At 42.7% G+C, this 70765-nt stretch overlaps 5 protein-coding genes and 1 long non-coding RNA gene across 7 annotated transcripts in view; all 6 read left to right on the top strand.

The window, feature by feature from the left end:
* LOC132452564 (uncharacterized) overlaps positions 1 to 978 on the top strand; it is a 1353-nt gene extending 375 nt beyond the window's left edge. Inside the window, exons 3-4 of the long non-coding RNA XR_009524404.1 lie at positions 143 to 261; positions 417 to 978. This is a non-coding gene — a long non-coding RNA (uncharacterized LOC132452564). The remainder of the gene's footprint in view (positions 1 to 142; positions 262 to 416) is intronic.
* A 9949-nt stretch (positions 979 to 10927) lies between these two features.
* On the top strand, positions 10928 to 48740 carry LOC132452621 (B-cell receptor CD22-like). Of its 2 annotated transcripts, XM_060045310.1 has the most exons (17): positions 10934 to 11407; positions 12728 to 13108; positions 13217 to 13435; positions 14388 to 14654; positions 14796 to 15056; positions 15242 to 15508; positions 15690 to 15956; positions 16109 to 16369; positions 16554 to 16820; positions 16973 to 17233; positions 29317 to 29583; positions 29718 to 29978; positions 30265 to 30519; positions 41492 to 41588; positions 41665 to 41725; positions 47434 to 47654; positions 47762 to 48740. In XM_060045310.1, the coding sequence occupies exons 1-17, from the start codon at positions 11356 to 11358 to the stop codon at positions 47808 to 47810; spliced, it is 3714 nt and encodes a 1237-aa protein (XP_059901293.1). In that variant the 5' UTR covers positions 10934 to 11355; the 3' UTR covers positions 47811 to 48740. The 2 variants fall into 2 exon arrangements, with proteins under 2 accessions (XP_059901294.1, XP_059901293.1); XM_060045311.1 differs by lacking the exons at positions 29317 to 29583; positions 29718 to 29978; positions 30265 to 30519; positions 41492 to 41588; positions 41665 to 41725 and adding exons at positions 17423 to 17677; positions 17788 to 17878; positions 17952 to 18012 and having other exon boundaries at positions 10928 to 11407.
* Positions 38434 to 41588, top strand: LOC132452625 (sialoadhesin-like). Its single transcript, XM_060045325.1, has 6 exons — positions 38434 to 38565; positions 38691 to 38797; positions 39694 to 40074; positions 40329 to 40547; positions 40682 to 40948; positions 41119 to 41588. Exons 2-6 carry the CDS (start codon positions 38743 to 38745, stop codon positions 41442 to 41444), a joined length of 1248 nt encoding a protein of 415 aa, XP_059901308.1. The 5' UTR covers positions 38434 to 38565; positions 38691 to 38742; the 3' UTR covers positions 41445 to 41588.
* A 4956-nt stretch (positions 48741 to 53696) lies between the features above and the next one.
* On the top strand, positions 53697 to 56069 carry LOC132452626 (B-cell receptor CD22-like). Its single transcript, XM_060045326.1, has 6 exons — positions 53697 to 53947; positions 54187 to 54441; positions 54562 to 54664; positions 54738 to 54798; positions 55588 to 55823; positions 55932 to 56069. The coding sequence occupies exons 1-6, from the start codon at positions 53734 to 53736 to the stop codon at positions 56002 to 56004; spliced, it is 942 nt and encodes a 313-aa protein (XP_059901309.1). The 5' UTR covers positions 53697 to 53733; the 3' UTR covers positions 56005 to 56069.
* A 2266-nt stretch (positions 56070 to 58335) lies between these two features.
* LOC132452914 (B-cell receptor CD22-like) lies at positions 58336 to 65905 on the top strand. Its single transcript, XM_060045748.1, has 6 exons — positions 58336 to 58373; positions 59023 to 59116; positions 59907 to 59967; positions 64711 to 64926; positions 65073 to 65339; positions 65474 to 65905. The coding sequence occupies exons 1-6, from the start codon at positions 58336 to 58338 to the stop codon at positions 65761 to 65763; spliced, it is 966 nt and encodes a 321-aa protein (XP_059901731.1). The 3' UTR covers positions 65764 to 65905.
* LOC132452913 (B-cell receptor CD22-like) lies at positions 65835 to 68394 on the top strand. The gene is made up of 7 exons (XM_060045747.1): positions 65835 to 65874; positions 66004 to 66264; positions 66551 to 66805; positions 66926 to 67028; positions 67102 to 67162; positions 67912 to 68147; positions 68256 to 68394. Exons 1-7 carry the CDS (start codon positions 65835 to 65837, stop codon positions 68326 to 68328), a joined length of 1029 nt encoding a protein of 342 aa, XP_059901730.1. The 3' UTR covers positions 68329 to 68394.
* The last annotated feature ends 2371 nt before the right edge of the window (positions 68395 to 70765 follow it).

The following is a 70765-nucleotide window of genomic DNA, read 5'->3' as shown; positions in this document are numbered from 1 at the left end:
ACCAGACAAACTACAGCTGCTAATTTGTTACGTGCCATTAGAGCCCAACTACTCCTGTGTTTGTGACCTTACATTAGAGCCCAACTACTACTGTGTTTGTTACCTTTCATTAGAGACAAACTACTACTGTGTTTGCTACCAGACCAGGAATCTGGAGGACTGATGGAGAAGCCGTACATCTGGAAGGCAAATCCTGAGGACCACCAGCACTACCATCAAGGATTCCTCATAAGTTTGCATTATCTGGACATAGTGGACTAGGTAGGTGCCAGGTTCAAGTCCTCAGAATACAGTGATGCGTCCTTGAGCAAGGTGCCCTAAAGCCTGCCTGCTCCTTAATGACTTATCTTTGGTTCAGATAATGTTGCATCTTTTGAATATTGAACCTAATCAATGTCCTTGTTTGGTCCGGGCAGTCGCACCTGAGCTGAACCTCACCTGATCCTGTTTGGTCGGGGGTAGACACACCTGAGCTAAACCCGCCCTGATCCTGACATCCTGCTGGTCCCGTCTCCTCAGTTCATCTGAGCCTCGTCCTCCAGAAGACCTGCTGAGCTCAGCAGTCTGAGGCTGATGGATCAATGACCTCCAGTGGGAGTGATCTTCTTGACCCCACATGTAACCTTGTGCTTCCACACGCCTTTCCCTCACGTCTGTCACTAACCTCACTACTTCACTACTCACTACTGCTTCCTCTTTTCTTCCTTCTCTGTGGTTCAAACCGTTACACGGAAGGCGCGTCTTCCTGCCCTCAGAGGGTTTAGGGTTGAGAGTCAGGGTTTAGAGTCAGGGACAGAGCTGGTCAGGGAGGACTGCTTTTACACAAACCTCTTCACTTCACTTTCGGAATGGTTGTGACATTTTGAAAAGATTCATTTGGGAAAATGTTTTCCTATGCTTTCCTTTAAAAAATTGTATCAAACTTCTGTCAAGTGTTTTTGTTTATATATTAAAATCCCACATTGACTTCTACATGTTTGGTGCGGTTCATTTAATTGTCCTTTAACTTGGTTAATGTCAAGCTAAACTCCTGCTATACATTTAATATACATGATTGTTATTAAGCAATGTTCACATAATCCATTTTGTAAAAATGATGAAACCTCCATATTACTACAAGCCAAGGAACAAGTATCTCGCTGTATTACATCCTGGAATAAACCATCTATTCAACCCTCTAATCCAACCTGTCAAGCTGCTTTGATTTCGACTTCAAGAATTACTACTACGACTGAAAAAACACAACGCAGAGTCTGTCCGAACAGTTTAGAAATAAGCTGAAATCTAACATTCGGTGCCGTGACACCGTCTTGAAGTGAGAAGACGATTGCCTCTGAAGATTGACCTGTGATCGAGAAGACCGCGCGCCCTGCCTGGGAAGACGTATCAACGCCTGCCCTGCTGAGGGACCCACATCCACAACGCGGCTGAAACAGCGCATCTCCATGCACCACGTGGGAATCAACGGTGACTGAATCTCATTCCACACTCTCGACCAAGAGAAAAGAACAAGAAAGTCATCTTAAAATAATCTACACACACATAACTGTGATTATTTGTTTTACTATTAGGCTGCACTCCATTTGCTGAGTAATGAAGTTGTGTCATTAAGAGCTCGAAGAAGGAAATAGCCAGGGACCGAGAAAGATTCCCCCGGGCCCCAGTCCAACAGGGATAGAGCGATTCATTCAGTCCGACAGGCAGAGAGAACCTCGACCATGCCACAACTGCGGACAAATTGGACACTGGATAAGAGAATGTAAAGCGCCTCGAAAGATGTACCGTGACCGCTCCAACGAGAGTAGGGGACGAAAACCGCTCAGACAAAATGAAGGAACTATGGAAGAAATTACAGGGGCAGAGTGCTGAAGAACTCAGCCGCATATGCGAAACCAACAATAACACCGACTTGGAATGACACTCGTTAGATTTGGCACGCAAACTGACTGATAGGGGGTGAAGAGTAGGGAGTGTTTGTTATTTTCATTCCTTTATTTTCACGAGAGGTTAATCTTCGAAAGATGCTAGGACTTTTGTCACCTTTGTCGCCTATCTAAGTGAGAATTCATGTTGGTTCCTTCTTGACACAACTGCTCAGCTTTAGAACATTTTATTTGTTTTATTTTACCTTTTAACAAAGCTTCAATCATTCATTCATTCACACAAGGTTTATTTAGAACTATGATGACTGATTACTGATATAACCATTTTCGAATCAAGCGATTTATTTTTGTCTGATCATTTTTCATTGTTTATCGAATCATTAAGACAATTACAATTTAACCATAGTTGATTATTATTACTGTTGGATGCTGTGACAATGCCTCCCCCATGACTGATACTGCACTTTTTCTTTGTTTCATGTTTCATCGTACCTGGGAGATCCAGGAGACACGGACACTTGTTGAGTCCTTGGGATGTGTCCTTCAACTGAACTGTGTCTGTGTTTGTCCTGATGCCCTACTACGAACTTTCATCCTCATCCCCCATCACACCTGCGGTGGCCATCAACTGGAAAAGAACTCTGTTGCAACTGCTACTCAAAACCAACTGAGTCATGCAGTATTGTCTGTGATGTTGTTGTGCCAAGCAGAGGGAGGTGTCTGGACAGTTGGCTTTCTTGATTCTTTAAATTTTTTATGTTTTGGTTTTTGTCTTGAGGCAGCTGCTGGAGCAGAGAGCATCACAAAGACCTTTACATAGCCTTCATCGACCTCAGCAAAGCTTTTGACACCGTCAACCGAGAGTTGCTCTGGAAATACCTCTGCAAACTTGGAGTACCACCCAAGTTTCTTAGCATCCTACAGTAGCTGCATGACGGGATGCAAGCCAGAGTGCTCACAGGAGAACTCCAGTCAGAGTTTTTCAAGGTAAACGTTGGGGTGAAGCAAGGCTGTGTCTTGGATCCGGTGCTCTTTAATATCCTCTCTGCCATCACCTGCCTCTTTCACAGTGTCATGGGACATGAAGACGGTGTCCGTGTGGAATACCGCCTTGATGGAAGCCTCTTCAACATCCGTCGGCTCCAGGCCCACACAAAGACAAAGACCCGCCAAATCTGTGAGCTTCAGTATGCTGATGACTGTGCCATCTTAGCTCACAGCCCGGACTATATGCTGCACGCCCTCAACACAATAACTGATCCGTACCAATCCTTTGGCCTACAGGTTAATATAAAAAAAACCGAGGTCATGACCCATCTCAAACCCCCCAGCCCCCCCCAGTTTCCACACACACAGTGTTCCACTTAAAACAGTGGATCACTTCACTTACCTTGGCTCCACTTTGTCCTCATGCTGCTCCCTTTACACAGAAATACACACCCGGATCAATTAAGCATCATCATCATTTGGACGCCTGCGCAGCAGGGTTTTTGAAAACCGTAACCTGAAGGTCAGTACCACGGTCGCTGTTTACAACGCGCTATGTCTCTCCACTCTGCTTTATGGGGCAAAGTCATGGACCCCATACCGCCAGCACATCAGCAACCTAGAGGCCTTCCATATACGCTGCCTACAGAAGATCCTCGGTCTGTCCTGGGAAGATCGAATCTTAAGCATGCCTGAACATCGCCTGCCCCGCCAAGTCCTCTACAGCCAACTAATGGGCGCAAAGCGATCCGCTGGAGGGCAAAAGTGGCGCTTTAAGGACTACACCAGGGACCTCCTAAAGCGAGCGAACATTTCCCTCACACAGCTCGAAACTCTGGCACTCAACAGACCAGCCTGGCAGGTAAATTGTGCTACTGCAGTTTGTCAAATTCACCAAACCAACCAAGACCGACGTTCCGAGAGGCGCAGCCAGAGACACGAGCGGGCAGCAGATATCTTTCTTGCATCTGCTTTCCCTTGCTCCATCTGCGGATGAATGTGCGGCTCAAGGATCGGACTCTACGCCCATAAGAAGTGGCACCAGTGGCAATGTCGCTGACGTTGAAAGATAAAACATGAAGGTCCTGTTCATTGTGGTCTAAAAGGTAATCATATGTTCTAGGCCCATGAGTTACCAGGCTTCAGGTTAACTCTGCTGCGTGAGGAGGAAGTCTATTCTTGTTTTCTGTCAAACCGAACACAAGTGTATGATGAACTGAAACCGCAGACCAGATGTCAAACCAGCAACGCCTTCTATCGTAAGTGGTTATATTTTCTTAACCTTTATTTCAATTCTTAACACGTCTTTCATAGATTTTCTTTGCATGAACTTTTTCATTGTTGACCTGCAGGTGTGTTTAAATATCTCCCAGAATAACAGAGTGAGAGAGAGGACACACTATGACTCTAATATCAGCAGCAAGTGGATTTCTAGCTTTCCTTCTGTCAGCACCAGGTAGGTTTATTTACATTGTGATGATTCAGTTGAGCATTTTCAATAACATGACAACCAAGCAACTGGAATGAGGAGATGGTGAAACCACAGCATGTTGGAGATAGAATTATAGCAAACAGAACATTAAGGAATCACCCTCAAGAACACTGTTTCATTAAACAGACCACGAGAATAGAGAATGGTCCACTTCCTATGCTTCAGTTATGGTTCATTAGTCATGGAAAAATGCCACTTCACTGCAAGTTGTATACAGCCTCTTGCAGTGAAAGTACTTTACTGGGTTTTAGATCAAAATACTGTGTGAATTATCTTTCAGAATATATATTTGCTTTTGGGATTTGATGGCCATTTCCTTGTTATTAGGCTAACATGTTCATTTAGGTATTTTTGGACTTTTGAAAAATATAAATATCAAAAGTTACTGTTTGTCCCCCATTTATTCTAATAACGACGGTTTAGGCATGGAATTCCATGTTGGAATTCTCCTCACCACAACTCTTATATCCTTCTTTCCTCCCCTAGTGTCCAATCCTATCCTTGTCTCCTCTCCTCTAAATTCTAGCCTCCACATCTAAGTAATTAAAAAAAGTATGGTCACATTGCCACAAAATAAGCACATAGACTATAGGGCAGAGGCCTACAGAGACTAAACACAGCCTAAACCACCATAATTCATTAACTGTTTGCTGGATGCTTATTGCTGGATGAATTAATGTTAAATCATGAATTATTAATGTACCCTTATTATAAAGTTTTCATAGCTAATTTCAATGAATGTCATGACCTGTTGCAATGGCAAATTATGAAATTACGGTCTTTAACCCAATCTTACTTTTGATTCAAATAAAAAATGTACTATATCTATATTTCGATTCCTGAATCCAGGGGGGGGGGTTGAACTTGATACCTCCCCTGGCTACTCCACTAGTGTCCCGTGATGTGGAACGCTCCTCTCACAGCTCAGTGGTCAGCATGTATCCGTAGTTTCCATCTCGACCCACCAGCCTCCATCTCTTTATGTATCTTCTGGTCTGTTCATCAGGTGAACCTCTGTGTCTTGGTCATTCTCAATGAGATGCGTTTGTTTTTTCACAGTGCTTCAGGGTAATGATGACTGGAGAGTTACGTACTCATCTAGTAATGTCTGCGCTTTAAGAGGAGCAATGGTTGACATCAACTGCACTTATGAATACCCTGACAACGTACAGTACCTCCTGACCACTGTCAGAACACTGTGGTTTACTAAAGGAGACAAGTATCAGCCAGTTGATCTGGAACACGATACAGACTATACAGGTCGTGTTGAATCCAGCTGTGGAGAGGTCAGCTGTACCGGGTCCAGATGTCATGGAACATGTTCCCTGAGAATCGAAGACCTGAGACAGAGTGACTCTGTTGTCTACAAGTTTAGGTTCACAACAAACCAACCAAGTGGGAATTATACTGGGGACCTTGGAGTGACGTTATCCTTAACAGGTAAACTTGGATTACCTGTGTGTGTGTGTGTGTGTGTGTGTGTGTGTGTGTGTGTGTGTTCTTAATTATTTTGAATAATTGTGTGTAATTTGATCTCACACCCAGACCTCCAGGTGATGGTGTCCTTTCTTTACCCTGAAAATCCTACCTGGGCAGAGCTGGAGTGTCACAGTATGTGTGGTCTAGCTGGTGACCCTCCCTACATCTGGTTCAGGAATGGACAGAATGTAGGACAGGGAATAAACTACTGGGAGTATATTCAGTCTGAAGGGAGCTATTCATGTGCTGTTGAAGGATACGAACATCTCACCTCTCCTTTAGTGTGTAAGTTCACTCCACAGTACACTGACATGATACCAGATGTAATGGACCTTTTAGAGTACATAACTATGGTTACTATGAATGACTGCAGAGCCTGTTCAAAACGGGCCTGTTCTGAAAGGGCCGGTGGCCTTGACTCCTTGACTCCTGTTTTGATGCTTGCAGCTTTCTCGGCAGATGCTCATTTATTTATTTTTTATTGCCTTTTTACGATTATTTTCTCAATGAGAATTCTTTATAATTCTGTGTTTGTTTTTTCACAGTTCTTCAGGGTAATGGTGACTGGACAGTTACATACTCATCTAGTAATGTCTGTGCTTTAAGAGGAGCAATGGTTGACATCAACTGCACCTATGAATACCCTGACGACGTACAGTACCACCCTAACACAGTCAGAACACTGTGGTTTACTAAAGGAGACAAGTATCAGCCAGTTGATCTGGAACACGATACAGACTATACAGGTCGTGTTGAATCCAGCTGTGGAGAGGTCAGCTGTACCGGGTCCAGATGTCATGGAACATGTACCCTGAGAATCAAAGCCCTGAGACAGAGTGACTCTGCTGTCTACAAGTTTATGTTCACAACAAATCAACTAGGTTTGGAATATATTGGTAACCCCGGAGTGATGTTATCTGTAACAGGTAAACTATGATGAGTCTAGTGTGTGTGTGTGTGTGTGTGTGTGTGTGTGTGTGTGTGTGTGTGTGTGTGTGTGTGTGTGTGTGTGTGTGTGTGTGTGTGTGTGTGTGTGTGTGTGTGTGTGTGTGTGTGTGTGTACGGTCTTACTGTATCTTACATTTTTTACATAATTGTGTGAAACTTCACTCACTCAGGTCTAAAGGTAAAGGTGTCCTTTCTTTACCCAACTGATCCTTCCTATGCAAAGCTGGAGTGTCACAGTATGTGTGGCCTAGCTGGTGACCCTCCATACATCTGGTTCAGGAATGGACAGAATGTAGGACAGCGAGTGAACTACTGGGCCTACATTCAGTCTGGAGACAGCTATTCATGTGCTTTTGAAGGATATGAACGTCTCCGCTCTCCTTTAGTGTGTAAGTCCACTCCACATGATCCCAGGTATAATTGTACCTTTTGGGTGTGAACTACATGTCATTTTTCATGAATGGATCCAAACTGCCGGAATTTTTTTAAATTAATGAAATTTTAACTTAACAGACCCTCCAAAGACCCCCTCAGTGACCATGAGTCCCTCTGGTGAAATAGAGGAGGGCAGTTCAGTGACTCTGAGCTGCAGCAGTGATGCCAACCCAGCAGCTAACTACACCTGGTTCAAGGAACATGAAATCCCAGTGAAAGAATCAGGACAGAACTACACCATCACTTATATCACATCTGAGCATGGAGGAAACTATTACTGCCAAGCTCATAATGCAATCGGACATCATAATTCCACCTCAGTGTTCATTAAAGGTAATTATTCAATTAAAAGACACACACACCTAAACAGTTAAACAGTGGCATATTTATCTTGCAGTTTGTCATCAGTGTTTGAAATCAACTGACTATGTACCAGTGGCGACATCATCTTCATGGACAACAACAGGAGCTGTGGGAACCATTTTTGTCTTACTGGCCACCATACTCCTCCTCGTCTTCCTCTGGATGAGGTGATATTTATTTTCTTAATTTCCATTCCTTTACTTCTCCTGTGCCTTCTTCTTCATCTCTCTGTTCTCTTCTCCAGAAAAAAGAGGGCCTCCAGTAAAGCATGTGGACAGGGAGGAAGGCCAGATACTGTGGAGGAGGTGAGACACAGGAAGCCATTTATTACTAACCCATCCTTACTACTAAGACACACGGGGGATATACCCTGAGTGTCAAGGCGGGTCCTGGTGGGGCAGCAAAAGACCAAGAGGTATAGATACAATTGCAGACAACTCAGGAAAATAACGAACTGGGCTTTTAATAAGGAAACTCAAAATCTCTGTTCCGTGAACAGGCCGAAAAATACATTGAAATTTGGGAACCAAGAGGAACCAGGAACATGACAAAAAATAAAGATCTGACAAGGGAACTAAGGAGGTGACCTAGTATGCATGGGGAGGGATTGATACAGGAATGATTTAAAGGTGGGAAGAAGACAAGGACACACAGGTGAGGGGAATGAGGTGATTGCAGGCAGGATACGTAAGGTGAGGGAATGATCTGGTTGACAAGGGGATAACGAACACTAAACAAAATATGGTAAAGGGAAATGAGGCAATTTTTTATTTATTTTTGGGTTTCTCGTGAGCACGAGAAAGTATCTGGTGCTTACGAGAAAGTATCTCGTAGGCCTACGCATATCACTGGCTGTGTGTGTTTGTGTGTGTGTGTGTGTGTGTGTGTGTGACGTCAGCAAGTGAGTGGACGATCGAGGAGAGCGAGCGATAGTGTGCGTGTCAGTTTAGTGAAGTAATGAACAAGTCCGGTTGTGAGTAAGAAAGAATAAAGTACCCAGCCTATCAAGGATCGGTGGCCGCTACATCCCGACCATATTCCGACCTATAAGCAGACCACTGCCGGTCAAAGTGAAGGGTGTTTCCCCCGAGAGAGCATCGGCCCTGGAGGGAACGTCTCCCCTGTGGAGGCGGAGCGCAAGAGGGTGTCCTATACGTGCTCAAATAGTGCAAGATACAAATAAAGCACATTAATTTTAGCTTGTGTGTGATTTATTGCGGGCACGGGTCGGTTAACAGGACAAATATTAACGGGTCTCGGCGGGTGCGGAGTTCATTTTGATATTATCACGGGTGATGGGGCGGATCTGGTGCTGGACATCGCGGGTGCGGGTCTCAAAAAATTGACCCGTGCAGGACTCTAGGCCTAGGCTATTGGAAATAAACAAAATAACCGAAAGCAGAGTTGGTTGGGCCGCATTTGCCATTTCAGCATCATGGACAGCATCGTAGCTCAGCTGACGTGGAAAACCATCTGACCTACCAGATCTATGGATCTACCATGCGACTGTTTGGGCTACATATTCCTTTAGAGAAACTTTGTCGTGCGGACCCAACCAACGCGCCCAAATGCGGCCCAACCAACTCTCAAAACCCACTCTCAAAACAATGGTGGGGTCATCTGAGAATAGAAACGTGACAAAGTTTGTTTGTGAAAAAAGTTTGTTTGTGAAAAGGTTGAGATTCAGGATGAGTGCTAGGGTGAGATCTGGAGGAAAAACTATTATCTTGAGGCACGTCTGCCAGTGTGCAGAATGAGAAGATGGAAATGATTGATGTCTAATCTGGTTTTAAAGAAGCAAATGACGATGTTGTTAAAGGACAAAAGCCCAACAGTTGGAGGAAACGTTGCAGGAAGGACTTCAAGTGAGGCCTACAGCAGCCTGCATGGTGGGACCACTAGTCAGCACCAATGGTCTCTTGATGAACCAGAAACACATGACCTCCAGGACTGCATTCAGGAAGTGTTTTCTAAATGTTCTCTTCTGTACTCACTCCCCATCAGCTACTTCCTGTTCCTGTGTATGAAAACGTCTCAGCTCGGACCAATCACTTGGCTCCTGCAGCACAGAGAGAACCAATAGAAGAGCAGGATGACCATCACTCTGCCATCATCCACACCTCTCTCTCAGAGAACCAGGAAGTCCCTCGCTGGTTGGCTGGCTCCCGTGTCCAATCAAACCACACAGATGAGGTCCTTTACTCTGTGGTCAAAATAGACTCTTTAAGTAATCAACCCAATGGATCTGCTTTACAAGGAGGCTGAAGTTCATATCTCCTCTGTCTTCTTTCAGGGACCAGGTCCAGACAGAGATGGGAGGAACCTCCCAGTTGTAAGCGCCGTCAAATCAACACCCCAGAGTGCGAACCAGTAGCGGCAGCAGGATTTAGATAGTGGGACTCAGTATAGTGTCTCATTCATTCAGGTGAAACTGGACAATACTTTGGCTGATTGTTTGCTGCATATCCTACTGCACTTTGTTTCCTGTGCAGTATAATGCAGTTTTCTACATCTCTATCATAAATATGGGATCTTTGCATTTTCTTAATTGTATTTTTTGAGTTTGGTGATCCTGTGATGGTCTTTTCCATTATTGCGCTATATTAATCAAATGATAACATGAATATGAAAGTATCCAATCACATTGGAGTTTTAAAAAGGTAATCTTAAGTAATGCTTACATTATCAATAAAAAAACAGCCTTTCATGCCTCATTGGCATGACCAAAGGGGAAACTATTAAACACTATTATGCACGAAACATGGTGTTGAATGTTCTGTTGACACAGTAGTTCTCAGGCTTCATGATAATTCTGATGCTTTTTCTTTGTCCTTTACATTTATTTCGTTCAGCTAACTGCATGATGACCTGGAACCCCAAACGATGTTGTAGTTTCTTGACTTTATTTCATTGCTTGACATATATATTGCATAACTATATATAACTGGCCGGTTGGCTGTCCCGCTTGCTCCACAGATGCTAATGGAGCTTCTTGACTCCGAAAACGTTGACGTACATTTTCTATTCACCACAAATTAGTTTTTTTTCCTGAACAATGTGGAGGGAGGGAGGAAATTAGGGAGGGTTTTGAGGATGCTTTACTGTATGATGGTCTGATGATACAAATTGTCTTTGTGAAAATAAAGGAGAAAGTATTGTTTAAAAAGAAAATCATCAAATCAAAGGTGAACACATGAGTGTTGGGGATAGCATTTGAGAAGTAAGACTCACAACAGACTTGACAAAAGGGAAAACTATGAAAAACCATGGTGCAAGTGTGTGTGTGTGTGTGTGTGTGTGTGTGTGTGTGTGTGTGTGTGTGTGTGTGTTCGTGTGTACATGTTTACCTGCCTACCTGCGTATGTGTGAGTAAGGAGCAGAAGGACCCAAGAATAATAACAATATTATAAAAAAGCAGAAGTTCAAACAAGAAACAACTTTGTACCGTTCATTGTGGTCTAAAAAGGTGATTCTTTGATACGCCCAGTCGTTACCAGGCTTCTTTTGCTTCTTCTGTGAATCATGGTGTGAAGAGGAAGGAAGTCTTTCAATGCTGTTTGGTGTCTATTCAGCTAACTGCATGAACTGGAACCACAGACTAGAAGTCAGACCAGCTTCCTTCTCTACACTAACTTGTATTGCTATGGTTAATGAATCTTATTCATAGAGTTTTGCTTGTATGTCGTTTTTAATTGTTTATTTGTTTTTTTATTCAGGTGTGTTTAAATATCTCCCAGAACAACATAGTGAGAGAGGAGAGGAATCACTATGAATAGATCAGCAGCAAGAGGATTTCTAGCTTTCCTTCTATCAGTACCAGGTTGGTTCATTTACATCGTTAACATATAACTGTTTCAATAACATGACAACCAAGCAACTAGAACGAGGAGAGGGTGAAACCACAGCATTTTGAAGATGGAATACTAGCAAACAGAACATTAAAGAATCACCATCTAGAACGCTGTGTTTGGTTAAACAGACCACGAGAACAGAGAACGGTCCACAGTCATTGTAAAATACCACTTTGTTGCAGGTTGTATACAGCCTCTTGAATTGAAGGTACTGTTTTTAAGATAACAATACTTTCCTGGTTGCTAGACGATCATGAACGATATACATTATGGGGTTAGATTAGTTAATTTTCGACTTTTCAACTTTTGAAAAGAGTTAAATATCGAAAGCTACTGTTTTACCCCTATTCATTCTATTAATGATGATTTAGACATGAATTCTGCTGCAATGTTAGAATTCAGATCCACTGATAAGGTAGACACTGCATGCCATCTCCTTAGCTCTCTCATGCTCTCCTCTCCTTCTACTCGTCTCTACTCCCCTCTTTTCCTTCTCTCTCACCACTATTCCCTCTTCCTTTCCATGTCCCAATCCTTTCCTCTTCTCCTCTCCTCACCTCTTCTCCTCTACATTCCTTGTCTCTACATCTGAGTAATGACAAAGCTTATGGTCACATTGCCACAAAAGAAGCACATAGACTTTAGGGCCGAGGCCTCCAGAGACTAAGCACAGTAGCCTCCACTACCCTGTTACGCATTGGGGCTGCAGCGACCTATAGGTGCTCTACCAAATCCTAGCACGGTGGTATCCTTACCGGGCACCATACAATCATGGACTAATCATCCGCGGTGCTTAGGTTGTCAATGCCTATTCATTCCCTTCACTCCCCTCACTCCCTGCTGTATCTTCGTTTGTCGTGTTGTATTTTGCCGGAACTTGGGTCCTAGTTTAGACTTTTAAGAATAGTGTATTTGAGACACTATTCTTACCTTCAATTTCTTGCGAAAAGTCAGTTTTTTGTACTGTGTTGGTACTTACTTCCCCAAATAAGTCATTTTGTTTTTACAAACACATGGCTGTCTGCTGCCTCTTCTTTCCGCACATGGATCCACACCTTACTCAGACCATAACACTACCCTGTTTCATGAACTGTTAGTGTGTTATTCAGTTAGTAATAACACACACTAACCCCCCCCCCCCCCCCCCCTCCACCCCAGCGGTCAGCATGTATCTGTAGTTTCCATCTCCACCCACCAGCCTCCATCTCTTTATGTATCTTCTGGTCTGTTCATCAGGTGAACCTCTGTGTCTTGTTCATTCTCAATGAGATGTGTTTGTTTTTTCACAGTGCTTCAGGGTAATGGTGACTGGAGAGTTACTTACTCATCTAGTAATGTCTGTGCTTTAAGAGGAGCAACGGTTGCCATCAGCTGCACTTATGAATTCCCTGACAACGTACAGTACCACCCTAACACAGTCAGAACACTGTGGTTTACTAAAGGAGACACGTATCAGCCAGTTGATCTGGAACACGATACAGACTATAGAGTTCATGTTGAATCCAGCTGTGGAGAGGTCAGATGTACCAGGTCCAGATGTCATGGAACATGTACCCTGAGAATCAGAGACCTGAGACAGAGTGACTCTGCTGTCTACAAGTTTAGCTTCACAACAAACCAACCAGGAGGGGAATATACTGGTGACCCTGGAGTGACGTTATCTGTAACAGGTAAACTATAATGTGTGTGTGTGTGTGTGTGTTTGTGAGTTCTAGAAGGTTTGCATTACATGTTATCATTTTTATTTAGAATTGTTTGCAATTTGTTCTCACACCCAGACCTTCAGGTGAAGGTGTCCTTTCCTGACCCTACCAATCCTACCGGGGCAGAGCTGAAGTGTCACAGTATGTGTGGTCTAGCTGGTGACCCTCCCTATATCTGGTTCAGGAATGGACTGAATGTAAGACAGGGAGTGAAGTACAGGACCTACATTCAGTCTGGAGACAGCTTCTCATGTGCTGTTGAAGGATATGAACATCAACACTCTCCTTTAGTGTGTAAGTCCCCTCCACCGTACACTGACATGATACCAGATGTAATGGACCCTTTAGGGTACAGAACTACATATTACCATGAACTAGTGCAGAGCCCGTTCATAACGAGCCTCTGCAGAACGGGCCGATCGCTTGGCCTCCTGTATTGCTGCTAGCAGCTTTATCGAGCGTCACTCCTTTAAAATACTTTACACTCGACACGGCACTTCCTGTGTCCTCAGTAACACGCCCGCCACGTGAGAAGTTGATCAAAGGACATGCAGACATAAAGAGACACTTCTAATTATTGTTAGATTAATATAACGGTTGTGTATCCAGCATCCAAGTACAGTGACCAAGTATACTGCTGAGCCCTGAAGCCCCGCCCCACTGCTGCACAGTTTGGTTCAAAGTGTGTAATAGCGATAATTTTAAATCGTCGGCATTGCAAAGTTGCATTTCCCCTGTTGCTAAATAACGTAGTGTGGCCAAACATTTTATTTCGGGACCAATCAGATTATTCCTGTTAGTCGGGGATTTTATTGCATTGCGCATTAACTCCACAATAAGTTGAATACCCTAACATTTCGTCTCGCAGGCATTTTACGATTCTTTGTGAATAGGTCTTACTTAGTTAGGAGTCCTCTTGAGGACTTTTAAGCTCTCCTAGACTTAGGTGCTACTTTTAGTCCAAAAATACTTTGTGAATTGCTCTTAGTGAAAAAAGTTAGGAGTCCTAAATTTAAGAGTGACACGCCCATTATTTTTAGGAGTTACTCCTAATTCACCAGTTAGGACCTACTTTTAGCCCTAAGATCCTTTGTGAATACGGCCCCTGGTCTTTAAAATGTAGAACTGATCTATTCATGTATTACTTCATGCCTGCAATGACACACAATCATCCTGGCATATCAGTTGCTGCTAAACACGGTTTCATAACTTTAGGATGGACATTGTTATTTTGTATTCATGACAGACGCTCCAAAGACCCCCTCGGTGACCGTGAGTCCCTCTGGTGAAATAAAGGAGGGCAGTTCAGTGACTCTGAGCTGCAGCAGTGATGCCAACCCAGCAGCTACCTACACCTGGTTCAAGGTTAATACAGATCGTTCCTCCAGAAAGATGGACAAGGGACCACAGCTCGTCTTTAGCTACATTGTGTCTTCAGACTCTGGACAGTATCGCTGTGAGGCTCAGAATACGATAGGGAAAAGATATGTCTACAACTCTATTGATGTTAAATGTGAGTAAAACATGATAGAAAATTGTCTTAACTGTATTAGCATTAATTATGAACCCAAACTTTGCCACAATGTGATTTCTAATATCATTAATACTGTCATGAATATAAATGGTGTTGTTACATGTTTCTATGCGTCTCCAGATGGGCCTAAACGCACATCTGTGTATTCAAGTCCCTCTGGTGAAATAGAGGAGGGCAGTTCAGTGACTCTGAGCTGCAGCAGTGATGCCAACCCAGCAGCTGAGTACACCTGGTTCAAGAACAACCAACCTCTGCTCTGGGGACCAAGTCAACCTCATACCCTCCCCTCAGTCCGCCCTGAAGACAGAGGAACGTACCGCTGTCACGCAGAGAACAAATATGGACAACTGAGCTCTAACTCGATATTCATGGATGTCCAGTGTGAGTTGAATATCTGTCTAATATGTTTACATAATTTCTATATCTGGTTTTTAAAATGTAGAACTGATATATTCATGTATTACTTCATGCCTGCAATGACACACTTATCATCCTGGCATATCAGTTGCTGCTAAACACGGTTTCATAACTTTAGGATGGACATTGTTATTTTGTATTCATGACAGACGCTCCAATGACCCCCTCAGTGACCGTGAGTCCCTCTGGTGAAATAAAGGAGGGCAGTTCAGTGACTCTGAGCTGCAGCAGTGATGCCAACCCAGGAGCTACCTACACCTGGTTCAAGGTTATTAGAGGTCGTTCTCCCAGAAAGATGAACCAGGGACCACAGCTCGTCTTTAGCTACATCATGTCTTCAGACTCTGGACGGTATCGCTGTGAGGCTCAGAATACGATAGGGAAAAGATATGTTGACAACACTATTGATGTTAAATGTGAGTAGAGAAAATACGCAAAAAAATGAGCTTACATTTTTCAACATTTATGATTAACCCAAACTTCTCCACTTTGTGATTTTCATTGTCATTAACACTGTCATGAATATAAATGTACATGCTGTTTTTTACGTGTTTCTTTGTGTCTCAAGTCGTGAGATTTTGTGTTCCTACATAACAGATGCTCCAAAGACCCCCTCAGTGACCGTGAGTCCCTCTGGTGAAGTAGAGGAGGGCAGTTCAGTGACTCTGAGCTGCAGCAGTGATGCCAACCCAGCAGCTACCTACACCTGGTTCAGGGTTAATAGAGGTCATTCCTCCAGAAAGAAGAACCAGGGACCACAGCTCGTCTTTAGCTACATGGTGTCTTCAGACTCTGGACAGTATCGCTGTGAAGCTACGAATAAGTGGGGGAAAGAATCAGTCACCTACTCTATTAATGTCAATTGTGAGTAAACACAACACAAAATATAATGATCTTAAGCGTGTCAACATTAACTATCAACCCAAACTTCTCCACTTTGAGATTTTCATTATCTTTAATGAATGTAACGATTCTAGATCTATGTGCTGTTTTTACATGTTTCTTTGTTTCTCCAGATGGGCCTAAACACACATCTGTGTATTCAAGTCCCTCTGGTGAAATAAAGCAGGGCAGTTCAGTGACTCTGAGCTGCAGCAGTGATGCCAAACCAGTACCTGAGTACACCTGGTTTAAGGACAACCAACCTCTGCTCTGGGGACCAAGTCAACGTCATACCTTCCCCTCAGTCCGCCCTGAAGACAGAGGAACGTACCGCTGTCACGCAAAGAACCAATATGGACAACTGAGCTCTAACTCGATAATCATGGATGTCCAGTGTGAGTTGAATATCTGTCTAATATGTTTACATAATTTCCATATCTGGTCTTTAAAATGTAGAACTGATATATTCATGTATTACTGCATGCCTGTAATGACACACTTATCATCCTGGCTGACAGTTGCTGCTAAACACGGTTCCATAACTTCAGGAAGAATACTGATCATTTGTGTTCCTAACAGATGCTCCAAAGACCCCCTCAGTGACCGTGAGTCCCTCTGGTGAAATAGAGGAGGGCAGTTCAGTGACTCTGAGCTGCAGCAGTGATGCTAACCCAGGAGCTACCTACACCTGGTTCAGCAATACTAGAGCTTATCCCTCCAGAGAGATGAAGGAGGGACAACAGCTCGTCTTTAGACCCATCCTGTCTTCACAATCTGGACAGTATCGCTGTGAAGCTACGAATAAGCGGGGGATGAAATCTTTCACCTACTCTATTAATGTCAATTGTGAGTAAACACAACACAAAATATAATGATCTTAACCGTCTCAACATTATCTATCAACCCAAACTCCTCCACTTTGAGATTTTCCTTATCTTTAATGAATATAATGATTCTAGATCTATGTGCTGTTTTTACATGTTTCTTTGTTTCTCAAGATGGGCCTAAACGCACATCTGTGTATTCAAGTCCCTCTGGTGAAATAAAGGAGGGCAGTTCAGTGACTCTGAGCTGCAGCAGTGATGCCAACCCAGCAGCTGTGTACACCTGGTTCAAGAACAACCAACCTCTGCTCTGGGAACCAAGTCAACCTCATACCTTCCCCTCAGTCCGCCCTGAAGACAGAGGAACGTACCTCTGTCACGCAGAGAACAAATATGGACATCTGAGCTCTAACTCGACATTCTTAAATGTTACATGTGAGTTGAAAATTTGATTAATATGTAAAAAACTTGGTATATCTTGTCTTTAAAATGTAGAGCTGGTATTCATTTATAACTGCTTGCCTGTAAACAACTATGACTCCCTTATCATACTGGCATTGCAGTTGTTGCTAAACACGTTTTCATAACTTAAGGATGGATATTGTTATTTTGTGTTCATAACAGACGCTCCAAAGACCCCCTCAGTGACCGTGAATCCCTCTGGTGAAATAGAGGAGGGCAGTTCAGTGACTCTGAGCTGCAGCAGTGATGCCAACCCAGCAGCTAACTACACCTGGTTCAAGATACATGAAGACTCAGTGAAAGAATTAGGACAGAACTACACCATCACTTATATCACATCTGAGCTTGGGGGAAACTATTACTGCCAAGCACATAATGCAATCGGGCATCAAAACTCCACCTTTTTGATAATTAAAGGTAATTTCTAATTTAAAAGAAACACACACCTTTTAAATAGTCAGTTAAACAAATGCCTATTTATGTTGCATTTTGCCATCGGTGTTTGAAATCAACTGACTATGTTCCAGTGACACCTTCATCATGGACAACAACAGTAGCTGTAACAACCATTGCTGTCCTACTGGCCACCGTACTCCTCCTTGTCTTCCTCTGGATGAGGTGAGATATCTTTCTCGTTTCACATTCCTTCATTTGTCCTGTTGCTTCTTCACCTCTCTGTTCTCTTCTCCAGAAGAAAGAGGGCCGCCAGTAAAACTTGTGGACAAGGAGGAAGGCCAGATACTGTGGAGGAGGTGAGACACAGGAAGCCATTTATTACTAACCCATCCTTTACTAAGACACACGGGGGATATACCCTGAGGCCACAACACACCACACCGAGACCCTGTGGCCACACAAGACTTCTAGTTGTTTCCTGAGTGACTGTCCATCTCTGTTGCCCTAGCCCTATCCCTACGAGTGACTGTACATTACAGTAGCTGTGTGGTGCTTAAGTAGACACTTTCGCCGCCGCCACGGGGCGGTGGTGCCTCGGCGCTGCCCCCTGCGGGGCTCCGGCAGGGGGCAATCGCGGTCAATCTCTTTCTCCTCCATGTCGCGGTTCATGTACTTCAGGGAGTCAAAGCCAAAGTTCCTTTCCCCCAAATTCCTTCTCAACCATGGCTGAGATAACCCCAACTACGAACCTGACGTGATATGCGCCATAACACCAACAGCAGATCAGTTATCCAAATAACAAAGAAGTGTGCAACACTTGCGTTACAGACACACACGTGGCGCTCGCACCGTCGTAGCTCATTAGGCAAAGCAGAGAATTGGGAGAAAATCAGCGCCTCTGAGCTTTGTTTTTTCAAAATCAGAGCAGGATAGCTAGTGCTAGTTTTACACCTAACGCCATTTCTAGCTACTGGGGGACCATAGGCAGGCTATGGGAACTCATATTACTGTTAGAAATCCTCATGAATTTACCTTTAAGAAACTGATCCCTGCCGTCAAAATGATTTCACAAGAGACTGTACCTTACTGCATGGGCGATTCTACAAATCTGAAAACTCCAACAACCTCTTTGGTAGTTGCCGTTGTGAAGTTCAATCAGTTTTCTGTGTTTATCAACTGAATGAGGAGCCAACGCTGTTGATGAAGTATCATGTCTATACAAAACATAGCTATGCCAAAGCTGAAGATAAAGATGTTGGGCTTTAAGACAGGGGAAGGGATATTTGGGGTGGGAGACAGAGGTCTAGCAGGGAGGAGGATGAAAACAGGATGAAGGCGAATACACATCAATTGTTTGATCAGCTCATCAAGTGTAGTTGAGGGATAGAGACTGGTGTCTAGCAGGGGAAAGGTGTCATCAACTAGCAGTGGGGTCAGAGACAGGGCTCTGGCAGCGAAGGGAAAAACAGCATGAGGTGAAACCATATCTAACAATTAACACAATCCTCAATATTCATCCATTTGAGACTTCTAAGTATCCCCAATCCAATTCATACCTTAAATAAAAGTGTTAATCATGCTAATTCATTACAGAATAGAATATACTTTAATGTCCCCATTTGGAAATTTGTCTTGGACTCATCCAAGTGTTGCTCAGAAATATACATTCATTGACAAGGACATGACATTGAAAAATCAGTCTCGGATTTAAGTCACAACTTTACAAAGTCATGTTTGCTTAAAGGGTGAGATCTAGGGTGAGCTCTGGGGAGATTTCTGCCAGTGAACAGAATGGGAAGATTGGTGAATTGAAGTATTGACGTCTATTTCTTTTAAAAAATTAAGATGTTGTTCAGAGATAATAATGGTTTGAGGAGCTCAACAGATGGTGAGTAAGTGAGTAAGGCTTACAGCAGCCTTCATGATGGGACCACTAGTCACCACCAATGGTCGCTAGATGAACCAGAAAAGCAAGACCTTCAAGACTGTCTTCAGGAAGTGTAAACTGTTTTCTAAACGTATTCTTCTGTCCTTACTCCCGATAGCCACTACCAGGTCCTCTGTATGAAAACGTCTCAGCTCTGACCAATCAATTGGCTCCTGCAGCACAGAGAGAACCAATAGAAGAGCAGGATGACCATCACTATGCCAGCATCCATACCTCTCGTTCAGAGAACCAGGAAGTTCCTCGCTGTTGGATTGGCCCTAATATCCAATCAGACCAAGCAGATGCTGTATTTTATTCTGTGGTCAACGTTAAGAGACTAAACGCTGTCCCTGGGTAAGCTTCCCTTGGTATTTCTAAAGAGGAATTAGACACTTGTTTTCGGACTTTATCAACCCAATTGGTCTGTTTCACAGGGTGACTGAAGTTCTGTCTTCTTTTCAGAGAGAGTGACCAAACAGAGGCGGCAGAAACCTCAGAGTTGTACAGCACCGTAAAAAAACACCCCAGATATTGAAAGAGTTGTGGCAGCAGGATTTAAATAGTGGTACTAGGTAGAGTGTCTCATCCATTTAGTTTAACAGGACAATACGCTGGCTGCATGTCCTATGGAAATGAATTACATGGAATGAATACTTGCCACTACAGATCATTCATGACCTGATTTATTTGACTTATTTACCGTATTGTGTATGTTCCACTTGTGATGGCCCCAGCGAGGCCACATGTTATCCAGGGCCTCTTGCTCTTGAGGATATAGCTCTGCTTCATCGCTACCACCTGCTGGTTACCAGGATGTTTTGCACCTGTGAGGGGAGGTCTTAGCGGTACCATCTGCTGGTGACCAGGATGTACTGCACCTGTGAGGGGAGGTCTTAAGGGACAATACCTGCCTGGGTTGGTTAGCTTACCATATGAATTATTACATCAATGTTTGAGAAGTAGTGTAAAACGAGGAGATCTCAACATTGTCTTCCTCTGATGTCATTCATGTCTTATAGTAAAGAGAAGAACTTGAGACGAGTCTGAGACTCTCATGAGACCAATCGGAGAGGTATGAGCCCAACAAGAGAACTCATTATTGTATGTCCGATGTCTCCTCCTTATCTGATTCATTACTCTTAAATATTCAACTGAGGCTATATATTAGAAGCCTACACAAGTGAGATTAATGAGAACCAATTAAGAATTAAATAATTTACTGTATAAAGCAATGTCTGTTAGTCCAGGTCACCCAGGTGGCTTTTACTAGACTCGCTGATGACCAGGAGACAGGGTAGTGAGATCTCTCTCAAGCACTGGGCAGACACAATTGGTTTCCTTGCAACATGTTTTATTGAAGACTTTTCCTCCAACTTTACCTTGAAAACTATACAGATAAACAAACACAGTATTACAGAAATCATGACGTTATCATTACATAAAATCATAAACTATACAATAAATTACATAAGCAGAACAAAATACAGGAAAATAACAAACACATACGGAATGAAGCAACAGGGAGCTTGGACAAGATGGGAGAACGCGGTTGATAGGAAAATAACCTGGGCTGAGCTGTGGAAAGCCCAGCCTCACCGCATTAAATTCTGGCACTATTTAATGTGCTCCCAAGCCCAACAAACCTGCACTCATGGGGCTTAGCCGAGACACCTGCATGCCCGTTGTGTTCCAAGCGAGGAACCCTTGAACAAATCCTCAGCAGCTGCACCAGGGCACTAGGAGATGGACGGTACCGCTGGAGGCATGATCAGGTTCTTAAGACCATCGCTGAAGTCATCAGCGAAGGACTCATCAGCAAAACAGTTCCGACCCTCCAAGAAAACCATCACCTTTGTCAGAGCTGGGGAGCAGTAAACCCTTGCCGGAGGAACATGTGCATGAATCCTAACCCTGTTTGGGCATCGAGGGGGAGAGAGGATGAGGAGAGCCATCCACAGTACCACCGATGCGGCAGAGAGGCCCTCAAGATGGCTGTGGCTCAAAAGAGGAGAGCCATGGAGTCATGGTAGCTAGCTAGCCATCTGAACACAAGCTGGGGTCTGATCAGCCCTGGCTTGGTCACATGGAGGAGGGCGTATTATGTTAAAAGACCCGAAACGTCTGATGATCCAGGCAGATCACTGATGATGTGTCCAGAGGCATCAGTAGATGGATGAACACAGCATCTTATAAAATGAATTTTTTTAACTATGACAATTAAAACAAAGATACATAGAGCTAGTGCTTTGTCGAGTGAGAGCACTAAATGAACACTAATGGGAGGGAGTACACCTCTGCAATGGAAAAACATGCTGGTCAGCGCATTCATTCTAAAACAGATTGAGTTTTTCTTTACCTCTGAGTAATATGGTGCAAACCTGGCATTTAATGTATTTGCAAGTGCAATTTTTTCTTCACAATACTGTAACATATGGCACATGTTGTACCCCTATTTGAAACCCCTGTCCACAAAATCGTGGTTGCCTTTGAGAATGTATTGGGCAAAGCTGTTTTCTTTAACATGACATCTATGCCTGGCCTTTTTGTTGCAGCTCATTTCCAAAACACTTGAGAGGTTTTAGGCATGTACTCAATGGTGATCCATGTGGTACATTAAGTACCATGAATTCTGTGAGAAATTAACTAAAGGTTCTGTAAGTTCTTCATAGTTGATAAACATATATCTGGTACATCACATTTGATTTGTATAATTGAGGCATTGCATCCAGCAATATTGGTATTGTATTGAGACAAATGTCAGAGACTCTATGCATGAAAGACCTGTAATAAAATGTAGAGAACTCACAAAGATCATTGCGAGACTGAACTATGGTTATTTCTCAGCAGTGACAATTGAGATGGATGAGAAAGTTAACCAAATCTCTCTTTGGCCTTGACTAAGGCAAAATAGATCATGTTAATGTGATAGAAAGGAGATCTCATCTTTCAATTTACTTTGCAATGGGTTGTTTTGGAGAGACAACACGTTTAAAGGGATTTGTTAGGAACCATTACATGATGTCTCCAAGGAACCTGTAATTCATAGTGAACACATTCTTCTCTCTAGAGTTCTGATTTATCATAATTTCACTAGTGAACACATGAGTGTTCTTCTCTCTGGAGTTTTGGTCAATCTGTGGTCATCTTTTCAGCATCTTTCCAGTTTGCCAAAGTAAAGAAACCCTTATTAATCTGCCTCCTCCAAGAGTAATTGCATTGATGTGGTAAAGTATGGACCTAGTCCTGGTAGGGTGTTGAAGGTTACCCAGCTTCTGGTGAGAGGAAAGCCCACGGATTTAGTTTAGTTGGATCTTCCGTGTTTTCGGTTTTGACAAAGGGTTGCTTTACTTTATGAATGTCAAATGATGGAAATCAGGTATGTGAAAACTATTGTTTACAAAGAAAAGTTATCAGGGGAACACACAGTGCTTGATGTTCTCTCTAGAGCTGTGCTGTCCCACATCCTGGGTATAGCATGAGAGGTAAGCCACAGGGGAAACGTTGACACACTATAGTGTGTGTGTGTGTGTGTGTGTGTGTGTGTGTGTGTGTGTGTGTGTGTGTGTGTGCTTGTTTGTGTGTGCTTGTTTGTGTGTGTGTGCGAGGAAGAAGCAGAAGGAGAAAATATGAATAAAAAGGACAATAATATCGCAAAAGATAAAACATGATGGAACTAGGTATCATTCGATGTGGTCTAAAAGGTGATCATTTGTTCCAGGCAGTGACCAGGCTTCAGGTTAACTCTGCTGCATTCGAGGAAGTCATTTTTGTTTTATTTTGGTCATATGAACAAAATTGCACGATGAACTGGAACCACAGACCAGATGGCAGACCAGCTTCAACTTCTACTGTAAGAGGTTGGATTTTCTTAACCTTTGTTTAAATGCTTTACAAACAAAATTCATCAAGGGATATATTGTAATGAAAATTACTGAAAAAACACTGTTGTAAATTTAAAACTGATTTATTTCTCCTTGTACGAACTTCTACATGTATTATTTACTCGAACCACAGAGTGAAAGAGGAGAGGACTCACTATGAATTCAAGATTAGCAGCAAGAGGATTTCTAGCTTTCCTTCGGTCAGTACCAGGTTGGTTCATTTACATTGTGAACATTTAGTTTCAATAACATGACAACCAAGCGACTGGAACGAGGAGGGTGAAACTTCAGCATGTTGAAGATAGAAGAATCAACCTCTAGATCGCTGTGTTTTGTGAAACACCACTATAATAGAGAACGGTCGACTTTATATTTTTCAATTATGGTTCATTAGTCATTGGAAAATCTCCCTTCACTGCAAGTTTTATGGAGCCTCTTGTAGTGTGAATACTGTGTTTATTTTGGATCAAAGTACCCTATTTGAAAGAATATGTGTTTGCATTGAGCTATGTTGGGCAATTCCTGTTTGCTAGGAAAACCTCCACTATTTACATCATCGGAGAGTTAATTCAGTCAGTTTAAGACATTTTGAGAAAAATAGATGTTAAAATCAAAATGTTTATTTATTCAAAAAATTATGATTTAGACATGACATATCAATCTTTTGCTGCTATGTTGGAATTCTGATTCAGTGATATGGTAGACACTTCCTACCTCTCTCCTTCTCTCCTTCCTCTCTCCAGCTCTCCTCACCCTCTTCTGGCCCCCTCTCGTTTCCTTATCTGCTCTCCTCTATTTGTCTCCTTACCTCTGCTCCTCCTCGTCGCCACTCTCTTGTAACCTTTGACAACATCAGTAGCTGTAAGAATAATCGTTGTCCTACTGGCCACTGAACTTCTCCTCGTCCTCCTCTGGATGAGGTGATATATTCTCTCTTTCTTGTTTTCCATTCCTTCACTTCTCCTGTTGCTTCTTCATCCTTTCCTTTTCTTCTCCAGAAGAACGAGGGCCTCCAGCAAAGCATGGTGACAGGGAGGAAGGCCAGATACCGCGGAGGAGGTGAGACACAGGAAGCCATTTATTACTAACCCATCCTTTACTAAGACACACAGTGGAAATACCCTGAGGCCTCAACACAAGACCACAACAGAGACTTCTAATCGTTTCCTTAGTAACTGTCCTTCTCTGTTGCTCTAGACCAGTAGCTAGGAGATACTGTACATCCCAGTGTGTAGATTTGGAACATTCCTAGATTCTAGATTTAGAACATTCCAAACATTGGAGATAACTTATGTTGACATTTGACTGCCTAGAACAACCTCCCTTTTAGTACGAGTGTCCTATTGATTTCCCAAACAGAAACTGATGTTACAGTCACAATGTTTTTACAGGCCAGGAAAGTGTATCTTACTTGGCGATTTTTAAACACATGTGAAAACACGAACAAGCTCTCTTGTAGTTACCCTTGTAATGGTCAATCAGTTGTCATTGACCATTACCTCGTTTATTATGATATAAAGATGGTAAGCATTAGTGACAATTACACTGGAGTGGTCCTGTTCATGAACTCAAGGCTTTTCATTCAGTACACATCACGACTTTAATTGATAATGTTCAGGTCAAAGGGACACATCAATAGAGAGGTTTAAATGGTATTTGATAGTTAGATAATGGTGGGCCAGGTCAGAGAGAATGTATCAATGGCCAAAGAGTTGACTTGTGGGATCCCCCAGGGATAAATCCTTGGCCCTGTTTCATATGTGATTCATATCAATGTCATGATAGGGGCAGTTGAGGTCAAGTTGCTTCTGCGGAAGCCTTACTGGTATCAGGTGAGGAATCAGTAGGACGCATTAGAGAATGAACTGGCCTCTACAGCTGTCTCTACATCTGGGTACAACAGAATCCATTTAGTTTGGCCTGAAGCACAAGTTCAAGGAACTTGTAAGAGTAAGATCCTGGAAGAAGTAGCATCACATCCAAACCTAATGTCCCTTATCTTGGAGCGACAATCAACAAATTATATCTGGTGACCTGGTTACCATTCTTCTGCTGCCACTCTAAATAATTTAATTTCAGAGTTAAAAAACTGTGGCTTATAGCCTTTATTCACTGCCATTATGATTGAAGTATGGTACACTGGTTTATCACAAAAAACAAAAAAATAGATTGCAGTTAATACTAAACAATGCAATCAGATACGCCTTAAATGCCTCCCCAAGAACCCTTATAGGACCCCAGGAGTTTAAAAATGCCAGTCTCCTCCAGGGGCATCATGTGAACCAGCTGAAGCTAAACCATATGTATGATATTATTAATAGAACAGCTCCTGGTTGCTTGCTGTGCCACATTGCCATGGTGCTTCAGCAACATGGTCAGGTCATCTGCGCTTTTCCACTGATAAACCTCAGTGGAATTCATTATTATAGTCTCGGATTTAAGAGTCATGACTTGACAAAGTGATGTTTGCTATAAGGGTGAGATCTAGTGTGAGATTTAGGGTGAGTTCTAGGCTGAGGTCTAGGGGGAATTGTATTCTGAGAACTACCGTGACATCTTGAGGAAAAACTTGGAATCTGATGAGGCTTCTGCCAGTGAACAGGATGAGGCGATGGGATGAAGATGATGTTGAAAGATAGACCTTGCAGGAAGGACTTGAAGTGAGGCCTCCAGCAGCCTGCATGCTGGGACCACTAGTCACCACCAAGGGTCTCTAGATGAACCAGAAACACATGACCTTCAGGACTGTCTTCAGGAAGTGTAAAGTGTTTTCTAAATGTACTCTTCTGTCCTCACTCCCTATCAGCTTCCTGTTCCTGTGTATGTAAACGTCTCAGCTTTGACTAATGAGGTGGCTCCTGCAGCGCGGAAAGGACCAATAGAAGAGCAGGATGGACGTCACTATGCCAGCAGCCACACCTCTCTCTCAGAATACCAGGAAGTGACTGAAGTGACTATTTTAGATCTGCCACCAATTCGTTTTTTATATTGAAGAATGTGGAGGGAGAGAGAGGTGGGAAGGGAGGGAGGGAGGGTAATGGGGATGCTTTACTACATGATTATCTGATGATAGAAATTTTCAATGTGTGAAAAAGGAGAAACTATTGTTTAAAAAATAAATCATCACTTCAAAGGTTAACACATGAGTTGTGCTGCCCCACATCCTGGGGATAACAACCCTGTTAGAATTAAGGCTCACACTTAACCTGACTAGATTTAAGGGGAAACCACGAAACACTATGATGCACGTGTGTGTGTGTGTGTGTGTGTGTGTGTGTGTGTGTGTGTGTGTGTGTGTGTGTGTGTGTGTGTGTGTGTGTGTGTGTGTGTGTGTGTGTGTGTTTGTGTTTGCATATCTGTGTGTGTGTTTGTAAATCTGTGTGTATTTGTGTTCACCTGCCTGCATGCACATATGTGAGTAAGGTGGAGAAGGACAGAAGATTCTAAAGGTTTTAGAGGTGATTATATGCCAGTGGTTACCAGGCTTCTGTTCATTGTGCTGCGTGTGAAGGTGTTAAGCGGAGGAAGTCTTTCAATGCTGTTTGTTTTCTGTTCAGCTCACTTCATGAACTGGAACCACAGACTAGATGTCAGACAAGCTTCCTCCTCTACAGTAACTTCTAACTTTTATCTCTATCGATAACAAAAATAATTCAGAGATTTTTCCTTGCATTAAATTTCATTGTATTTTCTACGTGCAAGTGTGATTAAGATTCCCCCAGAACAACAGAGTGAGAGAAGAGAGGACTCACTATGAATTTAAGATCAGCAGCAAGAGGATTTCTAGCTTTCCTTCTGTCAGTACCAGGTTGGTTAATTTATGTTGTTAACATTTAGTTGAACATTTTCAATAGCATGAAAACCAAGCAGCTGGAATAAGGAGAGGGTGAAACCACAGCATGTTGAAGATAGAATAATAGTAAATAGAACATTAAAGAATCACCCTCTAGAACGCAGTGTTTGGTTAACAAAGCACTATAATGGAGAACGGTCCACTTTACATACTACAGTTATGGTTCATTAGTAATTGGAAAATACCACTTCATTGCAAGTTGTATACAGCCTCTTGTATTGAAAGTATTGCTTTTAAGATAACAATACTCATTTGAGATATGTGGGGTATTTCCTGGTTGCTAGTCAATCCTGAACTATTTACATCATCGAAGGGTTTATTTAGTTATTTTCATACTTTTTGAAAAAACAACTTGTCATAAGCTAATGTTGTTCCCCCATTTATTCTATTAATGATGATTTATGCATGAAATCTTCTGCAACGTTAAAATTCTGATTCAGTGATACGGTAGACACTGCATGCCATCTCATGTCCTCCCTCATCTCTCCTGTCTCCTGCTCTCCTCTCATCGTCTTCTCTCCTCTCTCCTGCTCTCCTCTCTTATACTCCTATCCTCTCCTCCTTCTTGTCACTACTCCACTCTTTTCCATGTCTCCACTCTTTTCACCTCCTTACCTTGTCTCCTTGCCACTATTCCCACTTCAACCCCTTGTTTTCAATCCTATCCTTGTCTCCTCTCCTCCTCCCATCTACTCTATATTCCTTGCCTCCACATCTAAGTAATTTCAAAGCTTATAGTCGCATTGCCCCGACAGAAGCACATAGACCATAGGGCCGAGGCCTTTAGAGACTAATCACTACCATTATTCATTAACTGTTAGTGTATGTTATTCAGTTAGTGTAGCATAATATGTATAATACATTTTGCATTTAAGGGGGGGTCTGAACTCTACACCCCCCTGGCTACTTCACTGGTTTCACATGGTGTTCTGGAACGTTCTTCTCACAGCTCAGTGGTCAGCATGCATCTGTAGTTTCCATCTCCACCCACCAACCTCCATCTCTTTATGCGTCTTCTGATCTGTTCATCAGGTGAACCTCTGTGTCTTGTTCATTCTCAATGAGATGTGTTTGTTTTTTCACAGTGCTTCAGGGTAATGGTGACTGGAGAGTTACGTACTCATCTAGCAATGTCTGCACTTTAAGAGGAGCAACGTTTGACATCAGCTGCACCTATGAATACCCTGACAACGTACAGCACCTCCTGACCATAGTCAATACACTGTGGTTTACTAAAGGAGACAAGTATCAGCCAGTTGATCTGGAAAACGATACAGACTATACAGGTCGTGTTGAATCCAGCTGTGAAGAGGTCAGCTGTTCCGGGTCCAGATGTCATGGAACATGTACCCTGAGAATCAAAGACCTGAGACAGAGTGACTCTGCTGTCTACAAGTTTAGGTTCACAACAAACCTACCAGGTGGGGAATATACTGGTGACCCTGGAGTGACGTTATCTGTAACAGGTAAACTATAGTGTGTGTGTGTGTGTGTGTGTGTGTGTGTGTGTGTGTGTGTGTGTGTGTGTGTGTGTGTGTGTGTGTGTGTGTGTGTGTGTGTGTGTGTGTGTGTGTGTGTGTTGTGTTGTGTTGTATTTATTATTGAGTATAATTGTGTGTAACTTCTTCTCAGACCTCCAGGTGAAGGTGTCCTTTCTTTACCCTACCGATCCTACCAGGGTAAAGCTGGAGTGTCACAGTATGTGTGGTCTAGCTGGTGACCCTCGCTACATCTGGTTCAGAAATGGACAGAATGTACTACAGGGAATTAACTACTGGATCTTCATTCAGTATGGATACAGCTATTCATGTGCTGTTGAAGGATATGAACAACAACGCTCTCCTTTAGTGTGTAAGTCCACTCCACAGTACACTGACATGATACCAGATGCAGACAACCTTTTAGGCTTTTAGGGTAAAGAACTACATGAATATTTTACTATGAATGGACCAAAACCACTGGCATTTTATCTAATTAATTAAATGCTAACTGTTAACAGATGCTCCAAAGACCCCCTCAGTGACCGTGAGTCCCTCTGGTGAAATAGAGGAGGGCAGTTCAGTGTCTCTGAGCTGCAGCAGTGATGCCAACCCAGCAGCTAACTACACCTGGTTCAGGGTTAATAGAGATGGTTCCTCCAGGTACATGAACCAGGGACAACAGCTCATCTTTAAACTGATCCTATCTTCAGACTCTGGACAATTTCGCTGTGACACTCAGAATAAACTAGGGGAAAGATCGTTCTCTATCTCTATTAACGTAAAATGTGAGTTCACACAATCCAAAACTTCAACATTAATTATGAACCCAAATTTTGCCACAATGGGATTTTCATTTTCTTTAATACTGTCATGAATTTAAATGTACATGCTATTTTTGCATGTTTCTATGTATCTCCAGATGGTCCTAAACACATATCTGTGTTATCAAGTCCCTCTGGTGGAATAAAGGAGGGCAGTTCAGTGACTCTGAACTGCAGCAGTGATGCCAACCCAGCAGCTGAGTACACCTGGTTCAAGAACAACCAACCTCTGCACTGGGGACTAAGTCAACCTCATACCTTCCCCTCAGTCCGCCCTGAAGACAGAGGAACGTACCGCTGTCAAGCAGAGAACAAATATGGACAACTGAGCTCGAACTTGCTATTCATGGATGTCCAGTGTGAGTTGAATATTGGACTAATATGTTAACATCTTTTCTATATCTTGTCTTTAAAATGTAGAGCTGGCATTCATGTATTACTACTTGCCTGTAAACAACATTGACTCACTTATTATGCTAGTATACCCAAGTGGGTGCTACACACTGGTGGTGGTTAGTGAGGTCCCCCTTCCCTGTAAAGCGTCTTTCAGTGTCTAGAAAAACACTATATGAATTCAATCCATTATTATTATTATTGCAGTTTCATGACTTAAGGATGGATATTCTTATTTTGTGTTCATGACAGACGCTCCAAAGACCCCCTTGGTGACCGTGAGTCCCTCTGGTGAAATAGAGGAGGGCAGTTCAGTGACTCTGAGCTGCAGCAGTGATGCCAACCCAGCAGCTGAGTACACCTGGTTTAAGGAACATGAAGACTCAGTGAGAGAATCAGGACAGAACCACACCATCACTAAAATCACATCTGAGCATGGAGGAAACTATTACTGCCAAGCCCATAATGCAATCGGACTTCATAATGCTACCTTTTTGTTAATCCAAGGTAATTGTTCATTTAAAAATCACGCACACACCTTCAACACAGACACAGGCACACATTTAAACATTGGCCTAATTATGTTGTAGTTTGTATTCAGTGTTTGAAATCAAAATCAAAATCATGGACAACAGTCGCAGTGAGAACCATTGTTGCCTTACTGGCCACCGTACTCCTCCTCGGCTTCCTCTGGATGAGGTGAGATATTCTCTCTTTCTTGTTTTCCATTCCTTCACCTCTCCTGTTACTTCATCATCTCTCTGTCTTCTTCTCCAGAAGAAAGTGGGCCTCCAGAAAAGTATGTGGACAGGGAGGAAGGCCAGATACTGTGGCGGAGGTAAGACAAAGGATGCCTTTTATTACTTACCCATCCTTTACTAAGACACACGGTGGAAATGCCCCACCATGTGGAGGCCTCAACACAAGACCACACAAGAGACTTCTAGTTTCCTAAGTAAGTCCTTCTCTGTTGCTCTAGCCCGGTCGCTAGGAGAGACAGGTCATCACAGTGTCTGTGTTTTCATAAAGAACTGTCAACCCTGGCCCGATTTGGACATTTCAGAACTGGAGATAACTTGACATTTTTTTAATTTTACTGCTCGGTTCGAATCCCGACCGGTAGGCAAAAATAAAAAGGAGTCGTCATCTATGGATGAGGTGCCCATGAGCAAGGCACCTGAAACCCCCACCTGCTCCCTGGGAGATGCACTGCGGCTGTCCCGGTATTCTGGTGTGCCCCATTTGTTCACCTGCTCCCTGATGGGTTAAAAGCAGAGAAATAATGTCCCCCAAAAAGGGACAGTAAAGGATACCTTAACTTGGCGCCCCCAATGTTTTAACCGGAAGACTGTATGATAATCTGAGAATAGAAACTTTTGTTTGTTTTCAAACTGGGATCTGGTGAGATTTTTGCCGGTGTAACTGGGGGGCTAGGCAGAACCCATGTGCACAGTTGTAGAACAATTTCAAGGATTTATTCTGGTACAGGATCGGGCAGGCAGGGAGCAGACAGTAAGTCACCGACAGGTGGGCAGGGAATTGTCGGTGGGTCAGCAGGCGAGAAGTCGGCAACGGGAGGGCAGAAGAGCAGATCGGGAGTCAGGAACTGGACAGCAGACAGACCGACAGGGACTAGACGTCGGGCGGGCGGTCAGGCAGGCGAAGGGTTGATAACAGGAAGTCAGGCAGGTGGATCAGGAGGCAGGGACAGAGGAGCAGACAGACCTACAGGGACTGGACGGCAGGCAGGAGGTCAGACAGGCGAGGGTTCGTTAACAGGCAGAGTGGAGTAGACAAAGTCAATCGGGAGTTGCGGGAAAGCTCTGAATGAAACAAGAGAGAATCTGGCAAGGACTGAGTGAAAGGAGAGGACTGTTATAGGGGGAGCACAGGGGAAGGTGGTTGGGTTAATTAGGGGAACTCAGGGTGGCAGGCAGGTGAATGGGAATACCGGGGGGCGGACCATGACAGCCGGTGTGCAGAAAGAGAAGATGTATGAATGTATTTCTTGTTTTAAAGAAGTAAATGAAGATGTTGTTCAAAGACCAGATGGGTCTTTCTAGCTCAACAGTTGTAGGAAACCTTTCAGAATGGACTTGAAGTGAGGCCTCCAGCAGCCTGCATGGTGGGACCACTAGTCACCACCAAAGGGTCTCTAGATTAACCAGAAACACATGACCTCCAGGACTATTCACGAAGAGTAAAGTGTTTTCTAAATGTACTCGTCTGGCTTCACTTTTCATCAGCTACTTCATGTTCCTGTGTATGCAAACATCGCTCGGCGCCTGCAGCACAGAGAGAACCAATAGAAGAGCAGGATGGCCATCACTGTGCCATCATCCACACCTGTTGCTAAGACATCCAGGAATTGCGTCACTGATTGGCTGGCTCCTTTGTCCAATCAGACCACACAGATGAGATCCTTTAATCTGTGGTCAACATAGACTATATGTTTGTAACTTAACCAACCCAATGGATCTGCTGAAGTTCAGATCCCCTCTCGAAGCTGCACATCCTAAGGTGCTTAGGTTCCTGTGCTGTATAATGCTGTTTTCAACTTCTCTATCATTAATATGGGATCTTTGCATTTTAGTAATTGTATTTATTTGAATATGGTGATCCTGTGATGGTCATTGCCATTATTGCGCTATATTAATCAATTGATAACTTGAATATGAAAGTAACCAATCTCATTGGACCTTTGACAGGTAACCTAACGTGACACTTACATTAACAAAAAAAAGTTTGTCATGCCTCATTCTGATAGTTTTTGATTTCAACTCTTTTTAAATAAATGACTTATTTTAATGTGTTGACTCCAGCAATTGTCACGATTCCTGAGGTTTGTCTAGTTGTAACGCACACTTCTACATTAAGTAGATGTTTAGATATGAGTATTCAATAGGTTTAGCAAGTATTTAGAATCCTACAATGTGGGCCTCTGAAGCCCTTTGAGACTGTAACTGATTAGTTTTTTTCAATTGCTTGAACACATTTTGCAAAATTTGGCTCATTGTGTCAACTCAACACAGAAGCAAATAAAACACAACACTGGGAAATAAACCATTCACAAATATGTCAAATTGAAACTCGGCTATCGAAACCTTTCTTTGTAAAAATGGCACTTTGATGTCAAAAAGATACATACTTGCATCATATGAATACACTTTCAGATCAGCAGCAACACACTGGTCTACTTTACATAAAACACTGCAGTCTTTAATGTTCACTGTTTTTATTCAGTTCCACAGTGGGCACGTTTTCACCACAACAAAAAGATCAAATACTCAATACTGTACATTGCAGCACTGTACATTACAGTGCAGTAAATACCGTTTGAGCAAAAATAAACCCTACTGTACTGTAAACACAGAAAAACATGGCAATTGTGCGTGGGTGGGATTATGGATCCTCCCGTCTGTTGGGGTCTGGCCATAGGATCTCATCAACATCACAAGCAATGTTTTCCTCCCGCTAAGCATGGGAAACTATTGCATTGTGTGCCGAATCCATCCATGGATTGACCCTAAGTCGATGTCTCCGCAGGCCTGTTCCATTGCCTGCAGAAGAGGCATGCGAGCATGTGGTTGGCGGTCATATACGCGCCATCTCCAAGCCGGGGTTTAGAAATGGTGTGTAAGTGAGCAAGTATAGGACTTCAAATTGATGATGGTTGGTGAATCAGTTGCGGACCAGAGCAGCCCGATGGAAACAAACATAATCCCAGACAACAACAAACCTGGGCTGCTCTGGTCTGTCCTGTACAGCTGCATCGTGAAGTGCATCCAGAAATGTTAATATATGTTCGGTATTGAAGGGACCTAGTTTTGCTTGATGGTGCAGTAGCCCTTGAAGGCTTATGGCAGCACACAATGAGATATTTCCCCCGCGCTGCCCCGGGACTTGCACAATTGCTCTTTGGCCAATTATGTTATGACCCCGTCGTCTTGTTTTGCTGAGTTTGAATCCAGCCTCATCAATGTAAATAAATTCATGAGGCTGTGCAGCTCAATCCATCTCCAATATGCTCTGTAACAAAACAAAATACATGCAATACATATTTTGGATGGCATTACTCAAAACACTCAACTACAGTACTACACATACAGAACCCCCAACCCATCAAACAGGTACCTGGTACCTCTCTGAATGTATCTATGTGGTACTGATACAATGGCACATATTCAGCTGTAACTGGATGACCAATACTGTATTGTAAATATAAAGGGCTGTAACACTTACCTGTACACATACATGTCGAAGTATTTTGACACAATTGCTTCATTGTAATTTGGTGCTTTACCAAGATGCGTCTGATAGGGGAACTGCTTACTCGCTCTATGTTATTGAATGCTTCTCTATCTGCAAGTATTCGTTGCTGTAGCTGGTTGAGACGGATTGCATTGTTTGCTCTGACCAGGTCCACAATGGCAAGTTCCTGCTGTTGGGTGAACAGGCGTTGGCGTCCGCCCCCAGAAGGTCTTCTAGTCATTCTATAGAAAAAAGCAACCACAAAATGTTACTGTATTGGTTTGCTTATTTTTTACAGTACTGTATATACTGTACTTTACTGTATATACCATAGAAAGTACTGAAACATCTCAATGTAGGTAATCACAGTATGTCACAAAAATACCCCTTTCATTCAGAAAGGAGCATTAGCCACCCTGCAATACAGTACATGTGATATGGTACAGTATTTGCAAATACTCTAGATACAGTCTGAGTAGAGTAGAAAGTAGAGAGTTGAAGACCTACCTGTTTTCCAGTCAGAATGTCCTTATTATGGATGAAACTGTGAAACGGCTTAGATTAGGGTGGACTCTCTGCCCAGCTTCCCTCATAGTCAGACCATGGTTTATGACATGGTCCACCAAAGTCGCTCTTATGTCATCGGAAATAAGGTTCCATGCACGGCCTCTTCCACCACGTCCTCCTCTATGTCTCTGTCCTCCTCTTCCTCCTCTACCTCTGCCTCTTGCTCTTGCTGCATCCATGCTTGCAAAGTTCTCAAAATGGCTTAACTGAGGCCTCTTTGTAGCTGGCTGATTGGTGTTCAGTGTTTTCAGGTGTGCATGTAAGTATTTTCAATTAACAAATGTGTTTAGGATTTTGAATAGATGTTTTTTCCCAATGGTACAAAGAGACGTCATTTTTGAATTAAGTGTCTTATGTATGAAATAGTGTGCAGGAGCAAGTGTGTTGCAGAAAGGAGCAAGTGCGTTGCACAATTGCAACTGAAGTGCAAAGCAGCACTTTTGGAATGGTTACATGTGTTTAAGGTATAGAAACAAAAACTTCAAGTTGTGTTACTTTGGTCTAAGCATGTGTCTATAGTGTTCAAGCAATTTAAAAAAACTGTTGTGTTTTGGTTGTTGTGAAACGTGCCCTTTGTGAAGCTGAATAAAAATAGTGAATATGGAAGAGTGCAGTGTTTTATATAATGTAGACTAGTGTGTTGCTGGTGATCTGAAAGTGTCTTCATATGATACAAGTGGGTATCATTTTGTCATCAGAATGTCATTTTGACAAAGGATTGTTAGGTTTCGATAGAAGAGTTTCAATTTGACATAGATGTGAATGGTATATTTCTCAGTGTTGTGTCTTATCAACACAGTCTCACTCCCGTACTCGTCAAATGTGTGACGCATGGCCAAGGATCCCTGGCGTCAATTTCCAACGAAAAATTGGTACCTTTTTCATAGTTTTGCAACGCGGGGGTCCGTCAGATAGACATTCATGTTATACCTTTTGCGTCGTTTTTCAACAACAGCGTATCACTGTTATATTGCACACGCACTGACAGCGGAGTCGCCTGCTCCTCCTCTCAACGGGCCAACAATGCCAAACCTGAGCGGCATATTTGTGATTAATGTGAAATGCGGTTATAGTTTATGTTTATTTGTATTAGACCCCCCAGGACGATTTTAATTCACTCTGCAGCAGAGGCTGGAGATTGGGAAGCTCGGGAGGTCTCCCGGTGGGCCGGTCCACTTTGAAATGTGAACATTTCTGATATATACGTATATGTATATATATATTTGCTATGTCACTACACAGATAATTATAGTGTTTTTTCATATAAAATTAATGCTGTCATTATGAAATAGCTGTATTAAGAGGATTCATAGAATATTATATCAGTTAAACGTCCCCTTTAAGACATTCAACTATCACAGCCCCTAACCATTTCCCCTCATCCAGGCACACCCCACTCCCCCGTCAGCAAACACCTCACTGTAGGCCCTAGTGTTCTGCATCATACACCTGCAAACATCCTGATAGCACCGTGAAAGACAGATACTCTCTATATAGTTCTCATCCTGGGTCCCACAGTCTGGCCCCCAAAAGAATTTTGGCACAGATTAACCCAACCTGTTAACCCCCACTATTTTACGAAACACAACCCCCCCCCCCCCCCCCCCCCCACACACACACACACACACACACACACACACACACACACACACACACACACACACACACACACACACACACACACACACACACACACACACACACACACACACACACACAGGAGAACATCATACATATGCTTTGCAAGAGTGGTCAGGTCTCGAAGTAAAGGAGTCTAAATGCGCAGCGCTTCATGAAAGGAGGAGCGGTGGAAACAGGTGGTACCGGTCAAAATCCGACATGAACACAATTCAAAATGAATGGAAAAATAAGTACAGCATCCATACTCTCATTGCTCGTGCAAAAAAAACGGTAGAATATTAGATTTGAGGACGAAACGATAGGGCCGGCTAAGGCAAGAACAAAAAAGGTCTAGCTTCGCCACTGATCAGGGTATATTCCCGACACGAATTGTACACTTATCTTGGACACAGATTTAACGTTGCTGGCGTCTGGGACCAACAAGTACAAGAAATAATAACTTCATACACCACAAGGTTGCAATAATTGACGCATCCCTCTTGCCACTGTTTATGAAAATAGATGCAATCAGGCAGATAGTTCTATCAAAAGTGCAACACTCATCTTCGCCAATGTGCATAGTGGGCGGAGTGACCAGTAGGACGTTCTGTCAAAGTCCAGAACGGCCGTCCCTTTATGTGGCCATTTGACCTATGTGGTTCATATGAAGAAGAAAAAATTATGAGCGATATTAAATGTCAAAACAATATAGGGCGCCAATACGAAAGGCACCAATCCTGAAACAAACAAAAAAACACAAAGAAAGGGAAAGAAAATATCAGGTAGAAAGCGTAAGGAGATTTATTAGGGTTGCTATGAACGTCGAGTTTTCAACACGATTCAGGGTAGTCCAACCTGACGGGTTTGGGGCTGGCAACCTTTATTCGTGAAATATCACGACCAAACTAATAATGCAAAATGAAAAATAATGAATAACACTATCATTTCGGGCAGTCCGCGATTCTTTCAATAATTTCTGTGTCATGTCTGATATGCGAAACAATTTTTCTGCACACTGTGTACTGTCCTCTTCATTTCCGAAATGTCAGAATCTAATTAAAGTAGCCTAGGCACAGCCATTGACAGGGATGTCACGAGGATAGGAGTTCCAGACTTTGAGTGGACTTACTGTAAATCGCCACTAGGCTGTCACATTTATTAAACATGCCAATAGCGCACAATGACGATAGCGCCGTACGGGAAATGGCCCGTGCTTCCCTTTTTCTTGACTTTGGGAAGCGCAAAGTCCCCCTCGCCCGAGAATCGGAACCCAGCTTTCTAGGCACCCGTAGAGCTTGATCTGACTGATGATGAGTTGCTACTGATTTGCGATCCATTCGTACACCAGTAGTGAAGCTTTTTGAATCATTCGTTCACCAGTAGTTAAGCTTTTTGAATAATTTGTTTACCAGTATTGAATCTATTTGTGTACCTTCATGTAAAGTCATGCATCATACTGAGTTGTTACTCTTTCGCAAACCATTTGTTCAAGAAAATATCTAGCCTTGGCTACAAATGTCAATTTCTGGTACTTATCTTTGCAGCCTGGGCAACGTCCATAGGCTTGTCTTTAGGGGTTTCAGGATAGTTGGCTTTACAAAAGCAAGGGCAAAACAACCTGCCAAATGCTCCTCAACATCCTCCATTATTGGAAGTCGCCACATTTGGAGGAGAAGTTGTTTCTATGTATCCATAATCTGCTGTTTGAACTGTCATCAGACCCACATTGCTGGATCATGCCTGAGCAATGTTTTGTATCTGTAACATATTTGTCCTTATGTATACTTATTATGAATTGCGCACATAAATAAAGAAGTTCAAATGTGTGAGTGTGACGTGTGTGTATGTTCAGTTGCCTCCCTGTGTGGGTAAGGATCAGCAGGCCAGAAGATAAATAATAAAAAATCAGAAGATAAAACAAGAAGACACTTTCTACTCGTTGTGGTCTAAGGAGGTGATTCTATGATAGGTCCTGTAGTTACCAGGCTTCTGTTCCTTCTTCTGCTAATCATGGTGTGAAGAGGAAGGAAGTCTTGCAATATTTTTGGTGTCTGTTCAGCTAACTGCAAAAACTGGAACCACAGACTAGATGTCAGACCAGCTTTCTGCTCTACGGTATGAAGTTGTATTTTCTTAACTTTAATTCAATGCTTGACAAATGTATTTCATAGAGTAAAATATAATTTTAAATATTATATTTCTCCTAGTATGAACGTTTTTGTTTCATGTTCTACCTTCAGGCGTGTTTAAATACCTCCCAGAACAACAGAGTGAGAGAGGAGAGGCCTCACTATGGATTTAAGATCAGCAGCAAGAGGATTTCTCGCTTTCCTTCTGTCAGTACCAGGTTGGTTCATTTACATTGTGAACATATAGTTTAACATTTTCAATAACATATCAACGAAGCAACTGGAACATAAGAGGGTGAAACCACAGCATGTTGAATATAGAAGGATAGTAAATATAGCATTAAAGAATCGCCCTCTAGAACGCTGTGTTTGGTTAAACAGACCCCAGAATATGGTCCACTAACGGTCCACTGTATATATTTAATTTGGGGTTCATTGGTCATTGAAAATACCACTTCACTGCAGGTTGTATACAACCTCTTGTAGTGAAAGCAGTGGTTTTAAGATAACAATACTTTATACACTGCATGCCATCTCCTCGCCTCTCTCCTGCTCTCCTCTCCTTGTCTTCTCTCCTCTCCTCTTCTGCTCCTTATTTTTCTCCTCTCCTCCCCTCCTCCTTGTCTCTACTCATCTATTTTCCTTGTCTCCATACTTCTTCTCGCCTTACCTTTTCTCCTCGCCACTATTCCCACTTCGTCTCCTTGGCTCCTCTCCTCACCTCCTCTAAGCTACATTCATTGTCTCCACATCTAAGTAATTACAAAGCTCATGGTCACATTGCTCCAACAGAAGCACGAAAGAGACTAATCACAGCCTATTAGCCTACGCTACCATAATTCATTAACTGTTAGTGTATGTTATTCAGGTAGTGTAGTGTAATAAATTCAGAATTTCAGAGAGGTGGGGGTTGAACTTGACTCCCCTCCTGGCTACTCCTCTAGTGTCACATGATCTTCTGGAACGTTCCTCTCACAGCTCAGTAGTCAGCATGTATCCGTAGTGTCCATCTCCACCCACCAGCCTCCATCTCTTTATGTATCTTCTGGTCTGTTCATCAGGTGAACCTCTGTGTCTTGGTCATTCTCAATGAGATGTGTTTGTTTTTTCACAGTTCTTCAGGGTAATGGTGACTGGAGAGTTACGTACTCATCTACTAATGTCTGCGCTTTAAGAGGAGCAATGGTTGACATCAACTGCACTTATGAATACCACAACAACGTACAGTACCGCCCTACCACAGTCAGAACACTGTGGTTTACTAAAGGAGACAAGTATCAGCCAGTTGATTTGCTAAGTGATTCAGACTATACAGGTCGTGTTGAAAATAGCTGTGGAAAGGTCAACTGTACCGGGTCCAGATGTCATGGAACATGTACCCTGAGAATCAGAGACCTGAGACAGAGTGACTCTGCTGTCTACAAGTTTAGGTTCACAACAAACCAACCAAGTGGCGGATATACTGGTGACCCTGGAGTGACGTTATCTCTAACAGGTAAACTTTGATGAGTCTGGTGTGTGTGTGTGTGTGTGTGTGTGTGTGTGTGTGTGTGTGTGTGTGTGTGTGTGTGTGTGTGTGTGTGTGTGTGTGTGTGTGTGTGTGTGTGTGTGTGTGTGTGTGTGTGTGTGTGTGTGTGTGTGTGTGTGTGTGTGTGTGTGCGTGTGTGCGCGTGCATGAGTGAGAACAAGTATGTGTGGGAGTGTGTTGATACATCATAATTATTGTGTGTAACTTGTTCCCACACCCAGATCTCCAGGTGAAGGTGTCCTTTCCTGACCCTACCGATCCTACCTGGACAAAGCTGGAGTGTCACAGTATGTGTGGTCTAGCTGGTGACCCTCCCTACATCTGGTTCAGAAATGGAAAGAAGGGAAGACAGGGAGTGAACTACAAGGGCCACATTCCGACTGGAGAGAACTATTCATGTGCTGTTGAAGGATACGAACGTCTCAGCTCTCCTTTAGTGTGTAAGTCCACTACACACTACACTTAAATTATACCAGATGCAATGGATCTTTTAGAGTAAAGAACTACACGTAGATTCGTGAATTGACCAATCTGCTGGTATTTTATATAATTAATGAAATTTTACTGTTAACAGACGCTCCAAAGACCCCCTCAGTGACCATGAATCCCTCTGGTGAAATAAAGGAGGGCAGTTCAGTGACTCTGAGCTGCAGCAGTGATGCCAACCCAGCAGCTAACTACACCTGGTTCAAGGTTATAAAAGGTCCTTTCTCCACAAACTTGAACCAGGGACCAAAGCTTGTTTTTAAACAAATCCTGACGTCAGACTCTGGACAATACTACTGTCTAGTTCAGACTGAGCTAAGGCAAGCATCTAACTGGATCACTATTCACATGAAATGTGAGTGCAACCAATATTGTACATCATATTAAAGATATTAAAATGTATGACTTGGCAACATCAATTATCAGTAAATTCATGTGCAATGAATTCAAAAACTTCTCCACTTTGTAATTTATATTAATATTAATACTGTCATGAATATAATACATGTTTCTATGTGTCTCCAGATGGGCCTAAACACACTTCTGTTTGTTCAAATCCTTCTGGTGAAATAGAGGAGGGCAGTTCAGTGACTCTGAGCTGCAGCAGTGATGCCAACCCAGCAGCTACCTACACCTGGTTCAAGGAACATGAAGACTCAGTGAAGGAAACAGGACAGAACTACACCATCACTAATATCACATCTGAGCATGAAGGAAACTATTACTGCCAAGCCCATAATGCAATCGGACATCATGACTCCACCTTTTTATTCATTCAAAGTAATTATTCATTTAAAATACACACACCTCCCTCAAAGTCAAAGGCACCCAGTGAAACATTCGCCTACTAATATTAGAGTTTGTTTTCAGTATTTGAAATCAACTGACTATGTTTCAGTGATATCATCATCATCATCACATCCAGCAATGGTAGCTGTAACAACCATTGCTGTCCTACTGGCCACCATACTCCTCCTTGTCTTCCTCTGGATGAGGTGAGATATTGTCTTTCTATGTTTCAGTTCCTTTACTTTTCCTGTTGCTTCTTCATCTCTCTGTTCTCTTCTCCAGAAGAAAGAGGTCCTCCAGTAAAGCATGTGGACAGGGAGGAAGGCCAGATACCGTGGAGGAGGTGAGACACAGGAAGCCATTTATTACTAACCCATCCTTTACTAAGACACACGGTGGAAATTACTTCTAGTTGTTTCCTTATTGAGCTTCCTTCTCTATAACTCTAGCCCTGTGGCTAGGAGAGACTGCACATCCTTGTGTCTAACTTTTATTAAGAACAGTCCGAACTTCAACCCTTGTCCTCGATTTGGAATATTCTGAAATGGAAATAACTTATGTCAACATTTTGCAGCTTAAACAAAGCCCATTTTAGTAGGAATGTGCTAATGACCTCCCAAACTGTAGGAGTTTGCTATAGACCCCCAAACAGAATGACTTTCAGAAGTTGGAAAAGACTGATTGCCGCAGTCATAATGATTTCACATGAAGAGACTTCCTTATTCGGCGATCCTAATGTTTTCAATGGAAAATAGGGTATTTAAACCCCAAACTGCTTCCCGGGCGCTGCTCCCCGGGCACTGCACCGCAGCTGCCCACCGCCCCAGGTGCGAAAGGTATCCATGAGGGCCCCCGCTCCCGGAGCACATTTTCCCCTGAGACGGGAGAGTACCGGATCTACCTCTAACACGGATCTACCTCTAACACAAAATGTCAGTTTTTGCATCAGGAAATGTAAGAGGGGGGGCTCCAAGAAACTACAACCAATAGGCTTGTTTCAGATCGTCTGCATTTGCGCGCAGCATGAACCACACTTGAGAACATCCACCGGAACTAGTCAGAAACACGTCAAGTTCCAACCCCGTCAAGTCGGACACGTGTGCATTTCTCGAAGGTTGAACAAGCATAGTTTGGGAGAGGGCACGGCTCCTTGAAAGGAGTTTCTCACGTGGGAAATTCCACGTGGTAATTCCAACCAACCAGGGCAACGTTTTGATATGTTGAGGGGAGTGTCTTATAGCCCCATATAAGCAGTGTTGGGCAAGTTACTTTAAATTAGTAACTAAGTTACAGTTACCAGTTACTTTAAGTTACTCGTTACTTTCAAGGTAACTAGTTACTAGGGAAAGTAACTTTTTTAAAAAAATAAATTGTTTAATCTTATTAATGTGTTGCCTCCCTAACTGGATAGCCAGGGAGGCTGCTAGTCCTCTGGTTTGCTGACATGTAAGTCCTATCCTACCACAAGTGCAATGCGCCACCTAGTGACCTGAACATGCCATAGCAGTGTAGTAGTGTGAGTGCAATTGAACGAAATATTTTCATTGTTTCCAACCCTCTACAAATGCACACACATTATTTTGGGGCTGATGTGGCATGGTGTTCGACAAATCAACTGGAAAATTTGATCATTGTACCCAGTATCACTACGATGAAGCAGTGGATCAACAAAACACAACATACAGTATGTTTTGAAACTTTTGGCATATTTATTGTAGCCATTGAAACAGGTACAAAGTATAGTTTTGGCAGTGCAAAAATTTAACTGTGCCTCAGACCATTTAGTAACTGTAGGAATCAATAATAGTGCAAAACTGATGAATTACAAAACTGATAAAAACTTTACAATGTAAACACAGTGAGGTTTATCCATTCGTTGTAACCTTAACTCAAAACAGCTAAACTCCACCAACTGGAGATCTCATCATCAATAATGATGGGCAAACTTAAAAGTATTTTCAGCCTCACAAAGAGAAATTAAATAAATAAAAAGTACTTTCAGACTCACAAACATTGTTAATGTTTAACAAAAATAATATTTCCTCCACTCTGGCCGTTTAGATAAATAAAATAACAGATGAAATCAATAATGGTGGATAAAGTGCTTTAGTAGTCTATGTTAGTATGTCTATGTCTATATCAGTCTTTGTCCATACATCTCCATCATCTATCAGTCTGTCTGTAGTATACACACACACACACACACACACACACACACACACACACACACACACACACACACACACACACACACACACACACACACACACACACTTGGAAATTTCACTTGGAAATATTAACCTGCTTGACCTTGTGGAGCACCGTTGGGAGAAACACATGCCCTCATCATATTAGCGCTCATCAACATTCCTAGCCCCTTTGTTACCTTCAGGGTCTTTTTCAACTAGCTTGGTAGATGCGTGTTGTTTCTGAAGATGTTTCATCAGATAAGAATTGATAGTTTTTGATGTGGCTAGAGTTTTAGAACCTCCACATCGATGACAGGTCACCAAAATATTCCTTGTGTCTTTTACCGTCAGAAAGGAAAAATAATGTGCATATTTCCATGAGACAAATACAACGCCTGGACTGTCGTCGACTGCCGCCATTGTTTTAATTAATTTACTTGTGTGTCGCTGTGTCACGTGACTCACGTCCGCTTCACGTCAACCACGGAAACTGTAGTCCTGGGTTATGCACGTGAAGTAACGAGTAACAAGCCTGTTTAAATCGCAGTAACGATAAACGCGTTACTGATTTTGACAAAGTAATTAGTTACAGTGCTCGTCACCGCAAAAGTAACGTCGTAACTGTAACGCGTTACTTAATAACGCGTTAGTCCGGCGTGAATTTGCGCTACGGTATGGATTTTGACATTACCATGTGACCGGTAGATCACACAAGCGCTAAAGAAGCAATGACGTAGTACCAGAGACGCAGTTGTTTATTCATAATACCATCCGGTGGCGCACACAGCTTTTGGACGTGTTCTTTAAGATATTCTAGAACACTCCGGGAGCTCCGGCGGGAGACCTGGAGCTTTATATCTAAATTATATAATATAATCAGTGTTGGGAAGGATATTTTTTAAATGTATCCAGTTACAGAATACATGCCAAAAAACATAATTTTTAACCTATTCCGTTACATCACTCAATCTGAGTATTGTATTCTGAATACTTGGTTTACTTCCACATTGAATTGCATTTTATAAGTGTAGGAATGCAGCATCAAATCCTGCTTACTAAACAGGCCTATTATGGTGTGTTCTTCTTTTCATACTGGCTGAATGTGTTAGGCCGAAGTCACCCTGAAAGTGTACTATATTTTATAATTAGCTGTAGAGGAACAAAGACTTGAAAGGTATGTTTATGCGAAAGATATTTGCTATTACATCTTACATTTTTTTCACTGAGCTAAGTGCATAGGCGTTGCCTATAAAATCACAGAGAGAGAGAGAGAGAGAGAGAGAGAGAGAGAGAGAGAGAGAGAGAGAGAGAGAGAGAGAGAGAGAGAGAGAGAGAGAGAGAGAGAGAGAGAGAGAGAGAGAGAGAGAGAGAGAGCACAATCAATTGAACAATCAAAGATTGTTCAATCATTGGACAAAAAAGGTCTGGGGCGGGGTATAGATAAAGCCCTATCTTGCATCCGGCGCAATTGACTTTCTCACTGGCGCATGTATCGTTGCTAGTTTGCAACTGGCGCAGAGCGTTCTTTTCCCTCCTGCGCCACGCGTCGGTAAATTAGGGAATGATCTTGCACCCCAAGGGGCGGTTCGGTGAAAGGAGGAGGCGTGTTCTGGCGCAAACGTTCCCTGGTGCTATTTCGCAGTTTCATAAATCACTTGCGCCACAAACCAGGAAATACCTGGTTTAAAGTCAGTGGCGCGTTGTTCAGATGCTATTTTAAGGGCGCATGCATAATGTTGCTTGTGCACCTTGTGCATACACTTTGCTTCTCTCATCTACCTAGCCACACATTATTGGTAATTCTTTTGGGAAAGAACAGCTGATACAGAGGTAATAAGTTGTACTTTTAAATCAATGCATCTGCAAACACCGTACAGCAAACACATATTTTCTTGACACAGACATCCTGTACATGCCCATAACTTTTAGGATTGATGAGTATTTGATCGTGAGAAAACATTGTTTTGCCGCGAGTGAGTGTTAAAAAGAATGAATGAATTCCGGCGCGCATGTGTGTATGTGTAATATAATTAATGAATGCGTGCGTGTGTGCGTCCATCTGTTTAAACACACGCAAACTAAAGTCAATAACGATAATGCATACAATACTGGTAAGAAACAATGTTTATAATGTATTGCGTATATTATTAAATAGAACCATAGTTGCCGCATATCATATGTGTGTTAAGTTTTCTTTCCCGAAATTTATTTGAGGACTTGAGAACCTTATTCCATGTGTGAATTAGGCCATATTATTTGGCCATAAACTGAGCCATTTGAAGCTTGAAATTCATGTGCATCTGTCTCATCGGAGACTGTCAGAATATCAACTCGTCAGATTAAAATACGCTCATGGCTCTTAAAGGGGATGGGAGCTGGCACTCTCATTGGTTTATTGCACGTAATGCCCAAATCACACCTACGGGTAATTAGGCTACTTCAGACCAACTCTTTTTAAATTTGCGCCGGGCGCAAGAGTCATTTTTGCGCCGGTAAAATAGGAACATAGCCATAGAACCGCCCACAAAGCTACTTGCGCTTGGTGCTTCTCACTTGCGTTTCAGACCGTTAAAATAGGGCCCAAAAAGTGGGGGAAAGCGTCTGCGAAAGTAAATAATCATTGATATCCAGCGGGCTGCACTCGTTGTGATATTCATTTGTTTCATACAGTTGCGGACCGGTCGAACTCCTTCTCCCTCATCCTGGTGCTGAATGTGTTAAATGCATCGTAATTTTTATGTTTTATGTAACTGTAACGGAATACAGTTATAATTTGCCTTCTGAATACGTAACGGCGGTACATGTATTCCGTTACTACCCAACACTGAATATAATATATAATATATAATATATACTATATTATATAATATCACGCCAAAAACTGTGTGTGCCTCCGGATGATATTACGAATAACGAACTTCGTCAGGTTCTCAGACGTCTCTGGTCCCTACCACATCGATCTGAAGTCGCGGTTCAATCTTAACTTCATAGAGTCAAAGCCAAAGTTGCTTCCCCCAATCCCTTTTCCACCATGGCCACCATCTCCACGTTATTCAGCAGTTCCGGAGCACCGGAGAAGTCTCGGTCACAATCGTAAAACCCGCGACCGCCCGCAAAGTTCAGGCGTCCGACCGGACCCGCACCTGTGTCTGACGAAGTACATTGTTTTTCACGCTGATCGAGGAAACCTCCTCGATCAGCGTCTAGAGATCCTTCAAAGGCTGTTCTGAGAACATCCAGGGGGTGGGGGGTGCTAGGGTGCGCCCTCTCTTCTGCATAGACTCGCGTTTTGCAAAAGACTCTTTAAACGACTCACACTGAGGTCCCGTGACTGTTCCTCCCCCTCCGTTGCAAGTGTTTCCCATTGCGCTGAGTGCGGCCAACGCTGATGTGACCAATGGACACCAGCTGGAGTAGAGCGGCAGTTCCGGGAATTCTATGTTTTGTAACCTGACCCAAACACAATCAAACCAAACCCAAACTGTGGTCCATGATCATCAGTTTTCTTTGTATGCTTTCTCTGTGGCTGTTTTGACATGGCACCATACACTATGTTTGATGTGTTCATCTTTGAAGCGAAACGTCAACTGAATTCCATCAGTTATCAGTTTGGGATGTCTTATTTTGTTTTAAAGAGGCAAATTAATGTTGTTGAAACAAAACAGTTTTAGGAGATCAACAGTTGGAGGAAAACTTGCAGGAAGGTCTTGAAGTGAGGCCTACAGCAGCCTGCATGATGGGACCAGTAGTCACAACCAAGGGTCTCTAAATAAACCAGAAGCACATGACCTTCAGGACTGTCTTAAGGAATTGTTAAGTATTTGTCAACCCAATGTACTCTTCTGTTCTCAATCCACATCAGCTACTTCCTGTTCCTGTGTATGACAACGTCTCAGCTCTGACCAATCGCTCAGACACTGCAGCACAGAGAGAACCAATAGAAGAGCTGGATGACCATCACTATGCCAGCATCGACACCTCTGTGTCCGAGGAGCAGGAAGTGCCTGGCTCCGGTGGCCAATCAGTCAAGACTGCTGTCTTTTACTCTCTGGTCAACATTCAAAGGGTCAACGCTGTCCCTGGGTAAGCTTCTCTTGGTATTTCTAAAGAAGAAATAGACTATGTTTTGAGACTTTATCGACCCAATGGATCTGTTTCACAGGGTGACTGAAGTTCTGTCTTCTTTTCAGAGAAAGTGACCCGGCAGAAACCCCAGAGTTCTACAGCACCATCAAATAATACCTCAGATATTGAACCAGTTGTTGCAGCAATATTTAAATAGTGGAACTAGGTAGAGAGTCTAGTTTAACGGCACAATACGCTCGCTGCATCCTATGGCGCTTAATTACCTGGACGGAATACTTGCCACCACTGCTCATAAATGATCTGATTGATTGGACTTATTTGACTTGATTGTGTATGTTCCACCAACCCAGTCGCCAAAAGCATACGTTGACCGTGTACGTCTTCGTGAACACTGGATTACGTCGCATTTCAAAGTAAAATGGCGTGTTATACCTACAGTATCCGCTCTTGGCGCTGTGGAGGCGCCTGAAGAAAGCACAACCAACAAGGACATTTCCTGGTTATAAAATGCATCAATTCCAAAATTATAATTATTTGGAGACTTCCCATCGCTGTTAGTACGGTGAAGGTGACGGTGATGCAGGGTTGCAAGCTTCACGGTTTTCTCGCTAAATTGGGCTGTTTTGAAAACAGAGTCACGGGTGTAAACCTCAAAGACACGGTTTTCTTTGGTACTTTCAAATCCCACCACAGAAACAGTTGGGGTGTATTATGTATTCTATAATCTTTATGAAAACTCAGTCAGAACTATTAAACACCAGAGGATGGGCGGGGTGGGGCAGTGGACACACACACACACAAACACAATGCATTTCGCTGCTACAACAACAAAAAAATAGAAATATTATTACTTTCAAAACATTGGCCAAAATGAAACATCTTTTAATTTGGGCTGCTTCTAGGACATTTTGGGTGGATTTTGAACAGTATGTGGGCAGGACGTTGTTTGCAGGACCTGGCAACCCTGCGCTGTTGTCCGAGGTGCTGAAATTATCCTGAACAGATCTGGATCCATGGCCAAAAAGACTTATATTATAGATTAAACTTAACTTTTCAATAAATACTATGGCAGAATAAAGACTACATTTATGCATTATCATTCAACTTGAACATGTGTTTTTACAGTATATAGAGTTGTGGAGGGATGACGTATGTTGGCCAACCCAGAAGTGAGCGTCGCCCTGGGAACCCGGAAGTTAGCATCTTCCTGAGAACCCGGAAGTGAGCCGCGCCCTGGGTTCCTTTGACAACAAGCCAATGGGTTTTTCCATTGGATTTTGGATTATTGCAGAAAATATGCTTTGTGGCAAACACAAGTTTATGATACTCACACGTTTTATTCAGCAATATAATCTTTACCAATGAACACTACTTTTATGATTTTTGCAGCAAAATGGGATTCCTTTGGGATTGCTTTTTGTATCTCTTCTGGCATATTGTGATGCAATGAAAGTATTACACTTTAAACATGATACGGCAAATACTTTTGAAACAATTTTATTTACAAATATTACATTTACATGCACAGAATAACAAGCCAGCCCGTCTCCCTTTTCCGCAGTAGGGCTGAGCTCTCTGAGTGGCGACCGAGGTGCGTTGCGACGTAGGTCGCATTGGTCGCTCGTCTGGCTCAAAGTCTATGGGCGGTCGTTAATCAGTTAATTTGCATGTTATTAATGGATTTTTGCAACAGTTGAACCTACCAGAAAGTCATGCTCTCTGGCGAAAGCTACCTACAGCTCTTTATTCCTAATATTATTTTAATATTTTTCTATTGAAGTAAATGATGAAATCGTTGCTCTATCAGTATCAATAAAATATATTAGTTGTAATTTGGGGCGTATTCAAATAATGTATTTTATATATTATACATAGCCTATTTGTTTGTTAAATGTCATTAAGCCTAATAAGGTATATTATGTACAAAGTTCTTCGTTATAGAATGATATATTAGTTGTAATTTGGGGCATATTCAAATAATGTATTTTATATAGGCCTATAGCCTATTTGTTTTGTTAAATGTCATTAAGCCTAATAAGGTATATTATGTACAGTTCTTCGTAATAGAGTAATATACTTTAATATAAGTGTAAATTTTGGAAGCCAGTGGTACAAGTGTTAGTGACGCTAGGTTAATAATCAAGAGGGTGTGTGTTCGATTCTCTCCGCGGTCTGATATGTTTTTGCTCTTTTAGTCAAACTTTGGCAGTCAGCCATTGTCAATATGGCTGCTACCATAACCAAAAGCCTATGTTATCAGTTAACATCTCATTGAACAGAATAAATACATGTGCGTCAGTATAATAAAACGTCCTTAGATATTGATAGTCCAATAGGCCTTTTTATAATATATATGAATAAATAGGCCTATTGGTCTATCCATCTATATTTAATTAATCTTAAATTAAACGGCGGGCATAAAGCTGTGAACGGCTTTATGCCCGCCTCAACCGTGCCTACTTCCTGTTTGAACCAGCCTCTCAGCCAGCCGGGGTGCCACAGTGTCTGTGTCTGTGTGTCTGTGTGTGTGTGTTTGTGTGTTTGTCTTTGTGTGTGGGTGAGTGTGTTTGTATGTGTGCATGTGTGTTTACCTGCCTGATTGTGTGTGAGTAAGGAGCAGAAGGACAGAAGAATAAAACAAATATTTTTAAAAGCAGAAGGTGAAAGAAGAAGAAGCTTTGTATCTTTCTTTGTGGTCTAAAAGGTTGATTTTATAGGCCCAGTAGTGACCAGGCTTATGTTCCTTCTGCGAATCATGGTGTGAAGAGGAAGGAAGTCTTTCAATGCTGTTTGGTTTCTGTTGAGGTCACTGCATAAAATGGAACCAAAGACTAGAAGTCAGACCAGCTTCCTCCTCTACACTAACTTGTATTGCTATGGTTAATGAATCTTATTCATAGAGTTTTGCTTGTATGTCGTTTTTAATTGTTTATTTGTTTCTTCATTATGGTGTGTTTACATATCTCCCAGAACAACATAGTGAGAGAGGAGAGGACTCACTATGAATAGATCAGCAGAAAGATGATTTCTAGCTTTCCTTCTATCAGTACCAGGTTGGTTCATTTACATCGTTAACATATAACTGTTTCAATAACATGACAACCAAGCAACTGGAAGGAGGAGAGAGAGAAACCACAGCATGTTGACGATAGAATAGCAGTAAACAGAACATTAAAGAACCACCATCTAGAACGCTGTGTTTGGTTAAACAGACCACGAGAACAGAGAACGGTCCACTTTATATGTTTCAGTTATTGTAAAATACCACTTTGTTGCAGGTTGTAGACAGCCTCTTGAATTGATGGTACTGTTCTTTAGATATCAATACTTTCCTGGTTGCTAGACGATCTTGAACGATATACATCATGGGGTTAGATTAGTTAATTTTCGACTTTTTGAAAAGAGTTAAATGTCGAAAGCTACTGTTTTACCCCTATTTATTCTATTAATGATGATTTAGGCATGAATTCTGCTGCAATGTTAGAACTCAGATTCAATGATAAGGTAGACACTGCATGCCATCTCCTTAGCTCTCTCATGCTCTCCTCTCCTTCTACTCGTCTCTACTCCTCTCTTTTCCTTCTGTCTTACCACTATTCCCTCTTCCTCTCCATGTCTCCAATCCTTTCCTCTTCTCCTCTCCTCACCTCCTCTAATCTATCTTCCTTGTCTCTACATCTGATTAATGACAAAGCTTATTGTACAGTCAGAACACAGCTGTGGAGAGGTCAGCTGTACCGGGTCCAGATGTCATGGAACATGTACCCTGAGAATCAGAGACCTGAGACAGAGTGACTCTGCTGTCTACAAGTTTAGGTTCACAACAAACCAACCAGGAGGGGAATATACTGGTGACCCTGGAGTGACGTTATCTGTAACAGATAAACTATGATGAGTCTAATGTATGTGTGTGTGTGTGTGTGTGTGTGTTTGCTTGTATGTTTGTGCATGTGTATAAGATGTGTGTGTGTTTTTGTGTAAAAATGTGTGTGTGTGTGTGTGTGTGTGTGTACGTTTTTTGTGTGCATGTGTGTTTGTGTGTGTGTTTTCTTATCGTACACTTTTTTTTATATAACTTGTTCTCACACCCAGACCTCCAGTGGAAGGTGTCCTTTCCTCACCCTACCAGTCCTACCGGGGCAGAGCTGGAGTGTCACAGTATGTGTGGTCTAGCTCAGCGGTCCCCAACCACCGGGCCGCGGACCGGTACCGGGCCGCGGGACATTCCTTACCGGGCCGTAGGTTAACGAGGCTACGACATGACTAGAAAAAATTGTGTTTTTTTTTTTTTAATTCATGCAAAATGCATGCACACTTAATAAACTCAATTTACTTCGCAATACTGTCACTCTTTTACATGCCATAAGTCTATATGCAGTTGTTAGATTGCATATAACATGTTTGCATTTTTGGCAACCTCTGTGCAACATAACCCAACCACCCCCCCACCCCCACCCCGCCCCCCCCCCGGTCCGTGAAACTATTTGGAGAATCATACCGGTCCTTGATGCGGAAAAGGTTGGGGACCCCTGGTCTAGCTGGTGACCCTCCCTACATCTGGTTCAGGAATGGAGACAATGTAGGACAGGGAGTGAAGTACTGGGCCTACATTCAGTCTGGAGACAGCTTCTCATGCTGTTGAAGGATACGAACGTCTCCACTCTCCTTTAGTGTGTAAGTCCCCTCTACCGTACACTGACATGATACCAGATGTAATGGACCCTTTAGGGTACAGAACTACAAGTTACCATGAACTAGTGCAGAGCCCGTTCAAAGGAGCCTCTGCTGAACGGGCCGATCGCTTGGCCTCCTGTATTGCTGCTAGCAGCTTTATCCAACGTCACTCCTTTAAGATACTTCACCCTCGACACGGCACTTTCTGTGTTCTCCGTAACACGAAAAGAGAAGTTGATCGAAGGATATGCAGACATACAGAGACACTTCTAGTTATTGTTCGACTAATATAACGGTTGTGTATCCAGCATCCAAGTACAGTGACCAAGCGAACTGCAGAGCCCTGAAGCCCCGCCCCGCTGCTGCACAGTTTGGTTCAAAGTGTGTTAATGTTGAACGTGTTGTGTGTCCAAATAGGTCAACACTGCACATCCTCAGCTCTCAGCAATACGCAAGGTCATACTTACATATGTGTAGCATCTGTAGTAGCTGCTATCACTGCTGTATAGGGGTAATTTGTTAGCCTAGCGAGTGTTAGTACTTGCACTTGGTTCTATGAACATCTTTACTGTACCGACAGCGATATATTGTTTCACTTCTTATGACAAATGTACTTATTGTAAGTCGCTTTGGATAAAAGCGTCTGCTAAATGCCCTAAATGTAAATATACATACATACATACATACATACATACATACACACGCACACACAAACACAAACAGACACAAAAAAAAACACACACACACACACACACACACACACACACACACACACACACACACACACACACACACACACACACACACACACACACACGTAGCCTAAATACATTCTTCACTATCGGTAGATGGATTCAAACTGCCGTTAATGAATATGGTTAATGAAATGTAACTGTTAACAGACGCTCCAAAGACCCCCTCAGTGACCGTGAGTCCCTCTGGTGAGATAGAGGAGGGCAGTTCAGTGACTCTGAGCTGCAGCAGTGATGCAAACCCAGCAGCTGAGTACACCTGGTTCAAGGTTATTTCAGCTCATTCCTCCAGGGAGATGAAGCAAGGAGTTGGACCACATCTCGTCTTTAAAAGCATCCTGTCTGCAGACTCTGGACAATACTACTGTCTAGTTCAGACTGAGCTAAGGACAAAATCTGAGTCCATCGATATAACCGTGATATGTGAGTACAACATATATTTAACATCATATTACAGATGTTATAAAATATATATATGAATTTTGTCCACATTAGTCATCAGTAAATTCATCGTGCAATAAACCCACAAACCTTCCGTTACCATTAATACTGTCATGAAAATAAATGTACATGCTGTTTTTACATGTTTCTTTACGTCTCCAGATGGGCCTAAACACACATATGTATATTCAAGTCCACCTCGTGAAATAATGCAGGGCCGTTCAGTGACTCTGAGCTGCAGCAGTGATGCCAACCCAGCAGCTGAGTACACCTGGTTCAAGAACAACCAACCTCTGCTCTGGGGACTAAGTCAACCTCTTACCTTCCCCTCAGTCCGCCCTGAAGACAGAGGAACGTATCGCTGTCACGCAGAGAACAAATATGGACATCTGAGCTCTAACTCGATAATCATGGATGTCCAGTGTGAGTTGAATATCTGTCTAATATGTAAAAATCGTATCTATATATAGTATTCAAAATGTAAAACTGGTATTCATCTATTGCTGCATGCCTGTAAAATACTTTTACTCATTTAACTCATTAAAATGTAGTAGTAGTTTATCAGTATAAAAAACATTTTGTAACATATTTGCATTGCAGTTAATGCTAAACATGGTTTTCTTAACTTCAGGAAGAATACTGATCATTTGTGTTTATAACAGACGCTCCAAAGACCCCCTCAGTGACCGTGAGTCCCTCTGGTGAAATAGAGGAGGGCAGTTCAGTGACTCTGAGCTGCAGCAGTGATGCCAACCCAGCAGCTACCTACACCTGGTTCAAGGAACATGAAGACTCAGTGAAGGAAACAGGACAGAACTACACCATCACTAACATCACATCTGAGCTTGGGGGAAACTATTACTGCCAAGCTCATAATGCAATCGGACATCAAAACTCCACCTTTTTGATAATTAAAGGTAATTTCTAATTTAAAAGGAACACACACCTTTTAAATAGTCTGAGACAAACAGTTAAACATTTGCCTATTTATGTTGCATTTTGCCATCGGTGTTTGAAATCAACTGACTATGTTCCAGTGACATCATCATCATCATCATCATCACATCCAGCAATGGTAGCTGTACCCACCATTGCTTTCCTACTGGCCACCATACTCCTCCTCGTCTTCCTCTGGATGAGGTAAGATATCTTCCTAGTTTCACATTCCTTCATTTGTCCTGTTGCTCCTTCACCTCTCTGTTCTCTTCTCTAGAAGAAAGAGGGCCTCGAGTAAAGCATGTGGACAGGGTGGAAGGCCAGATACCGTGGAGGAGGTGAGACACAGGAAGCCATTTATTACTAACCCATCCTTTACTAAGAAAAACAATGGAAATACCCTGCGGCCACAGCACACCACACCGAGACCCTGTGGCCACACAAGAGACTTCTAGTTGTTTCCTGAGTGACTGTCCATCTCTGTTGCCTTAGCCCTATCGCTACGAGAGACTGTACATTACATTACCCGTGTGGTGCCCCGCGGCGGTGGTCCCCAGACCATATTATGAATCTCAAACGACTGCGTCGGGTTCTCGGACGTCTCTGGTTCTTCCACTTCCACATCAATCCGTAGTAGACTGAACCGCCACATGGAGGAGAAAGGGTTTTACGTAATTGTTGCCGGTGATTGTTTCCCACAGGAGCCCCGCTGCCTGCTGCCCGCTGTCTTGGACTCATCAAAGAGTTGCTCAGAAATATACATTCATTGACGAGGACATGACATAGTAGAACAATCAGTCTCGGATTTAAGAGTCACAACTTTACAAAGTCATGTTTGCTTAAAGGGTGAGATCCAGGGGGAGATCTGGGGAGATTTCTGCCAGTGAGCAGAATGGCAAGACTGGGGAATTGAAGCACTGACTTTGAGAGATAAAAATGGTTTTAGGAGCTCAACAGATGGTGAAAAGCTTGCAGTGAGTGAGTGAGGCTTACAGCAGCCTTCATGATGGGACCACTAGTCACCACCAATGGTCTCTAGATTAACCAGAAAAGCAAGACCTTCAGGACTGTCTTCAGGAAGTGTAAACTGTTTTCTAAATGTATTCTTCTCTCCTTGTTCCCGATAGCCACTACCAGGTCCTCTGTATGAAAACGTCTCAGCTCTGACCAATCACTTGGCTCCTGCAGCAAAGAGAGAACCAATAGAAGAGCAGGATGACCATCACTATGCCAGCATCCATACCTTTCGTTCAGAGAACCAGGAAGTACCTCGCTGTTGGGTTGGCCCTAATGTCCAATCAGACCAAGCAGATGCTGTCTTTTATTCTGTGGTCAACATTAAGAGACTAAACGCTGTCCCTGGGTAAGCTTGTCTTGGTATTTCTAAAGAGGGAATAGACTCTTGTTTTCTGACTTTATCAACCCAATTGGTCTGTTTCACAGGGTGACTGAAGTTCTGTCTTCTTTTCAGACAGAGTAACCAGACAGAGGCGGCAGAAACCTCAGAGTTGTACAGCACCGTCAAAAAACACCCCAGATATTGAAAGAGTTGTGGCAGCAGGATTTAAATAGTGGTGCTAGGTAGAGTGTCCCATCCATTTAGTTTAACAGGACAATACGCTGGCTGCATGTCCTATGGAAATGAATTACATGGAATGAATACTTGCCACTATAGCTCATTCATGACCTGATTTATTTGACTTATTTACTTGATTGTGTCTGTTCCACTTGTGATGGCCCCAGCGAGGCCACATTTTATCCAGGGCCTCTTGCTCTTGAGGATATAGCTCTGCTTCATCGCTATCACCTGCTGGTTACCAAGATGTACTGCACCTGTGAGGCCTTAGCGGTACCGTCTGCTGGTTACCAGGATGTACTGCACCTGTGAGCGGAGGTCTTAAAGGGAACATATTATGCCACCAGGTGTGAGTGTGATCAGCCTTACAAGCCGTTTTGAAAATCTGCCCCATATGACATCACTAGTGGGCGTGTCCATCTAGATCTGTGTTGGATAGATGAGCAACGTTTACTTCAGTCCACTGTGTAGGCTGTTAGACTGCTCTATCCAGCACAGATCTAGGTGGACACGCCCACTAGTGATGTCATATGCGGCAGATTTTCGAAACGGCTTGTAAGGCTAATCACACTCACACCTGGTTGTATAATATGTCCCCTTTAAGGGACAATACCTGCCTGGCTTGGTTAGCTTACCATCTTAGCCATCTCCTGGCTGCACTTAAACATTATTTTGCATAGAATTGCCTCTGTCTATAGCTTTCCACAAATGAATAACAAAGAAATGTTCAACCATACCGAGTGTGAGGCTCAAATTGATGTTGGGGTATATGTGGCTGTAAATTGGAGATATGTTGGGTAGTCTTGTGTAGGCCTACAATGCTGTTTTCTACTTCTCTGTGCTTTAAATGGGATCTAGAGGTAGACGTACCACACCATTACATTAAGTAGACGTTTATGTTTTCAATAGTCTTAGCCAGTATATATTCGCTGAGGAGCAATAAAACGACGAAAAAGAGATGAGAAAGTATACTTTTTTAAGACACAGGAGGTTGATATGAGATATGAATTTCATATCAATATTTGAGAAGTAGTATAAAACGAGGAGATCTCAACATTGTCTTCCTCTGATGTCATTCATGTCTTATAGTAAAGAGAAGAACTTGAGACGAGTCTGAGACTCTCATGAGACCAATCGGAGAGGTATGAGCCCCACAAGAGAACTTATTATTGAATGCCCGACGTCTCCTCCTTATCTGATTCATTACTCTTAAATATTCAACTGAGGCTATATATTAGAACAAGTGAGATCAATGAGAACCAATTAAGAATTAAATCATTTACTGTATAAAGCAATGTCTGTTAGTGCACGCCACCCAGGTGGCTTTTACTAGACTCCCTGATGACCAGGAGCACTGGGCAGACACAATTGGTTTCCTTGCAACTTGTTTTATTGAAGACTTTCCTCCAACTTTACCTTGAAAACTATACAGATAAACAAACACAGTATAACAGAAATCATGACATTATCTTTACAAAAAAAAAAAAAAAAGACAAAATGGCTACACTTTTTAGGGCAAAGGGGTTTGAAGTTAGGACTAAGGTCAGAAACCTTGGAGTCATAATTGATAGCGACCTCAACTTCGACAAGCATATGAGAGCTGTAACTAGGACATCTTTTTATCACCTGAAAAATATTGCCAAGCTGAGAGACCTTATGTCCCAGTCTGACCTGGAAAAGCTTGTCCATGCTTTTATTTCAAGCCGGCTAGACTACTGCAACGGTCTCTTCACAGGACTCCCAAAAAAGACCATTAAACAACTTCAATTAGTTCAAAATGCTGCATCACGAGTGTTAACAAAGACCAGAAAAAGAGAGCATATCACCCCTATACTGAAGTCCTTGCATTGGCTGCCAGTTTATTTTAGAATACATTTTAAAGTACTGCTACTGGTTTTTAAAGCATTACATGGGATGGGGCCAACATATATATCTGACATGTTTACATTTTACATCCCCCTCAGGCCTCTCAGGCCACAGAAAAGCCAGGTATTATGCATACCATATACTCGCACCAAACAGGGTGAAGCTGCTTTCAGCTACCATGCAGTCCAGATTTGGAACAAACTCCCTGATCACGTTAAGAATGCTCCAACCATTGCCAATTTTCAAACGCAATTGAAGACCACCCTCTTCTCCATGGCATTTTCCTGTTTTTAATTTATTTTATTCATCAATTTAATCCCTCCTTTTTATCTTTTTATTACTGCTATTGCGATATGCTGTCTACTTGTACTATTACTGTGATATGTTTTATACGTGTGATATGTTTCTTACTTGTGTAATTCAATTTGAGGTAATGCCTCAGCTGTGTAAAGCACATTGTGTCTACCTGGAGTATGAAATGCGCTATATAAATAAATTGCCTTGCCTTGCCTTGCCTTACATAAAATCATAAATTACACCGCGCACAGAGAGTCAAATAAGCAGAACAAAATACAGGAAAATAACAAACACATACGGAATGAAGCAACAGGGAGCTTGGACAAGATGGGAGAACGGGGTTGATAGGAAAGTAACTTGGGCTGAGCTGTGGAAAGCCCAGCCTCACCGCATTAAATTCCTCATCCAGGCATTATATAACGTGCTTCCAAGCACAACAAACCTGCACACATGGGGCTTAGCCGAGACATCTGCATGCCCGTTGTGTTCCAAGCGAGGAACCCTTGAACAAATCCTCAGCTGCTGCACCAGGGTACTTGGAGATAGACGGTACCGCTGGAGGCATGATCAGGTTCTTAAGACCATCGCTGAAGTCATCAGCTAAGGACTTGTGTTGGCAAAACGGTTCCGACCCTCCAAGAAAACTATCACCTTTGTCAGAGCTGGGGACCAGTAAACCCTTGCCGGAGGAACATGTGCATGAATCCTAACCTCTGCAAAAGACTGGCAGCTGCTGGTGGATCTTGAGCATCAGCTGAAGTTTCGCCGGCCACATTGCAGTCACCACCCTGTGACCAGACATTGTCCTTGTGTCTGAGTCCAGCAAGCAAGAAGTGCTGCTGGAGCTGACCGTCCCATGGGAAGACCGCCTGGAAGAAGCCTTTGAGAGGAAGCTATCCAAGGATAGCTTTCCTTCGGTCAGTACCAGGTTGGTTCATTTACATTGTGAACATTTAGTTTCAATAACATGACAACCAAGCGACTGGAACGAGGAGGGTGAAACTTCAGCATGTTGAAGATAGAAGAATCAACCTCTAGATCGCTGTGTTTTGTGAAACATCACTATAATAGAGAACGGTCGACTTTATATTTTTCAATTATGGTTCATTAGTCATTGGAAAATCTCCCTTCACTGCAAGTTTTATGGAGCCTCTTGTAGTGTGAATACTGTGTTTGTTTTGGATCAAAGTACCCTATTTGAAAGAATATGTGTTTGCATTGAGCTATGTTGGGCAATTCCTGTTTGCTAGGAAAACCTCCACTATTTACATCATCGGAGAGTTAATTAAGTCAGTTTAAGACATTTTGAGAAAAATAGATGTTCAAATCAAAATGTTTATTTATTCAAAAAATTATGATTTAGACATGACATATCAATCTTTTGCTGCTATGTTGGAATTCTGATTCAGTGATATGGTAGACACTTCCTACCTCTCTCCTTCCTCTCTCCAGCTCTCCTCGCCCTCTTCTGGCCCCCTCTCGTTTCCTTATCTGCTCTCCTCTATTTGTCTCCTTAACTCTGCTCCTCCTCGTCTCCACTCTCTTGTAACCTTTGACAACATCAGTAGCTGTAAGAATAATCGTTGTCCTACTGGCCACTGAACTTCTCCTCGTCCTCCTCTGGATGAGGTGATATATTCTCTCTTTCTTGTTTTCCATTCCTTCACTTCTCCTGTTGCTTCTTCATCCTTTCCTTTTCTTCTCCAGAAGAACGAGGGCCTCCAGCAAAGCATGGTGACAGGGAGGAAGGCCAGATACCGCGGAGGAGGTGAGACACAGGAAGCCATTTATTACTAACCCATCCTTTACTAAGACACACAGTGGAAATACCCTGAGGCCTCAACACAAGACCACAACAGAGACTTCTAATCGTTTCCTTAGTAACTGTCCTTCTCTGTTGCTCTAGACCAGTAGCTAGGAGATACTGTACATCCCAGTGTGTAGATTTGGAACATTCCTAGATTCTAGATTTAGAACATTCCAAACATTGGAGATAACTTATGTTGACATTTGACTGCCTAGAACAACCTCCCTTTTAGTACGAGTGTCCTATTGATTTCCCAAACAGAAACTGATGTTACAGTCACAATGTTTTTACAGGCCAGGAAAGTGTATCTTACTTGGCGATTTTTAAACACATATGAAAACACGAACAAGCTCTCTTGTAGTTACCCTTGGAATGGTCAACCAGTTGTCATTGACCATTACCTCGTTTATTATGATATAAAGATGGTAAGCATTAGTGACAATTACACTGGAGTGGTCCTGTTCATGAACTCAAGGCTTTTCATTCAGTACACATCACGACTTTAATTGATAATGTTCAGGTCAAAGGGACACATCAATAGAGAGGTTTAAATGGTATTTGATAGTTAGATAATGGTGGGCCAGGTCAGAGAGAATGTATCAATGGCCAAAGAGTTGACTTGTGGGATCCCCCAGGGATAAATCCTTTGCCCTGTTTCATATGTGATTCATATCAATGTCATGATAGGGGCAGTTGAGGTCAAGTTGCTTCTTTATGCGGAAGCCTTACTGGTAACAGGTGAGGAATCAGTAGGACGCATTAGAGAATGAACTGGCCTCTACAGCTGTCTCTACATCTGGGTACAACAGAATCACTTTAGTTTGGCCTGAAGCACAAGTTCAAGGAACTTGTAAGAGTAAGATCCTGGAAGAAGTAGCATCACATCCAAACCTAATGTCCCTTATCTTGGAGCGACAATCAACAAATTATATCTGGTGACCTGGTTACCATTCTTCTGCTGCCACTCTAAATAATTTAATTTCAGAGTTAAAAAACTGTGGCTTATAGCCTTTATTCACTGCCATTATGATTGAAGTATGGTACACTGGTTTATCACAAAAACCAAAAAAATAGATTGCAGTTAATACTAAACAATGCAATCAGATACGCCTTAAATGCCTCCCCAAGAACCCTTATAGGACCCCAGGAGTTTAAAAATGCCAGTCTCCTCCAGGGGCATCATGTGAACCAGCTGAAGCTAAACCATATGTATGATATTTATAATAGAACAGCTCCTGGTTGCTTGCTGTGCCACATTGCCATGGTGCATCAGCAACATGGTCAGGTCATCTGCGCTTTTCCACTGATAAACCTCAGTGGAATTCATTATTATAGTCTCGGATTTAAGAGTCATGACTTGACAAAGTGATGTTTGCTATAAGGGTGAGATCTAGTGTGAGATTTAGGGTGAGTTCTAGGCTGAGGTCTAGGGGGAATTGTAGTCTGAGAACTACCGTGACATCTTGAGGAAAAACTTGGAATCTGATGAGGCTTCTGCCAGTGAACAGGATGAGGCGATGGGATGAAGATGGTGTTGAAAGATAGACCTTGCAGGAAGGACTTGAAGTGAGGCCTCCAGCAGCCTGCATGCCGGGACCACTAGTCACCACCAAGGGTCTCTAGATGAACCAGAAACACATGACCTTCAGGACTGTCTTCAGGAAGTGTAAAGTGTTTTCTAAATGTACTCTTCTGTCCTCACTCCCTATCAGCTTCCTGTTCCTGTGTATGTAAACGTCTCAGCTTTGAGCAGGATGGCCATCACTATGCCAGCAGCCACGCCTCTCTCTCAGAATATCAGGAAGTGACTGATGCGCTGTGGCTGTTGGGTTGGCTCCGGTGTCCAATCAGACCACACAGATGAGGTCCTTTACTCTGTGGTCAAAATAGACTGTTTTGAGACTTAATCAACCCAATGGATCTGCTTTACAGGGAGACTGAAGTTCATATCTCCTCTGTCTTCTTTCAGGGACCAGGACCAGATGGAGATGGGAGGAACCAGTACCGGCAGCAGGATTTAAATAGTGGGATTAAATATAGTGTCTCATTCATTCAGTTGAAACAGGACAATACGCTGGATGATTGTTTGCTGCCGTTAAAAATAATAATATGTAACGTCTATTTAAAAAAAAAAAAAATACTACTTACATACTGCTCCCGTTTATTCATTAGATTACATTTCATACAGTTGTTGGCGTGCTTTTCCTCTCCATCGTCGTCCGGCGTCTGCTCAGAGAGGTTGGAGAGAGGTCTGTGTGTGTTACCGGCCGGCTGGCTAGCTAGCTTGACCCACAGGCGCTTATAGAGCTCCTACACTCCAAAATCATAGACGCTCATTTTAGATTCACCACCAGGGGGGGAGGATATTGGGGATGCTTTACTGTATGATTGTCTGATGATAGAAATGTTCAATGTGGGAAAAAAAAGGAGAAATTATTATTTAAAAAATAAATCATCACTTCACAAGCGAACACATGAGTATTCTCTAGAATTGTGCTGCCCCATATCCTGGGGATAGAAACCCTGTTAGAATCAAGACTCACAAGTAACCAGACTAGACTTAAGGGGAAACTACAAAACACTATGATTCACGTGTTTGTGTGTGTGTGTTTGTGCTTGCATATCTGTGTGTGTGTTTGTAAATCTGTGTGTATGTGTATGTGTGTTCACCTGCCTGCATGCACATATGTGAGTAAGGTGGAGAAGGACCGAAGATTCTAAAAGTCTAGAGGTGATTATATGGCAGTAGTTACCAGGCTTCTGTTCATTGTGCTGCGTGTGAAGGTGTGAAGCGGAGGAAGTCTTTCAATGCTGTTTTGGTTTCTGTTCAGCTCACTGCATGAACTGGGACCGCAGACTAGATGTCAGACCAGCATCCTCCTCTACAGTAAACTTTAACTTTTATCTATTGATAACAAATATAATTCAGAGATTTTTCCTTGCAATTACTTTCATTGTATTTTCTACGTGCAAGTCTGATTAAGAATCCCCCAGAACAACAGAGTGAGAGAAGAGAGGACTCACTATGAATTTAAGATCAGCAGCAAGAGGATTTCTATTTTTCCTTCTGTCAGTACCAGGTTGGTTAATTTATGTTGTTAACATTTAGTTGAACTGTTTCAATAACATGACAACCAAGCAACTGGAACGAGGAGAGGGTGAAACCCCAGCATGTTGAAGATAGAATTATAGTTAATAGAACATTAAAGAATCACCCTCTAGAATGCTGTGTTTGGTTTACAGAGCACTATAATGGAGAACGGTCCACATTACATACTTCAGTTATGGTTCATTAGTACTTGGAAAATACCACTTCACTGCAAGTTGTATACAGCCACTTGTAGTGATAATATTGGTTTTAGGATAACAATACTCATTTCAGATCTGTTGGGTATTTCCTGGTTGCTAGACAATAAAATATATACATCATCGAAGGGTTTATTTAGTTACTTTCATACTATTGGAAAAAACATACATGTCAAAAGCTACTGTTGTTCCCCCATTTATTCTATTAATGATGATTGAGACATGAAATCTTTTGCAACGTTAAAATTCTGATTGACACATATAGTATATGGTAGACGCTGCATGCCATCTCATGTCCTCTCTCTCTCCTGCTCTCCTCTCATTGTCTTCTCTCCTCTCCTCCTTCTTGTCTCTACTCCTCCCTTTTCCTTGTCTCCACTCTTTTCCTCTCCTTGCCACTATTCCCACTTCAACTCCTTGTCCTCAACTTGTCTCCTCTCCTCCCCTCATCTACTCTATATTTCTTGCCTCCACATCTAAGTAATTTCAAAGCTTGTAGTCGCATTGCCCCAACAGAAGCACATAGACTAAAGGGCCGAGGACTTTAGAGACTAAACACAGAGACTAAACGCTACCATGATTCATGAACTGCTAGTGTATGTTATTCAGTTAGTGTAGTATAATATGTCCAATACATTTTGCATTCCAGGGGTGGATTGAACTCTATACCCCCCTGGCTACTCCTCTAGTGTCACATGATGTTCTGCAGCGTTCCTCTCACAGCTCAGTGGTCAGCATGTATCTGTAGTTTCCATCTCCACCCACCAGCCTCCATCTCTTTATTTATCTTCCGATCTGTTCATCAGGTGAACCTCTGTGTCTTGTTCATTCTCAATGAGATGTGTTTGTTTTTTCACAGCGCTTCAGGGTAATGATGAATGGACGGTTACTTACTCATCTAGTAATGTCTGTGCTTTAAGAGGAGCAACGGTTGACTTCAGCTGCATTTATGAATACCCTGACAACGTACAGTACCGCCCTAACACAGTCAAACCACTGTGGTTCACTAAAGCATCAAACTATCAGCCTGTTGTTCTGGAACATGATAATGAGTATACAGGTCATGTTGAATCCAGCTGTGGAGAGGTCAACTGTACCGGGGCCAGATGTCATGGAACATGTACACTGAGAATCAGAGACCTGAGACAGAGTGACTCTGATGTCTACAAGTTTAGGTTCACAACAAACCAACCCGGTGGGGAATATACTGGTGACCCTGGAGTGACATTATCTGTAACAGGTAAACTATGGTGTGTGTGTGTGTGTGTGTGTGTGTGTGTGTGTGTGTGTGTGTGTGTGTGTGTGTGTGTGTGTGTGTGTGTGTGTGTGTGTGTGTGTTGTGTTATTATACTCAATAATATTTATTATTGAGTATAATTGTGTTTAAATTGTTCTCAGACCCAGACCTCCAGGTGAAAGTCTCCTTTCCTTACCCTACCAAGGCAAAGCTGGAGTGTCACAGCATGTGTGGTCTAGCTGGTGACCCTCACTACATCTGGTTCAGGAATGGACAGTATGTACTACAGGGAATGAACTACTGGATCTACATTCAGTCTGGATACAGCTATTCATGTGCTGTTGAAGGATATGAACATCAACACTCTCCTTTAGTGTGTAAGTCCACTCCACAGTACACTGACATGATACCAGATGCAGACAACCTTTTAGGTTTTTAGGGGAAAGAACTACATGAATATTCTATGAATGGGCCAAAAAACCCTGGCATTTTATGTAGTTAATTAAAGGTTCACTGTTAACAGATGCTCCAAAGACCCCCTCAGTGACCGTGAGTCCCTCTGGTGAAATAGAGGAGGGCAGTTCAGTGACTCTGAGCTGCAGCAGTGATGCCAACCCAGCAGCTAACTACACCTGGTTCAAGGTTAATAGAGATGGTTCCTCCAGGTTCATGAACCAGGGACAACAGCTCATCTTTAGGTGGATCCTATCTTCCGACTCTGGACGATATCGCTGTGACACTCAGAATAAGCTAGGGGATAAATGTTTTTTCATCTCTATTAACGTAAAATGTGAGTAAAACACAATCCCAAACTTCAACATTAATTGTGAACCCAAACCTCACCACAATGGGATCTTCATTTTCATTAATACTGTCATGAATTTAAATGTGCATATTATTTTACATGTTTCTATGTGTCTCCAGATGGGCCTAAACACATATCTGTGTTATCAAGTCCCTCTGGTGAAATAGAGGAGGGCAGTTCAGTGACTCTGAGCTGCAGCAGTGATGCCAACCCAGCAGCTGAGTACACCTGGTTCAAGAACAACCAATCTCTGCTCTGGGAACCAAGTCAACCTCATACCTTCCCCTCAGTCCGCCCTGAAGACAGAGGAACGTACCGCTGTCAAGCAGAGAACAAATATGGACTACTTCGCTCGAACTTGCTATTCATGGATGTCAAGTGTGAGTTGAATATCGGACTAATATGTTAACATCTTTTCTATATCTTGTCTTTAAAATGCAGAGCTGGTATTAATGTATTACTGCTTGCCTGTAAACAACTATGAATCACTTATTATACTTGTACACACTGGTGGTGGTTAGTGAGGTCCCCCTTCACTGTATAGCATCTTTGAGTGTCTAGAAAAGCAATACCTGAATTCAATCCATGATTATTATTATTTCAGTTTCATAACTTAAGGATTGATATGGTTATTTGGTGTCCCTGACAGACGCTCCAAAGACCCCCTCGGTGACCGTGAGTCCCTCTGGTGAAATAGAGTGGGGCAGTTCAGTGACTCTGAGCTGCAGCAGTGATGCCAACCCAGTAGCTAACTACACCTGGTTCAAGAACAACCAACCTCTCCTCTGGGGACCAAGTCAACCTCATACCTTCCCCTTAGTCCGCCCTGAAGACAGAGGAACGTACCGCTGTCACGCAGGGAACAAATATGGACAACTGAGCTCGAACTTGCTATTCATGGATGTCCAGTGTGAGTTGAATATCGGACTAATGTGTTAACATCATTTCTATATCTTGTCTTTAAAATGTAGAGCTGATATTCATGTATTACTGCTTGCCTGTAAACAACATTGACTCACTTATTATACTAGTATACCAAAGTGGGTGCTACACACTGGTGGTGGTTAGTGAGGTCCCCCTTCACTGTAAAGCATCTTTGAGTGTCTAAAAAAGCACTATATATATTCAATCCATGATTATTCTGATTGCAGTTTCATAACTTAAGGATGGATATTGTTATTTTGTGTTCCTAACAGATGCTCCAAAGACCCCCTCAGTGACCGTGAGTCCCTCTGGTGAAATAGAGGAGGGCAGTTCAGTGACTCTGAGCTGCAGCAGTGATGCCAACCCAGTAGCTAACTATACCTGGTTCAGGGAACATCAAGACTCAGTGAGAGAATCAGGACAGAACTACACCATCACTAATATCACATCTGAGCATGGAGGAAACTATTACTGCCAAGCCCATAATGCAATCGGACTTCATAATGCTACCTTTTTGTTAATCCAAGGTAATTTCTAATTTAAAAGAAACACACACCTTTTAAATAGTCTGAGGCCCACAGTTAAACATTTGCCTATTTATGTTGCATTTTGCCAACGGTGTTTGAAATCAACTGACTATGTTCCAGTGACATCATCATCATCATCATCTTCTCATCGAGCAATGGTAGCTGTAACAACCATTGCTGTCCTACTGGCCACCGTACTCCTCCTCGTCTTCCTCTGGATGAGGTAAGATATCTTCCTCGTTTCACATTCCTTCATTTGTCCTGTTGCTTCTTCACCTCTCTGTTCTCTTCTCCAGAAGAAAGAGGGCCTCCAGTAAAGCATGTGGACAGGGAGGAAGGCCAGATACTGTGGAGGAGGTGAGACGCAGGAAGCCATTTATTACTAACCCATCCTTTACTAAGACACACAATGGAAATACCCTGAGTCCACAACACACCACACCGAGACCCTGTGGCCACACAAGAGACTTCTAGTTGTTTCCTGAGTGACTGTCCATCTCTGTTGCCCCAGCCCTATCGCTACGAGAGACGGTACATTACAGTACCCGTGTGGTGCCCCGCGGCAGTGATCCCCAGACCATATTATGAATCTCAAACGACTGTGTCGGGTTCTCCGACGTCTCTGGTTCCTCCACTTCCACATCAATCCGTAGTAGATTGATGTCCGCTGTCTTGGACTCATCAAAGTGTTGCTCAGAAATATACATTCATTGACGAGGACATGACATAGTAGAACAATCAGTCTCGGATTTAAGAGTCACAACTTTACAAAGTCATGTTTGCTTAAAGGGTGAGATCCAGGGGGAGATCTGGGGAGATTTCTGCCAGTGAGCAGAATGGCAAGACTGGGGAATCTGGGAAGCACTGACGTCTATTTTTTTTTTTTTAAATTAAGATGTTGTTCAGAGATAAAAAATGGTTTTAGGAGCTCAACAGATGGTGAAAAGCTTGCAGTAAGTGAGTGAGGCTTACAGCAGCCTTCATGATGGGACCACTAGTCACCACCAATGGTCTCTCGATGAACCAGAAAAGCAAGACCTTCAGGACTGTCTTCAGGAAGTGCAAACTGTTTTCTAAATGTATTCTTTTGTCCTTGCTCCCGATAGCCACTACCAGGTCCTCTGTATGAAAACGTCTCAACTCTGACCAATCACTTGGCTCCTGCAGCACAGACAGAACCAATAGAAGAGCAGGATGACCATCACTATGCCAGCATCCATACCTCTCGTTCAGAGAACCAGGAAGTTCCTCGCTGTTGGGTTGGCCCTAATGTCCAATCAGACCAAGCAGATGCTGTCTTTTATTCTGTGGTCAACATTAAGAGACCAAACGCTGTCCCTGGGTAAGCTTCTCTTGGTATTTCTAAAGAGGAAATAGACTCTTGTTTTCAGACTTTATCAACCCAATTGGTCTGTTTCACAGGGTGACTGAAGTTCTGTCTTCTTTTCAGAGAGAGTGACCAGACAGAGGCGGCAGACATTTCAGAGTTGTACAGCACCGTCAAAAAACACCCCAGATATTGAAACAGTTGTGGCAGCAGGATTTAAATAGTGGTACTAGGTAGAGTGTCTCATCCATTTAGTTTAACAGGACAATATGCTGGTTGCATGTCCTATGGAAATGAATTACATGGAATGAATACTTGCCACTATAGCTCATTCCTGACCTGATTTATTTGACTTATTTACTTAATTGTGTCTGTTCCACTTGTGATGGCCCCAGCGAGGCCACATTTTATCCAGGGCCTCTTGCTCTTGAGGATATAGCTCTGCTTCATCGCTACCACCTGCTGGTTACCAGGATGTACTGCACCTGTGAGGGGAGGTCTTAGCGGTACCATCTGCTGGTTACCAGGATGTACTGCACCTGTGAGCGGAGGTCTTAAAGGGAACATATTATACCACCAGGTGTGAGTGTGATCAGCCTTACAAGCCGTTTTGAAAATCTGCCCCATATGACATCACTAGTGGGCGTGTCCATCTAGATCTGTGTTGGATAGATGAGCAACGTTTACTTCAATCCACTGGGTAGGCTGTTAGACTGCTCTATCCAGCACAGATCTAGGTGGACACGCCCACTAGTGATGTCATATGGGGCAGATTTTCGAAACGGCTTGTAAGGCTAATCACACTCACACCTGGTTGTATAATATGTCCCCTTTAAGGGACAATGCCTGCCTGGCTTGGTTAGCTTACCATCTTAGCCATCTCCTGGCTGCACTTAAACATTATTTTGCAGAATTGCCACTGTCTATAGCTTTCCACAAATGAATAACAAAGAAATGTGAGAACCAATTAAGCATGAAATCATTTACTGTATAAAGCAATGTCTGTTAGTGCACGCCACCCAGGTGGCTTTTACTATACTCCCTGATGACCAGGAGCACTGGGCAGACACAATTGGTTTCCTTGCAACTTGTTTTATTGAAGACTTTTCCTCCAACTTTACCTTGAAAACTATACAGATAAACAAACACAATATAACAGAAATCATGACATTATCTTTACATAAAATCATAAATTACACAGCGCACAGAGAGTCAAATAAGCAGAACAAAATACAGCAAAATAACAAACACATACGGAATGAAGCAACAGGGAGCTTGGACAAGATGGGAGAACGGGGTTGATAGGAAAGTAACTTGGGCTGAGCTGTGGAAAGCCGAGCCTCACCGCATTAAATTCCCCATCCAGGCAGTATATAATGTGCTTCCAAACCCAACAAACCTGCACACATGGGGCTTAGGGGAGACACCAGCATGCCCGTTGTGTTCTAAGCGAGGAATCCTTGAACTAATCCTCAGCAGCTGCACCAGGGTACTTGGAGATGGACGGTACCGCTGGAGGCATGAGCAGGTTCTTAAGACCATCGCTGAAGTCATCAGCGAAGGACTTGTGTTGGCAAAACGGTTCCGACCCTCCAAGAAAACCATCACCTTTGTCAGAGCTGGGGAGCAGTAAACCCTTGCCGGAGGAACATGCATGAATCCTAACCTCTGCAAAAGACTGGCAGCTGCTGGTGGATCTTGAGCATCAGCTGAAGTTTTGCCGGCCACATTGCAGTCACCACCCTGCGACCAGACATTGTCCTTGTGTCTGAGTCCAGCAAGCAAGTAGTGCTGCTGGAGCTGACCGTCCCATGGGAAGACCGCCTGGAAGAAGCCTTTGAGAGGAAGCTATCCAAGAACGCGGGACTGGTCCCTCTGACAGTCAGCAGGCTGGTTGGAGAGCAAGGTGTCTCCCGGAGGAGGTTGGATGCAGGGGTTTTGCAGCCCGTTCCCTGCCCAGAGCATTAAGCTGTTTGGGCATCGAGGGGGAGAGAGAATGAGGAGAACCATCCACAGTACCACCGATGGAGAGGCCCTCAAGATGGCTGTGGCTCAAAAGAGGAGAGCCATGGAGTCATGGTAGCTAGCTAGCCATCTGAACACAAGCTGGGGTCTGATCAGCCCTGGCTTGGTCACATTGAGGAGGGCGTATTATGTTGAAAGACCCGAAACGTCTGATGATTCCAGGCACCTCACTGATGATGTGTCCAGAGGCATCAGTAGATGTATGTACACAGCATCTTATAAAATGAAAATAAAAAATTAAATTAAAGCATATCTTTAACGAGGACTATTAAAACAAAGATACATAGAGCTAGTGCATTGTCGAGAACAAACCTAATGAGAGCATTAGGTGAACTCCAATGGGAGGCAGTACACCTCTGCAATGGAAAAACATGCTGGTCAGCGCATTCATTCCAAAACAGATTGAGTTTTTCTTTACCTCTGAGTAATATGGTGCAAACCTGGCATTTAATGTATTTGCAAGGGAATTTTTTTCTTCACAATACTGTAACATATGGCACATGTTTTCATGTTGTGCCCCTATTTGAAAATCTGTCCACAAAATCGGGGTTTCCCTTGAGAATGTATTGGGCAAAGTCGTTTACTTTAACATGACATCTATGCCTGGC

This window comes from Gadus macrocephalus, chromosome 23 (assembly GCF_031168955.1).
Source record: "Gadus macrocephalus chromosome 23, ASM3116895v1".
NCBI lineage: Eukaryota > Metazoa > Chordata > Actinopteri > Gadiformes > Gadidae > Gadus > Gadus macrocephalus.
This window is presented reverse-complemented; position numbering and strand designations above follow the sequence as displayed.

Coding starts and splice junctions, on each gene's coding strand:
- LOC132452626 (XM_060045326.1), top strand. CDS start 53,734: ATGCAGGGCCGTTCAGTGACTCTGAGCTGCAGCAGTGATGCCAACCCA. Junction 53,948..54,186: donor GATAATCATGGATGTCCAGT/GTGAGTTGAATA, acceptor TGTTTATAACAG/ACGCTCCAAAGACCCCCTCA. Junction 54,442..54,561: donor CACCTTTTTGATAATTAAAG/GTAATTTCTAAT, acceptor ACTATGTTCCAG/TGACATCATCATCATCATCA.
- LOC132452621 (XM_060045310.1), top strand. CDS start 11,356: ATGAATAGATCAGCAGCAAGAGGATTTCTAGCTTTCCTTCTATCAGTA. Junction 29,584..29,717: donor TATCTCTATTAACGTAAAAT/GTGAGTTCACAC, acceptor ATGTATCTCCAG/ATGGTCCTAAACACATATCT. Junction 29,979..30,264: donor GCTATTCATGGATGTCCAGT/GTGAGTTGAATA, acceptor TGTTCATGACAG/ACGCTCCAAAGACCCCCTTG.
- LOC132452913 (XM_060045747.1), top strand. CDS start 65,835: ATGAATCACTTATTATACTTGTACACACTGGTGGTGGTTA. Junction 67,029..67,101: donor CTCGTCTTCCTCTGGATGAG/GTAAGATATCTT, acceptor TCTCTTCTCCAG/AAGAAAGAGGGCCTCCAGTA. Junction 68,148..68,255: donor AGACCAAACGCTGTCCCTGG/GTAAGCTTCTCT, acceptor TCTTCTTTTCAG/AGAGAGTGACCAGACAGAGG.
- LOC132452625 (XM_060045325.1), top strand. CDS start 38,743: ATGGATTTAAGATCAGCAGCAAGAGGATTTCTCGCTTTCCTTCTGTCA. Junction 40,548..40,681: donor TCTCAGCTCTCCTTTAGTGT/GTAAGTCCACTA, acceptor TACTGTTAACAG/ACGCTCCAAAGACCCCCTCA. Junction 40,949..41,118: donor GATCACTATTCACATGAAAT/GTGAGTGCAACC, acceptor ATGTGTCTCCAG/ATGGGCCTAAACACACTTCT.
- LOC132452914 (XM_060045748.1), top strand. CDS start 58,336: ATGCCTCAGCTGTGTAAAGCACATTGTGTCTACCTGGA. Junction 59,968..64,710: donor GGCCAGATACCGCGGAGGAG/GTGAGACACAGG, acceptor AATTGTTCTCAG/ACCCAGACCTCCAGGTGAAA. Junction 65,340..65,473: donor CATCTCTATTAACGTAAAAT/GTGAGTAAAACA, acceptor ATGTGTCTCCAG/ATGGGCCTAAACACATATCT.